General features: G+C 38.9%; 6 protein-coding genes, 1 long non-coding RNA gene and 3 pseudogenes across 10 annotated transcripts in view; 4 read left to right on the top strand and 6 right to left on the bottom strand.

Moving 5' to 3' along the window:
- Positions 1-291: 291 nt before the first annotated feature.
- LOC111337507 (neuromedin-U receptor 2-like) lies at positions 292-16913 on the bottom strand. 3 transcript variants are annotated; one of them, XM_022943831.2, is made up of 2 exons: positions 16655-16913; positions 292-3442 (listed from the first exon to the last, which is right to left on the bottom strand). In XM_022943831.2, the coding sequence occupies exon 2, from the start codon at positions 3359-3361 to the stop codon at positions 2363-2365; it is 999 nt and encodes a 332-aa protein (XP_022799566.2). In that variant the 5' UTR covers positions 3362-3442; positions 16655-16913; the 3' UTR covers positions 292-2362. The 3 variants fall into 3 exon arrangements, with proteins under 3 accessions (XP_022799566.2, XP_088611281.1, XP_088611282.1); XM_088755155.1 differs by having other exon boundaries at positions 292-3439; positions 16655-16912; XM_088755156.1 differs by lacking the exon at positions 16655-16913 and adding an exon at positions 14652-15131 and having other exon boundaries at positions 292-3439.
- Positions 10727-11755, bottom strand: LOC148736529 (uncharacterized). The gene has a single exon (XM_088755394.1). The coding sequence runs from the start codon at positions 11733-11735 to the stop codon at positions 11328-11330; it is 408 nt and encodes a 135-aa protein (XP_088611520.1). The 5' UTR covers positions 11736-11755; the 3' UTR covers positions 10727-11327.
- A 6183-nt stretch (positions 16914-23096) lies between the features above and the next one.
- On the bottom strand, positions 23097-38418 carry LOC111337743 (ovochymase-1-like; annotated as a pseudogene).
- LOC148736528 (uncharacterized) lies at positions 26054-31570 on the top strand (annotated as a pseudogene).
- On the bottom strand, positions 37081-39829 carry LOC111336884 (uncharacterized). Its single transcript, XM_022943060.2, has one exon. The coding sequence runs from the start codon at positions 39726-39728 to the stop codon at positions 38799-38801; it is 930 nt and encodes a 309-aa protein (XP_022798795.1). The 5' UTR covers positions 39729-39829; the 3' UTR covers positions 37081-38798.
- A 7278-nt stretch (positions 39830-47107) lies between these two features.
- LOC111336870 (uncharacterized) lies at positions 47108-49347 on the top strand. Its single transcript, XM_022943044.2, has 2 exons — positions 47108-47343; positions 47472-49347. Exon 2 carries the CDS (start codon positions 47520-47522, stop codon positions 49149-49151), a length of 1632 nt encoding a protein of 543 aa, XP_022798779.1. The 5' UTR covers positions 47108-47343; positions 47472-47519; the 3' UTR covers positions 49152-49347.
- A 1606-nt stretch (positions 49348-50953) lies between these two features.
- LOC111337515 (uncharacterized) lies at positions 50954-57425 on the bottom strand. The gene is made up of 4 exons (XM_022943843.2): positions 56865-57425; positions 54063-54122; positions 52732-53048; positions 50954-51825 (listed from the first exon to the last, which is right to left on the bottom strand). Exons 1-4 carry the CDS (start codon positions 57397-57399, stop codon positions 51637-51639), a joined length of 1101 nt encoding a protein of 366 aa, XP_022799578.1. The 5' UTR covers positions 57400-57425; the 3' UTR covers positions 50954-51636.
- On the top strand, positions 54999-56006 carry LOC148736527 (uncharacterized; annotated as a pseudogene).
- A 5356-nt stretch (positions 57426-62781) lies between the features above and the next one.
- LOC111336825 (uncharacterized) lies at positions 62782-67477 on the top strand. The gene is made up of 2 exons (XR_002695452.2): positions 62782-65289; positions 66257-67477. It is a non-coding gene; the product is annotated as an uncharacterized LOC111336825 (long non-coding RNA).
- A 210-nt stretch (positions 67478-67687) lies between these two features.
- Positions 67688-71365, bottom strand: part of LOC148736526 (secreted frizzled-related protein 3-like) — a 10034-nt gene continuing 6356 nt past the window's right edge. Inside the window, exons 3-4 of one of the 2 annotated variants that reach the window (XM_088752390.1) lie at positions 69697-70050; positions 67688-68705 (exon numbers count right to left, since the gene is read on the bottom strand). In XM_088752390.1, the coding sequence (XP_088608516.1) occupies positions 68701-68705; positions 69697-70050 (359 nt within the window). In that variant the 3' untranslated portion in view covers positions 67688-68700. Of the gene's footprint in view, positions 68815-69696; positions 70051-71365 lie in introns of both variants that reach the window. The other variant, XM_088752389.1, reaches the window with a different exon arrangement.

Here is a 71365-nt window from a genome sequence, read left to right as displayed (position 1 = left end):
ATTTCTGAGTAGTTGGATCCCTTGATTCGACATCTCGATGCTTTATCTTGATGCTCACGTTTATGACCATTGATAACCAGCTTCAAATGTTGTTACATCATAAATTGTTCCTTTTAAAATATGTCACATGACCTACTTTTCCCGCCCCGCGTAGTCGAGGCGAATTCGCTATTACGATAATGAATTCTAAATCTTTGCTACGCGCGCCACTGACTATGCAAATCAATATTCGGAGGGAGATGATGTAAAATAAAAGGGAATTTCTTCGACAAAATTAAATGGAGGACCAAATGATACGATTTACAGGGAATGAGTTCCTCTTTAATAAAAAAAAGATTCCCTGAGAGGAGAAACCTGTTCCAGAAGCAGAGTAACTTAAGTATTTGCTTCCGTAAAATTTCAGTGAATTACTTAAGAATGACAAAGCCAATTTTCTAAAATGTAGAGCCTTCATCATCAAATGGTATTTGTCAAGAACTCTATCGCCAGTAAGTCCAATACTTCTGTGAATACAGCAAAGGAAACGGATCCAAATGAGAACATATTCAATATCCGATTGAAACCTCTAAATACGAAAAAGAAAGGTGTTTAAATTAAAGGTTCATGCATCAGCTTCCATTCATCGAGAGATGAAGCAGGCAAATAGTTTGAGAAGCTGGAATGATGCTAAGGAGATGCTCTAGAAAAAGCTGAAAGCAGCTATAGCATATAAAATATTTTTCAAACCTCTCAAGTCCTTAACTTTGTCCGTCATCTTCATTAACCAATTGATTCATAGCATTTTCACCGTGGTACTTTCAATGTGTTGTAAATAAAATAATCCTCCTAAATGCTTCAGTACGTGTGCTTGAGAAGTTACTTGTGATTTCTCGAAGTCATTGTTTAAATCAATCAAGAATCTCTTTACTTGGGAAAAAAGGGGAAATATGAACAGTGGTGGATCAATTTTTGCAAAACTCATCTTTCGTATTCAGAGAAGGACTTGATACCACGTGGTGACTCTATATCGCTTAAATTAATATTTTTGTTTTTGTTTTTCACCTTTGGAGGTTTACATGATCTCAAGCAAACCAGCTAGATTACGTATGCACTGTAACTCCTTGAATTTTAGCTTAATGGAAAAGTAGCAAAAGTAAATAGATAAATTTAAGATAGAGTTAAATAAAACAACAAAAACAACAAAAAAGATCCAAAAACATTTCCAGACGGAATCGATTGAAATGAATAATTAAAAAATTTATAAAAAGATTAGAAATCTTTAACCAGCACAACATAAACGATATATGTTATTGAAACAAAAACACCAACTCTTGCATTTGCAAGAAACCTTTTAGCTATCCATTAGCAGGCTCATTGATGCCGACCAAACAATAATACAATAGAACCTGTATTGGGAATGGCAGCATTTTATCTCATAATCGAGCACACTGAAAGTTTTAAAAACTCGATAACAAAGGCTATTAACTTTTTTATTTCAGGAGACAAACATGGATTGAATTTTACTCTAAAAACTATTTTAAGTCTTGTTTGAGAGGTTCCTCTTTTATGACAGGACAAAACAGAAAGGCCGTTAGGACTCAGTCTAAGGCGACCACGACCGTTTATGAGAGGTGACCGCTAGAGATAACAAACAGAACACAAACTCGGGAGTTTATAACTGACCGCTTGTTACGGGCTGCTTTATACAGGTTTGATTGTAGGAACAACTAAAACAACAGCAGAATTGATTTGGATCAAACTAGACTAGATGAGCTGGATTTACCTTCATCGATTTCTTTTTCAGACAGCCTACTCATACAGTTCTCCTAAACGCAACATTGTCCTCTATTTAAGCAATAGACCAGAATATTTCGAGCTCTATAACGTGACAAAGACATGCAGGATGTTTGGAGAACACGAATGAGCTCATAAATCTTACAATCTTAGAGCTTATAAACTAGGAGCAGCAGGCGAGTGATCTATAAGCTTTCCGAGCGTTCTTCCAACATCCTAAGTGGCTTTATCACAATATAGAACCCGAAAAAAATGCTTTTAATTGATTTTATGGCATAACTAGTCAAATACGGGCTCTATAACTTGATAAGCATCCGCTTGAAAATTGAATTGGCCAATCAGACGATGCGTCCTATGTTTCAGTATGTTATTATACCTATTAAACGCAGATATACGACTCTGAATAAACTTAAGAAACACGAAGACTAAAGTTACTGTTAATCTTAGGATAGTAGAAAATCGATTATGCAATCTGTTAGTGTCTGTAGGTTGAGTTACGATATTTTCAGGTGGTACAGCCTTATCTACAAATATTTTCCTCTTCCTCCTAATCCTAAAGTTGACTTACCGCTAAATATGAGTAATAGATTTAAGAAAAGATTTCCTTAAATGATCGACGAAATCTTCCGCTGACAAGGGAGTAGATAAAAGGATTGCACGCAGTATTGAAAAGATAAAAAAATATGGAAACCCTAAAAAATATGAAAGAATATTTTTGATTATTGTAGTGGTAATCGTTTGGAATCACTCGGAAAATGCTCAGTGGAAGGACAGTGATCGCGAAAACTGCAACCACTGGTGTCATGATCTTACTGACTCTCCTAGTGCGTGTTTTCACTAGGCTTACTTGGCTGGTTCTGATGCCTCTTGTGAAACTAGTTTCTGCAATTTCCATGTGGAACGATTCGCTCTTGCGCAGCTGACGCTTGATGGCACAGTAACTCATAAGGATCAAGGATAGAGGTATAACGTAGCTTAACAAGGACAGTGCGATGCCATAGATGTAGGGAAGCCCCTCATGCGGCCACATTGGTACACACATGGTCTTCCCGTTTGGTAGGTGATAGTACTCATATACAAGTAACAGAGGCAACGAAATCCCGAGGAATGAAAAGATCCAGATGACAGCACAAACAATTCTTGGTTTTGCCATTGACCTGAAAGCTAGTTGAGGGAAACGTGCGCTCAGTATCCGATGTCTTTCAACGGCAATGGCGGTAATTGACCAAATGGACACTCCGAAAAAGATATCGCCCATCGGAAAAATATAGCGACATGTAAATTCGCTAAGTGGCCAGTAGGTGAATTGTTCCCTAACTGTTCCGAAAGGAAAAGACACAAGGAGAGTCGCCAAGTCGCCAATGGCTGCATTTCTGATGTACGTATTGGTAGGAACTGTACTCAGTATCCGATGCCTTGATATTGCGAAGCACACAGCGAAGTTTCCAATGACACCCGCTAAGGCGATAACTGCTTCAACAGCAAGTCGAATTACAACCAACCAGCTCGGCTCGACAGAAGGTTGACCAAAATTGTTTGTTTGATTGAAGTTGCCCTTTGGGACATCGATAGAATTGTTGAAAGACATGGATTGTCCAGTTCCAAAATCGGCAAATGGCAATGGCGGATGTTGAGCAGAATTCAGCGCTGTCTTCGTGCTCCCTTCCTACTAGCAAGCAGAGAACAGATGTTAAACATGGAAACAAATTTGCTTTCAATATTCCTCAGTTGATAATTAATAACTTTTAAGCCGGTTTGTACGGTATTATCATTAAGAACGACCTCCTGCCCTCGAGTTTGATTAAAACTAATTAAATTCTCATTGAGTAGACTTTAGAGAAGGTATATAGGGGTTTCGCAATAGTTTTTGACGACTCACGATCTCTGCTTGTCACTGAGGAAGTGTTTCGAATTGTTCAAAAAATGACAGATATCATTGTCCGAAGAAGTATGCAAGTAATAAAATACGATGCTAATACCACTGGTGATAGAAAAAGCTTTTATTATTTAACGCTAGGGAGAAGATTTGCAATCCTGAATCATTCATAGGATAAGAAAGGATAATGGAATAAGCTTAAAGCACTTAAAATAAAGAGACTAATGAAATGGGTGACAGTCGGTTCCTCCTCTTATTTATTTTTTGGCGGTCAAATTTGCAATACGAAATGAAACAAAATACTGATTAAAGGCGGTGTCAAACTTTGAAATATTTGTCGGTCTGACTGGTAATGTCTCAGATAAAGCAGATGGTAATAAAGGAGAGTAATTTAAGGCCAGCAAAATTCCCTTTTTTGTTCACGATATTGTTTTCCGTTCGTTAAATTTTGCAGTTTCTTTCTTAATCATTGCTTCTTGTGCATATGTACTGTTCCATCGCAATACTTCCAACAAGGTAGCACGTAAAGGTGCACTGTTGCTGAGCAAAGTTAAAACCAGCGATCGTGATCACGAACTATATTAGACAAAGAAACTCACGGAAAGGGGCATTAAAAGATGCAATATATTCAGAAAATTGCTGGCTAAGACAGCTCTTAACACCTGATGGGTGTTCGAGGAAGGAGCACCGGATTTTTTAAGTGGAAGTTCAATTTAAGTATTTCTACTGTATGAGACATTTATTTAAAAAGCCACAAAATGCTTCTTTCGGCCATCAAAAAGGACATATGACAATTTAACTCTTAGAGCGTTCGAACATTTCGAATATTTGATCTGGTTAGTTTAAAGGGAAGCCGTTGATTTTAACGAACGAGGATTAATTCAAACCTCAGTTTCGTTCTGTAAGCTATTTTTTTTCCTTTAAAATTATCAGATAGTTTATTTCTTTTGAACTTTTTAGATAGATTGGTTTCCATGTCTCAGCAGAAACACTGTTCTTTAAACAATGAAAAGAAGATGTTAAATGGGCTTCACGTGTCCACTTCAATTCTAGGCGATTTATTTCAAAAGTATTCCCGCATATCTCCCACTAAGCTGAAAATTTTCCAGCTGAAGTTATGAATCATTAAACCCAAAGAGAGCTTCTATCTCGTTTTTATAACTCGTAGTTTTCTTGAGTGAAGACAAGCGGAAGTCGTGTGTAGGAACCAAAAAAATACATATACGTTCAGCACTCTGGTGTGAAACACTCAAAAAAATCAGTGACTGTTTTTTGAATAGTGGCATATATCATCCCTTCATTTCCAATTAGAAATACCATTTAGCATCCTAAAATGACAAACACCCTCGAGGCATTCCATGGACTTAAAATGAACAAAACGTCTATAACAACATAGCTGGTAAATTCGTGTGATCAAATTCCAGTATGTACGCTGATGATGCGTGCAAATGCTTTGAAACACAGAAAAGCGAACACGAAAGCCGAGACATTTCTGATCCAGATACGTCCAAGATTTCTGAGATGCACGATTTTCAATGAAAACCCGCTGTCACATGAAACAATTGTTAGAAATCAGAAAGGCCTTAAATATGATTTATAAAAGGGGTAGGAACACGGGACCGAGTATGACTTAAGCAGTTTTAATTTTTGTTTTTCGATACGAAATCATAGCAATCACAAGAAAAAATTAGGGTTATAAGATTTTAACAACCGAAACTAAGTAAATTTCTTCTTTCATTTAATGTGAAAATTGAAGGCGGATTGCATAATAGAGAAAAACCGTTTAAGAATGAATATACGAACGGATCTATCTGTCAACAAATGTGATTAGGCACTAATTCATGAATGACTTCTTCCAACAATATGACGAATTTTGTGTTTAATTTCTATTGTAAAAGTGGCTCTCCCTAATCTTTGAAAGCTGCTTTCAAGTAAACTAACTTTTTTTTTCTTGTTCAATTATGACTCCTGCCTTGTCTCCGACTGTTTTGCTTTATTTCCAACTCGTTTGCATACCGAAGAATGAGCTAGAAAGCTCTATTATATACAAAAAAATAACAGTCTCACTATAAAAAAGAAGGGTTGCTGCATGCCGATTTCAAGTAATAATATAGCATAGTTTGACTTTGGCTGTCTGTTTATTTCTTTGTTGTCATCTGTCTTGGTGGCCTCTAAATATAATAAATTGTTAAAAGGTCTGCTGAATTTCTGAAAGAAAGAGAAATATGTACTACCCAACTATGTACTATCTACTACGAGAATTTTGAGAGTTACTCATATTAATGTGATAATTTTTGGAAGGAAGTTTCCATCACATTCTCAGCTTTAAAAAGCCAATAGTTTATTTCATTCTTTCTTTGTGGAACAAGAAGCAAATGCTCGACAGACTTTATTGAAGCACGGTCCACTTGTGTCCAAAAAGATTGAGAGTACTCTCACAAGTAAGGACGTTTTGTTTGGTTCTTGTTTTTTTTTTATTAAGAATTGGGACCTATTTGGTCCAGCTATGTATTTGTTTTGCTTCACTTAAGTCAAAAATTCCGTTAAATTATCGAGTCAAAAGGACGACGATACTCGGAAATTTTCCCACCTGATCCTTCACGTGAAGATAAAAACATATCAGACTCTAGTTTACATGTTAAACTTTTGACATTTCAGAAGGACAGCGAACAGAGAGGTCCCCAACCGCTTTCTCTCTTTGTCGATTTGATCCTTAAATACGGCATATTGTTCTATGAATCGTGATTTTTTTCCACTGTTTCTCCACTTATTCGCTTTGCTCGCTGGACACCCGTTCTCGAGAAAACAACACAACTTGCTTTTTTTTACTATATCTTTGACGCCGAGGGTGCTTGTTCAACTCCTTACTGTATATCGAAGGGGAAACTTTAGGTAATAAATAACAGATTGTCGAAGTTTATGCTTTTTGATAGCCCTCAGGCTTTCATAACATCGAAATGAGAAGTTCAAAAGTGGAAAGACTTTTTTAGACATCACAGTCCAAGGGAAATCTACCCTTCATAACTTTGTTCCATATAATTTCCCGATTGTTTTTTCTCGTCTCCTTTAAAACACAATTGCTCAGAGGCTGTGCTCTGACGAAGGGCTAACATTCGAAACTTCAGCTTTTCGGCGGCCAATTCGCGTAAAAACTGAGCTGATAATCCCCCCCCTCCCCACCCCCTCTTCACCGACGCAAAACCAGTTTCTTTGGAAATGTTCGTACACCTTTTATCTATTTGGTAAAGGGTTCCTTCGATGAAAAAAAATCATAAAAATAGGAATAAAAAACACAAAAAACAATTATGGAAAACATTATGAGCGCCCGGATGCGGGGAGAAACATTTCATGAATAATTAACACGGGATCTCCGAGCGCGGAATCGTCGAATTCTACTCTACCGCTCCATCCTTTTCTAGCGAGAAAAAGCCTTGAAATAGGCTAATAAAAATTAAAAACTTTAAGAACAAGCATTACTTGTGGAGCTGTAAGGGCCCGACTCGCATAAACTATGGATTCCCTTTAGATCTAAACTTGTCATTTATCAATTCACTTTGTTACATCGCTCGCAACGCCCGTGGGCAAGAGGAAGCGAATACTGTATTCTGATTGGCTACCCGAGCAGGCAAGATGGGCCCATCTCGCCCGCTCGGGAATGCCCACATTGATCCCTCGCATGAAAAAATTGAATTAGAGCTACGCTCGCAATTCTTGGACAATTTCGGCGATAGAAACGCAAAAAGTGGCAGAAGATAGTCAAAACAACAAAACGAAACGACTCTCGTGAGTTTGTTGTGCTACAAACACAGTTTGCTTTCTTTTCAGGCTCTCGAAGTAAACAACTCTTATTAAAGCAAAATATTTTTGCGATATAATAAATCCTTTATTAACCGAGGTTGTTCAGTCACGATTGCTGAATATTAGCCTCGTTCTTTTTTCGCATTTTTGTGAACCTCGAATTCGTCTCGGTCCATAAAAATGCAGAAAAAGAACTTGGCCAACATCCAGCCATCTTGACCTCACGCTTGGTTAATAACACATATTCATTATATGGCTGGCAGCGCCCGTAGGCAATATGAAACGTTTCCTGTGCTCTGATTGGCTACTCGCGTGGACAAGATAGGCCCATCTTGCCCGCTTGGGATTGCCCACTTTGAACGCGCAAGAAAAAAGTGCGCGGAGTGAACTTACAAAGTTCGTTACTTTTATTCAATGTCGGCGATGAAGTGGCAAAAAACAGTCGAAGACAGTCAAACAAAGAAAACTGAGGTAAACGACCCTGGTGGGTGGTGGGTTTATTGTGCTTCAAAAACAGTTGGCTTTCTTTCCTGGGTCTCGTAGTAGACAAATCATTCTTGATTCTTATGAAAGCGACATCTTTTTGCTTTATAATAAATCCTTTATTGACCAAGCTTGTTCGGTCAAAATGATCAAATGCGCGCGAGAGTATTTTGTATGATTATGTTACTTTTTTAGTTTACTGATCGACTTTCAGTTGGAAATGAAAAGTCGGGGTGTACTCATGAATGCGGTAAAACAATAGCATTTGCACATTGATTATGAGTGCAACGCATCTCCAGAACAGCAGTTTTTATGACAGTGATTGAAACATCTTTTACAACAGGAAAATATCTTCCTTGCAGAAATTATAGCTTTTTATCTCAGTACATCATATGGCTCTCTTAAATATAACTTACCAGATATACAAATACCACTCACACGATAAAGCCAGTACAAGGATCAACTGACATCAAATAAAAGTTATAAAGTTAAACAGTTTAAGTTAACTAATTCTACAGAAAAGAAAGAAACAGTATAAATGATCTTTCTCCGAATTTAAGAAATTTTTCACCTGAGTACATAAGACTTACAGCTTTAAGAAAATAAAAGATACCTTCAATTTTTTGCGGACATATGAGGTGAGCGGCTGCGCTGGGCTGTTAAATGCTAATTTCCTGGTAAATTCGACGCGGTTGAAGAATAAGATCAGTGAGCCGTTTACACTGAAATAAAATATTTTGTGGCAAAATAATACCAATCTGGCCTCTTTTTTCCTCTTGAGGGTGCTGGAAGATCATGTAAAGTGTTTTAAGTCAGCTCTGAATCCTAGTAATCAGATTAGTTCTCCCTTCATGACGTGGAAGGATCAATAGAATGGCCATACATTGTTTGAATTAAATGTGGGAGAGTGTGGCTTTTTCTCATATCTTATTCTCCCACTGTTTACGCGTCGCTGATTTTATCCCTTTTCGCTGGTCTCCTTCACTCATCGATGGGCTACCAAATGCAAAACGGAGAAAGAGAGATTTCGGAAAGTGTACACCTTCAAATTTTGTGTCGCTGAAAACCTTGTATCGTTTTTTACAGAGGATAATACCATTGTATAACAATCCCTATCAATTAACTCTTTCAGGTTTTAGAGGAATATATTACTAGAAATATTGTAGGCTAAAAACGTAGAAATATCTCGGATTGCTTATCTTTAACCTCATGCGAACTTCTAGAACAAATCTCCCCCTGATTCTACCGCAATTTGGGGTATTCTTGACCAAAATAATAAAAGTGCCACCAATGTACCTTCCACAATGAAAATAGGACGCCAGTTGATCTTTCAATAACCAATAAGGATCGAAGTTCGCTCTGACGAAGGGCTAAATCTTCAAACGTCACCCTCATTACTAGTAAATCCTTAAGGTGACCAATTTACTTGATCAACTCACTTGATATCACTACCTCATCTTGTAAATACCCACCACCGAAAGAAAACCATAGTTTCTTTAAAAAAGTACCTCCTTTACTCATTTGTAGGAAAAAGAGACTACAGGAGTAGAAAATGATGGTTTTTGCGCTTGACGCCGAAACATACCTGATAGAAAGAGGGTATACAACATAAGAATAAAAAGGGTTTCTTTGTCAATTTCGGACCATATGGTCTAATTAAAACATATTTAAAGTAACAAAACTTTTCGTGGTCGGATTCAGCCCGCGGTCGAAGAAAAAAATGCACCTTCAAGATTTTGAAAAACCGACGCATCATCCTTTTTTTAACCGCTAAATTCAATTACTACAAAATTTTAATCAGTGTCTAACAAGGCTTCTACTTTTAAAAATATTTTCGAAACGTCTGGCTTATTGTCTGATAGGGTTTAAATGTCACTTTAATGCCTTGGTTTTTTAGAACTCACTTTATTGGCTCAGAGGTCCCGCTAACGTGTGGAATTGTGCTGTGCCTCCGTGCAGATTCTGAAACGGTGGTTATGTCTTTCAAGGGTGGTTTAGACTTGCTGGCACTCAAGATGAAACGCTTGGCGTATCCATTGGACTGCAATGTCCAAATCATTCGTTTTTCCTTCATTTGGTCGGATTTTGTTGTGGGGATTTTTTCGACCCGATCCATCAATGATTTAGCCACAGCTTGCTTATGTATACTGGGATGGTGCGATGAAAAAGACAGATAGCGATCAGTGTGGGTAGGTTTCCGCTAGACGGTGGTGGTTAATCTTCCGTCTTCCTGGTGGTGAACCATGGAGTCAAGCAAAGCAATTTTCCCCTCGCTTTCGCGTTCAATCGGGAACTTAATGCAGGGTTCAATTGAGTTCAAATGTTCGAGAAAAGTCTTAGTACTAACAGGTTTCGTGGTCGTACTCACGTCGTCCACAAATCTTTTCAAAAACAGAGGCTGATTGATAAGAGTAGTCAATGCTCTTTCTTCAACTTAATTTGTATTTTGAAGAAGGTCCGTGATTGTGACCGAAACGTCGGGAACATTTTTATTGTTTACAATTTCAGAAACGCTTTCAACCAACAGTGTAACTTAATTTGTATTTTCAAATAAATTTAAAAGTATCCAACTGGTGACATACTCAGTTTTAACAAGGCTTCTGCTGTTGCAGATTTACAAATTAAAGAAATAGTAATCCTAGATGTCTACAATCGCTTGGATTGTCGAGAAAAAAAAGATAAGGAAAATCGAAATCGTTTCCAAATTTCAGATGCGTCCCATATTTCTAAGCTATTGTTGTTATTTCGTTTAATGGCCCAAGAACCTGTAACGTTTGACTCAGTACGCACACAGCGCCATGCTCAATTCTTTATTATGCAACAACGTGCAACGTAATTTATGCTAATTATGCTAGCTTAAACATGACATCTTCCTTTCCAAAAAAAAAAAAAAAATAATAATAATAAATAGAATCAAATAATAAGAACAGGAATAATAATAATAGTAAATAATACAAAAGTAAGCAAACAAACAACGTAGGTGAACAATTTGCGTGACAACAATCCCTGAACCTGAATAGTACTAGAACTCAATGTCTTTTCCACACTGTTATGACTGCCAAATGTACTTTAAAACCTGTCCATAACTAACTATAACATAGCCTCGTAGTAAGCAACTGTAAAGGCCAACACAGTCAATAAAGTCAAAACAACCTAGCTCAATGCCTGGTCACTGAATGTGAACAGTTCGGTTCATAACATAGCTGAATGCCTGGTCACCGAATGTGAACAGTTCGGTTCATGACATAGATCAATGCCTGGTCACCAAACATGAACAGTTCAGTTCATGACATAGTCCTCCCGGAATCTTGCTGGTAGTCTGACAGTCCAGCCACTCGAGGTACACTTGGGGGGGGGGGGGGGGGTGTTTGTTGAGGACTGCATTGGTTGGATGAGTTCAGGCAAGGGATGGCATCATCAGGTGGTGCAACACCAACCAGCGGTCGGCTACTGCTAAGGGTGTGGCTGGCAGATCAATAGGTGGTCCCGCAATCACTGGGGGAGACTCATCTGTTGGGAGCAGGTGACGACGGTTTCGTCGGTAGGCAGTACCATCAGGTGTTGTAACCATGAAGGACCTTGGGGCAGTATGCTGTGTAGTAACAATGGCAGGCTCCCAAGTCTTTCCTTTTCTTATTCTAGCTGTTTCACCTTCCTTAACAATTGGCAGCGGTTTGGCATTCCGATGATAGTACACCTTCTGCTTATCAATCCGTTGTTGCAGCTTCTGCTGGGAGTTATCAAGCACTTGAGGTTTCAAAAGAGACTCTACGGCAGGCAGTTTGGACTTCAACATGCGACTCATTAGCAACTGAGCAGGCGACTCCTTCAGTCCAGATATAGGTGTGTTTCTATATTCAAAGAGAGCTATGTAGGAATCATTGCCATCTTCAAAAGCCTTTCTAAGTAAGTTTTTGATGGTCTGAATTGCTCTCGGCGAATTGCCTTGTTAAGATCTCTAGGATCTAAGCAGAGTCGCAGGAACCCATCGCGTTTCTCCACAATGACGAGACTGTTAACCCAAGGAGTGGGTCTGTCCACTTTCTGAATAACATCTTTCTCCTCGAGCTCCTGGAGTTTTTGTTTCAGTTTCTCCAGCAGGCTATACGGCACTCTCTCCGTGGTGTGTGAACGACAGGCTCGACTGTGTCGTCCAATTCAATGAGATAACTACCTCCCATGCAGCCCAAACCAGTGAAGACATCAGGAAACTCGGCAAGAATTTCGTCCTTTGTCAGTGGGGCCTGGATAACACTTGCTACTCTTCTGACCAGATTTAATTTTTGGCAAGCTGGAAGTCCCAAAATCGGCGGTGACTCAACAGCGGCGACAAAAAATGACATGTTTTCTTTCATACCTGGAGCTTCACAGTTTAAGTGCAGTGTTCCTTTAGGTTTCACCTTGAAGTCTCCATACGACGAGAGAATAACACTGGTCTCCAGCAGCGGTGACTTATTCCTGAGTTTCGAATAAACACTGAGTGGTAATACATTCGCTTCGGCTCCTGTACCCAGTTTGAACTTGATCGGTGTTCCGCCGACACGTAGACTCGTAAACCAAGCCGACTCTTCGACTTGCGGTGCACGAGTCACTGTTCCGATAAATAATTCTTGGTCCCCATGATCTGACTGACCTTCGGGCTCGACTCCACCAATGGCGCCTTGATCGCTCGGAGTGACTGCGTGTACGCGAGATTTCATTTGTGGACATGCTTTAGCGAAGTGGTCCTTTCCTTTGCAAACGAGACAAAATCTTCCAAACGCAGGACAGGACTTTGGTTGATATTTAGTGCCACACTTCGAACAGTTGAACGGTAATTTTGAACGCGGCGGTTTTGGACGCCTTGAATTGAATTTGTCTCCGACCCAGTGAACTGGAACGGTCTTGTCAGTATCTTCCAATTCCTTTATTTGAGTTATACTTGCTTCACCCGCTCTGCGAATACTTACCGCTTTTTCCAGTGTTAGCTCTGACGATTCACGGAGCAGCCGTTCTTTCAGTCGGGTATCTCTCACACCAAAAACAATTCGGTCCCGGATCATGCTGTCATGCTGTTCGCCAAATTCGCAGGATTTCGCACGCGTTTTCAGCTCGGTGAGGAACTGGTCAATCGTCTCGCCTTCTTGCTGTTTGCACTCCCAAAATCGGTTTCTTTCGAACACAGTGTTCTTTCTCGGGTTGACATAGTCCTCAAACTTCTTCTTAAGAACAGAAATCTTCTTTGGATCCTCGCCAGTAGCGAATTTGAAGGTATTATAAATTCCAGCGCTTCTTCACCGATCACGTGAAGAAGGATCGCGCACTGAACTTTTTCATCCTCTTCAATCTTTCCAGACGCCCTCAAATAAAGGTCGAACTGTTGAATCCATCTTCTCCAGTTTTCACTAGGGTTTCCTTGAAGCGACAAAGCTTCCGGGGGCTTGAATGAATCCACTTTACTCCGGTGCCATGTAATGTTTGATTCAGTACGCACACAGCGTCATGCTCAATTCTTTATTATGCAACAACAATGTACAACGTAATGTATGCTAATTATGCTAGCTTAAACATGACAGAGCCCTTTTCACGAATGACGTAATAACTTTACGAGTCCAAGGCCAAGCTACGAAACCTGGATCTGCGAGAGAGTCACACTGCTCATTTTTGCTTTAAAACCGGTTAGTTTCCTGACATTTTAATTTTTTGAATCTTGACTGTAAAGTTAAGAGTCCAAAAAAAGCCTTCTTGGATCAGTTATCTTCCGGGTTTTCCAAAACGCGCCCCATTTTAGTTGTTCGGGCGCGAGTGGTTCTAGCACTAAATTTTTCCGAAAATTTCACGGGAATCAAAAGGCTATTCTGTTTTGGACGTGCTTAAATTAAAGAAGACCCAAAGAAAACAAGTCGAACCAAAAACGAAAACGTTGTTGCTTTTGTATTTGATTTACGCGTAAAGTTTACCTATCAGCCTCTATCTGATTTACTTGACCGAGTCTTAATGGCTACTTCCAAACATGTGAGCCATCCGAGGAAGTCTCCTGTAGTTTTAGCCCCTTACAAGCTTGAAAATCTGGTCCATTTTAGCTTTTACAAGTTCAGCTAAGGCAAGTTTAGATTTAGCCATTCAAAGTTGAAAAAAAAAATCAGTATAACGAAAATAAAGAAACAAGCAAAAAGCAATCTCATGAAAGTGAAGTAAGCACAAGTATCTCTTTACACGGAAATGTTTAAAAGGTACATTTACTTTGTGAAAGTAATATTACAAATGCCAAATGTTCAATTAGAATAAAGACTTAACGGCGTTATTTTTTGCGTTTCTTCGCTTGCCTTTTTGGAGGAGGGGGAGTTTCTTAATATTTATTCTACGAGTCCTCTCCAACTAAGCGATTTAAAGAATCAAAGCAGGGGAACTGCTAGTAAATGACTGGGCAACCGCGAAGACAAATTGATTATCCCTCAAATTTGTTATATCGCAGAAATTAAAGTTTATATTTATTTCACTGGGGAAGGGGATTGAAATAGCAACTGAGCCGTTAAATCACTCTGCAGCGCATTGAAAAATCGCTTTGGCTGAAATGGCATTTGACTATAACTTACGCCGACTTTTTTCCTATCTCACAGGGCTTATTATATCAAGGCAAAACTCAACATTAGGCACCTTGAGTAGTCAGGAAGGAAAAGGTTGATTAAAAAATGAATTTATAATTTTAGTTAGAGTTTCACAAATGGTTAGATGTGATTACCTTCTCATGCGGTGCTGCTGCGAATAGACGTCAACCCAGTATCAAACGTGAGCTGCGTTGAGTTGCAATTGGAATCTTAAAAAACTTGCCGTCGAGTTTTTCGTCTTCAGACGATGCAAATTTAAATCATTTTAAGCTGTTGTTTTGTAGAGGACAGCTGAGAGATATGCAAACTTTTAAAACCCACATCCTGATATATTGTTCTTTCGATTAGATCTTTTGTTGTGCCAAGTCCTCTTTGCCGTCGCTGTCGTAGTTTATTCAAGATCTCTAATATCGCGTGGGAGGACAATGTGGTTCCTCTATGCAATCTTAATGTTTTTGCTATGTTGTTGAAACAATACCCCCCGAAAAATGTTGGTTAGTGTAGTCTAGCTGCATAGCTATTACTGAAACTTAGCTAACTTTGTGAAAGTTGTTTCGGTCTAAAATGGGTGCGCAGTCGTTTTACTTATTCCAGTCATATAAAGAGGAATTCTTGCATTCAAATACCCATTAAAAGATAGGGGAAACATTGATTTCAGTTCTATTTTTCCATCTCAGCTCATTCAAATCGCGTATCACGTTAAACTGAGGCATCAAAAAAAGAAAAACAGAATACAAACAAAAACAAATACAAATGCTTCCTAACATACACCAGGCTTAACCAAATCGTGGCACTCGATTAAAAGTAAGTCTGAGGAGCTACGTCTCGTAAATAACCACCGCTACAACGAGTGATGAACCAATTTTTTAACTTTCCACTACTCAAAGTCTAGTTCTAAAAGTATTAAGTAATCAGATACGTTGAATATATAAGGTTCATATATTTTGAACTGCGGTTATAGATACGTATGATGCACGATCTTCGCAGTAGAGAGCGCTATTTATATTTTTTTTTTAGGTCTGATTTTCGCTATTGCATAAATAGCGCTCTCTACTGCGAAGATCGTGCATCATACGTATCTATAACCGCAGTGCAAAATATATGAACCTCATATATTCAACGTATCTGATTTATCATCACGGGTTTATTACGAATCAACTTAACGGCCTGCTCGCAGTTGGCTTGTTAGCTCAATTGGTAGAGCGCTGCACTAGTATCGCAGAGGTCAGTGGTTCGAATCCCGTACAGGCCTGATTTTTTTCAGGTCTGATTTTCGCTATTGCATAAATAGCGCTCTCTACTGCGAAGATCGTGCACCATACGTATAGTATTAAGTAATGTTTCTATTCTCTATGTTCAGAAAATATGATTCTAAGTCGAAATAGATTAAAAAAAAACTAATTCAAACATCTTTTAAAATCAAAGGTGAGAGCTACAATATTAATTTCTTCTTTTTGATAAAGAACGTTCATTAGTCTCCGAGAAAAGCCACAACCCAAGACGCTGTCATCAGCATCAAATGAAAACGACGTTAACATGCATGGACGAAAGGAATTTGAAAGAAGAAGAATATAGGCATAAAATAATATGCGAGAACTTGTGGATTTCCCATTCTCCTTGTCACAAGGAGAACTTATAGTCTAACAAGAAGTGAAATGCTGGAATTAATTATTGATAAAAACATTGGAGCCATGTTGGTGAGGTCTCTTGGTAAGGTCTGAAAAATAGTTGCAAGGAAGGTGTGTATCTGGGTCCAAGGAACTTTGAAGTTTGAAGTACAAATCAGCTATCAAAATAAAAGTTAACGCGAAGGCACAAAGATTCTTACGTGAATCCGAAAGATGCAGAAAAAAAGATAAAAATACTTACATTAACACTTCCTATACTGAAAGTGATGCTTGAGTAGAGCCTTTAGGATTCAGGTGAGTGCAATTTGACTCAGACAATTTTACACCTTTTGCGACAGAACTACTTCAATGTGGCGACACAAATCTAATTACAAAAACAATTTCTGCTTGAATGTCTTTGCGAGTAGCAAATTGACAGGTGCACATCGTTTTAGACGTCTACAGCAATGAATCGAACGAGGCACAGATTGCTACTCCTGGTGTTATAATTATGGCTAGGAATAATGTACCTCAGTTTCACTCTTATCCTTTGACAGTCGCCCCGTCGCCAATCGATCTGTTCTTCCTTGCCAGCACTTGCTCAATTCATTATGGCCAAACTTGCAAAGATTTTCGAAAGATTACTTTGAAACACGTTCTTGTGGTTCTTCAGGTGCGCCGTATGATAAAAATCAGTTATTTTTTCGAGAATGTCTCATAAGTGGTTTTGCTGTCTGGCAACTTCGATAGTGAGATTTCGGGCAAGAATCGATCAAATGCTACTCACGTATCTTGCAAGTGCAGCAATGACGTGATGCAAAGTCATATGAAGAAATCTTAGAAAAAAAACATCCTAAATGTCATGGAAGAAAGCTACGCATTTAAATTTTATCCGCTGAATATCAATGAGATTTCGAACAATGTTTAGTCTAAGTTCCAATGCTCCTTACATGGGTGTCAACGAAGACAAGAAGGAAGACACATAAAATCGCAGCACTTATTTAAGCTATATGCGTCTTCATTACAGAACATGACAGTTCATTCTTTTGCTTTCAAAAAATAACTGTGTTTTATAAGGATTAGCGAGGGTAAAATAATTTAGGGTTGCGAACAATGCTACAGTGTTAAACAGTGCTAAACTGGGAAACCTTAAGTTTGTTGCCTTACCAGTGCTCGATGACGACATGCTTATTACAGTATGAAATGCGAACCCCAATCTGAGGTAAATTGACTTCCTCAAAGGAAATCTATCGAGCGTGAGTTATGAATTGAATCAACTAAAAAATTTGATTTGTCGAAAATTTTGTCATTTTGTTTCCTTTATCAGCGTACTTTAGCTCGAAGTACATGGTTTAAAGAGAAGACAGTCTCTCTATTCATGTGGTTTTCATTTCATCAAACTCTTTGCCGCAACCCATACCATCACTTTAGGGCTTCTTACTGATTTTTGCTTCAGTTGAAAAATGGAAAATAGATGTTCATTTCGGTGTTTTTTAGGGTAGCACACTAGAAACTGAACCTTACGGTGGCAGAGGTGATTCTTTCAATAGTTGACATTAGGAATCAAAACTGCGGAAAAAATGTTTAAGACACTTATCACTTATAAATGTTTATAAAAGGAAAAGAAATAAACATTTCTAACACTTGCCGAACGGGTAGAAAACAAAGCCTCCGTCGTGCCCTGAAACATCCGGGAAACTTTCTGTTTCTTTCATTTATAAGTTTGTTTGTTTGTTTTTTTCCACAAGCCATTTGTAGTTACTTAACCGCCTTTTTTCTTTTTTTATACAGCGGACACCGACGAAAATAGAGTTCTTGTTTAGAGTGTCCAGCAATTACTCCCCTTCTTTTTCGCAAGCTGGCGAGGAAAGTGTTTTTCCTGTAAGCAATTTCGATTTACAGAGGTATCTTTTTTTTCATTTTAATCCTTTCCACTTTGTCGCCTCAGATACATTCTAAATACCAAGTGCAGGATAAGCTTCAGTTACCATAGTGATCTTCCTACACTACGTTAATCTTTCCTTGTTTATCATGCGCATAAAAGTGGCCGGAAAAGCAAAAAGGGTAGCAACTGCTCCACAAGATGGCCCACTGAGGCAGAAATAACACTGCAGAATAGAAAACGGGGATTTTCCAAAAGACTATTGCGTCTCCCTTAGAGTCTCTTCCTCTTATAATGAAAACCTTTTTAGTCTCCAAACATCTTTGTCAACTTTAATTTGTTTGGATAGTGAAAGGGTGACTAATGTATACAGGATTCATTTCAGACCTTTGATATTAAAATTTGCATTAGAGCAAAACTTTTACTTATTAAGTGAAAAAAAAAACCACATTAATGATTCAGCTATTTTTCCAAGAAGATTTGAAAGAGCAAACGAAACAAAGTCCATCAAAGATCAGTCGGTGACTACTGTGTTTATTTTTAATTTTTGCGGAATTTGATCTTTTTTTTTCCTTCAACTTCATCTTGATCATATTGCAATTGGGAGCCATTTTCTAAAGCACTTTCCATGGAGTAGTTATTGGAACAGACGAGGAAAAACACCATCTGTGTTCCCGCCATAGTAGAAATAAGACCACTCATCCAAAATGAGCTTTCTGTTCCTTTTTTTGTCTTGTTTTTTTTTTTCCAATTTCCGAAAGTATTTTTCTTATAAAGAGAAGGAGAAATGTGAAGTCTTATTAACTTAGCTTACTGCTGTAGACAAAACTAATTTAAGGTGTACAGCCAGTTACCATCAAACGTTATGTTGTCATGCACGGTGATCATTTTGCAACGCTTGTTTGGAAAAATAGACGAATTTTGATGTCAAAGTGAAGAAAAAAGTTGTTTTCTTTATCAAGAACATGAGATAAAATACAGCTAAGCATAAATACAAATACTTGCCTTAAGGGGACATTTGAAGCTTTCGTCGCAAATTACAGAGTTGGCGATCTTTTATGATATATTCATTTCTTCTATTTCGATGAAGGTAAATTACATCTCAGCGATAAGATTTATTTACACAATAGGAACCAGTAAAAAAAGGCTTTTACTGATGGGAATCCATTTCTAAAGAGAGTGTGCGAAAGAATTACTTCAAGTTGCCATAGTGAGAGAGCGGTCTGAATCATAACAATCGTTTTGTGTTATTTTTCCCATTTTTGCTTTCGAAAAAAAAGGAAAATAATAATAAAAAAAGCTTTCTACCCTAACATCGTTGCTGTAGTGACATTCATAATTTCCGCTGAATTATGTAGTCCTGCTAGAAAATGAATCGTAGTGTTTCCTAAAATTGATGGTAGCGATGGTATTGCGTGACAAGAATAAAAGGGAGGAGTCTAATCCTTGATACAGTAAAGTAATCCTATCCGATTTAATGAACCTTTCATCCTGCGTGTAAATTCAAGCTGTTATTATGATTCAACTGAGGATAAATAGAGCTCTAAATTTTCAACTTCCAACTTGAATTTTAACTGAAAGAGGTAGGGTCGAATCTACAAGAACAAATTTTATCTCAAACTTCTCACTCAGAAAAAAGAATTTCAGATGTTGACGCTAGTGTCAACATCCGAAGTTTTCTTTTTATTCTTAGTTAATAGGCGCCAACATCTGAAAGCGCCTATAAAGAACAGAATAAATGCCTTGTTTCTTCTCAGTAATAGGGCTAAAGGTGGATCCAGGATCCTCACTTCTTGGACTTAAATATCAGTTTTACGATCCTCAATCTATCTCTTCAGTGCTGTACATAGATTCCACGTCATTCTTGAAGCGAATACGTCCTCATGTGCCCTTGGTAGAGAAGAAAATACTTTCTTGAAGGGCAAGAGTTGCCTATGTGATAGAAGATTTTATTTCTAAACTCCCGAAAAATGAAAAAATTAACATCTCGTACAGATGTTGGCGAGGATGTCCAAGTTGTAACTACGTCTCGAATTTTCTGTAGTATGTTTCATAATGTAAAGAGTAAGTACGGGGAGATTTCCTCTTGCAATTTTATCATGCAAAGAAGAACACTCTACACCATTTTGATCAACTGGATCTAAACGGGAAGATCCTTACTTTCTAGATAAAAATGTCGGTCTCCAAGTTTCACTCACTCCATAGATTTCGTTGTATTCGTAACTAACGAGAGCTTACATCCGAATGGACCTATTTTAGAATCTTATGATATTTCTGACCATCACTTCGCTACAGCGAATAAAGTAAATTAAATTTTGCTGAGGTGTGAAGAATTTAGGATTCGTAAACTTATTACGACTGAGAAGAAAAGCCCCAAAACGTTTTGTATACGTCGCCCGGAGACTCAAACCGCCGCCCTATTTTTTGTATTTCAACCAAATATATAAAAGATGGAGGAGGGATGGACATTTTACTGCAAGAATCAAGCGTATTTCACCACCAAACCTTTACAGATAACTTGATTTCGGCCAGGAATTTGAACGCGTTATAAGAATATGCATGGAAAATAAAATAAGCTCAATTTAGAACGCTGAACCATGCGAAATATAAACATTTTAAACTTAAGATGAATAAAAAAATTATTCCACTTTTTTGTGTCCTCCCTTAAAAGAACCACTAGCATTCTCTTTAGGCTTACGATTTTCACCCAAGGCAGAAGCGATTTGCTTGTAATTCAGTTGTAATCCAATTGTAATCCAGCTGATCACATGCCTCAGCCTATGTTCTGGCAAATTTTTCGGATTTTCGATGATTGAGATATTACTAACCAACTGCATTAAGTAGGATATAATTAGTGTGCGAATTGAGTACTAATATCACGCGATATTGGACAATTGGCTATATTGAGAAACGAGTTCTCTGACATGACATACAAGTAAAAACCAAAAGTAACTAAAAGAGGGCCTTAGTGGAATACAGTTGGGCACTTTCATGTCAAAATCAAGTATTCGTTTAGGATGTCGAGAATAAGTATGAAAACGGTTAGTATTGAGCAGCTCGTCAAAATTAAACTGTTTTCTAACAAAATCAAAGCTTCTTCGTTCGACAAGAGCTCCAGAACGATATCTCTCGATTAACCTTACCCTTACCTCAACGTAACCTTTCTTTACAGCCGCAGGAATCCTTTAGCATAGCTGGTGTAGAGGTCTCTTAACTCGCCAAACAAATAACAAAAGAGAAAACGTGACCAGTTTGAATGGCAACCGCTGACAGGTTATGTTGCAATTAAGCACCAATAAGCATAGGTACTTATAGTGCATTTTTGTTTAAGTCAAGGGAATTTATACGGATGCTTTCGTTTCCCCTTCCTTAATGCGAATCTAGAGAAGTTTCAAATTTTACCTATGTAGACATTTTGCTCAAATTTGTGTCAACACTCAAGCTTTCGTCTGCGAAGTTACGATTGAGTTACGATAAATTTGAGCCGTGCGAGATGACAGATCAGTATCTTTAAGAACTTACATCAAATATGATTCATCATTAACGGTTTTTCATCAGTTAATAGCGAAGCGCACGAGTGACGTCATTAAAATCTAGACCCCCGCAAGACTCAGACAAACAAACCGTTCTTTATTGTGGTTTCAGAAATTTGCTTACTCAAAAGAAATGCTAATGTTTGAATGGTGAATCCACGTTTCAGTGTCAGAAGACAAATGAACAGTTTTTCTCTGTTGCTCCAAACATTTTCATGGTTAGCTGGTGGGTTAGCTTTGACAGGATTTCCGTTTCCAGCGACACTCCAATATGTTATGCTGTCCAAAGGGCAGACGTCATTCAAAAGGTCATACAGTGCCTCGAACTGAGAGGTTGTTAGACCTACAAAATGTTTCATTTGGATCACGGAGTCTTTTGAAACCACTTTGTAAGACAGTTTAATCACGATCTTTACGCAATCTTCGGTCTTTGCTTTCAACTCATTCTTCAGAATAATAGTTTCGATCTTACTTGACAGTTCGTGTCTGGTGAAGTCAGTTTGCGTTGCTTTGTTGTTTTCGTCCGAAACAGATGCTTGATTATCGGTACACACATCTTCGGTCTCTAAATGACTACTTTCTGCTTTTGACAGGTCCTCGTTTGAAGTCGAAGGAAGGCACGAGTCGGCATCATATCTTTCCTTGCCCGTTCGTTTACCAGCATTCTTGGCCGAGGTGCTTTACGTTTCGGGCGAGACGCTTTTAGCAATTCACGAGCTGTAAAATTCACTTTCAAGGGGTCGGGAAATTCTTCAGTTGGGCTTCTCTCTCCTGGCCAGTGTAATACACAGATGTACGTGTTTCCGGTTATCTTATCAAAGGTAAAATTTTCACGACAACAAGCATTAATCCAGCGTTGACAGCGTTCGATTCCTTGCGATGGTTTCGCGGGAAAGGGTATAAATATTTTCATACCTAATTCCAGCATTTCTTTCAGCGATTTAGGCAGTTTTTCTGGATATCTGGCATCAGTAGTACATTTTCCCCGAACAGCAGTGCTTGGTAGTAACCATATTGAGCGAAAGGAGGCGGCTAATACACTTTTTTTAACGAAAAACCTCGCCCACATTGCCTCTGTCTCTCTTAGAACACGCTAATGTTTGTCTAAGTCTCGTGGGGGGCCAAAAATATGTAATCCACTTAGAGACCTCGCGCGCTTCGCTATTTAGCTCTATCAAAGTTGAAAGCTGTGTTTTGGAAGAGTTTTGTTTTGATATATGACTTTGTGTCAGGAATCATCGTCAAGCCTTCTTGCATTTTCGAAGTTGAGGTACGGCAACATATTTGCGGTATGGTAAATGTTCTGATTACGCCTGATGAGTCCCAATATTTTGTGAAAAGTCGAGCAAAACAGCAATGATAAAAAAAAAATGTTTTCAGAAAGTGGTGAATAATTTCTATCAAATATCAGCAAAGTTCCTCCTCGCGCCCTCGCAGCATTTAGAAATGTACACTGTAGATCTTCAAAAATCAGAACGTAAGACGAAACGTAATATCCAAGGCTTTATTTCGTGATCAGATATATTTTTATTCCAAAGATAGCCAAATTTATTTTGGATGTGGTAAGGCGACAGAAGTGATGCGGATCTGAGCCATACGTTTTCTACTCTGGTGGCAGCGGAGGTAAAAGGGGTGGATCAAAATTACCTGAAGGTTGTGGGGGCAGCCAAGGAACCGTATTGCCTCCTGGGCTTTGTTGAGTACTTTTTGGGAAAGGTGGAAGACTTGGTGGGAGAGGTGGAGACGTTTTTGGTAGAGGAGAAAGACTTGGAGGGAGAGATAGAAGACTTGAAAGTGCGGGTGAAACAGTAGGTAGAGGGGATGGAAGACTTGGTGGGAGAAGTGAAGGACTTGCATTGGTGGAGAAGGAGGAAGACTTGGAAGTGGAGAAGAAAGACTTGAAGGGAGTGGTGGAAGACTTGTTGGGACGGCTGAAACACTGGGCGGGAGAGGCGGAAGTCCTGGAGGGAGAGGTGAAAGGCTCGGTGGTAGGGATGGGAGACTTGATGTGTTGGATGGAACACTGGGTGGAAGGGGTGGAGGACTTGGTGGAAGACTAGGCCGTAAAGAGGGAATGGGTGTTGACACACTATTTCCCACCTTCTCCTCCTTCAATATTCTCGGTTAGGAAGTTTATCCACGGGAGATACTTGTTGACGTTAGCAAGAACCCACACTTCAAAGCTCTGGCACATCCTTTTCCCCAGGAAGTTACTCCAATCTGTATCCACTGCCGACGATTCATTGGGTTCTTGCATACAAGAGGTCCTCCAGAGTCACCTTGACAGCTGTACACACCTCCCTGACGCAACCTTGCTCAGATCATGTTCTCAGTGATTTTATCCCCATATGATTGGTTGTGACGACAAGCCCAGTGGTCCACTATTGGTATCTTGGCCTGCATGAGTACGGGTGAGGTAGCGCCATCTTCCTGAGTAGTACCCCAACCACTAATACATTTTGTACCTGGTAGAAACTTATGCTCTGGTTCAGATAAACATATATATAGTGTTCACACGGCCGGTGAGATTATATTGGTGGGTTGCTCGAGTTGTATCAAAGCCAGATCATTGTCCGTCGTAAGATGATCTCAACCTGGATGGATGTAGATGCGATCGATTACAAAATCCTGCTCGAATCCCTCTTTTTTATTCAAGTCATCTTCTTCTGTTAATTAAAGACGTAGAAACCTCATTAACACGACGGTAAAACGAGTAGGAGGTTTTGGTGCGAAAATCGTTTAACAGGCAGAACGATGCCGTATCTCAGCGGGTGATAAACAGGGAGTAAAGGGAGAACTATCGTTCAATTTACAAAACAACGATAGGTCAGACTGACGTACATGACCATCCACCGCCATGCGTAGGGCTGGGTACTAATTAGCCGTTGCCAAAAAGAGAGAGTGGTTTCACCCACCAAGTCTAATAAACATCATTTTCTTGTTTGCAGTGATATCAAAGCAGTGTGCCGCCGTAAGAACTCATTCAGGATCCACCAGAGATCCACCACAAAACTGTTTCCCCTTGTCGGACTCCAACGCCCAGATCATGGCAGCTTGCCAAGGCGACGCATTAGGCTTGGCGACAATACCACCGACAATCCGTGTGTAAGTTACAAAACGTTATACAACTCTTTATTTCGTTTCCCATGTTCAGTCCACGCGGGACTGGTAAAATGAGGTCATTTACATTGTTAATATTATGGGATGACCCATGCGCTCGTACTTGCAGAGGTCAAAATTCGGTGTAGATGTTCGTTTGTTTTTCTCACGAGTGTTTATTCACATTTTCCTTCGAGTCCACAAATCTTTTAAGTATGTTGTCACTGTAGTATTTCCGTTTTGCTTCAGTTTTTTACGTTTGTTTCCTTTTTGTACAGTCAAACCAGATCTTCGTGAGATTAAAAACTTATTCGAGTATTCAAGTCTACACCGTGTTCCCGTCTTACTGGTTCCACACAATTGCAGACCTGTTTTGAAGGAGTTTTCGATTAAAATTCTGAACAGGAGTCTCTGTCCATCCAGGAGAGAGGGTGAACCCAGGAGAGAGGGTGAGTTCTTGCAAACTCTCAGGGAAGCCTTATGAAATGCCAGAGGCAGGTGGGGGGAGGGGGGGGGAGGGGGAGGGAAAGGAAGAATTGTGGACGCATACAATGGGCTAGATAGCTTCCCTCCAGGAAATGGCAATACTCCTTTTCGCGTCATATTACAGCATGTGGGATAAGCTCCAAATAAATTGAGCACTGACTCGTGTTTTTTTAAATTCATTTAGATCAGCCCAAAATTTTACTGCTACCCAAAGAAAACTCGAGAGCGATGAGTTATATTAACAAGAAAATTATGAATGGTTCATTAAAAGTTCCGGTACAACATACCTGTACATCCACCCAGGTGCTTGCTGGTCCTAGATGCCTGGAAACCTTTTCCCGTGTCTGATTCATCCGAAACAAGTTTTACATACAAAGAGGTTCCCTGCGCATGCACTTTAGCTGGAGGGCTAGAACCACAATAACGACCTGGAAATATCGAACACTTCGATACGGGAAATTGTTGTATATTGCAGATTTCGACAATGAATCAAACAAAATTAATACAAAGGATGAATTCGTACATCATATAGGTCAACGAACACGTAAATGGAGAAATTTTACCATATATATTTACAGAAACATATTTCAGCTGAAGTTAGATGGAAGTTGGTCGATGAATGACTATGCGGATATAATGGGAGACTTGATGTTGTCTATTGCTTGATGATGTATACTTTTAAATGAACACAGCAATGTTTATTACTCATATACAAACCGATCAAATTGGAGGATTCCTTATCACCATCTCTGATTTCTAGATGGTCGTATTGCATTTTGAACTTTCCTCCACATCAAACTTGTCAAACGTCAAAGTTAGAGAGTGAGTAACGGGCACAGTTATCAACCATTCATATTCAATATTGGTGAGGTATGGTTTGCAACATCCTGGAGTCTGAAAACTACCATTCTCGTCAGCGAATGTAGCCCCGCACTCTTTGGATGAACAAAAACTACAAAATTAAATTTTCACTATTCCATTTTTTTCCATCCAGTCTTCAATTATAACCAACAGTGTCGCTAGGAGAGGAAGATGGCGGCTGCTCGGTCTTTCAGGTCTCTAGTTTTGGTGGCTCTTATTGTGTTATTTTTTCATCTTATATGTTGTGACCTGCACCAACAGCTCGCTAAGATTACTGCGCGCCATTTATGGAAAACCAGGTTCCTCCATCATCGTGCTTCGAGCGAAAAGTTGTTTTTCAACTCGGTCATCTTATTAGAGTCTCTTCGGCAAAGCACGGATTCCGAAGATCTCGCGTGGGTTTTTCAAAATGGTCGAAACATGGCCAGACTACGTTACTAGTGGCCGGATACGACCCACCCATGGATATAACTATCTACTCAGATATGTCTACGAATCCTGGCCCACAATATGGGAAAAAGATTGAGTCTTTACCTACAAATAGTGAGAGGATAAAACTAAAACATCGGTTGCGCTATTATTCAAATTTGGTTCAAGTTCCATTGACTACACCGGGAATTGCTTACAACAATAGACCACGGCTAACGAGGTGTTGTGTCTTAAATGCTCAGCCAATTAGAAACAAAGGGCCTGACTTTGTTAACTGTGTGTGTGATTCTGAAGTCGACATTGCTATTATTACCGAAACCTGGTTGAAATCTGATGATTCCACTGCTAGGATTGCTGCTACTCCGCCAGGATATCTGTTATCTGATCATCCTCGCCCTGATAGAAATGGTGGTGGCACTGGTATTTTGGCTCGGGACTCGCTTGTTGTTAAACAAGCTAGAGCGGGTATTTGTGATACTTTTGAGTACTCTGAGTGGATTATTGTCTCTGGCACCGCTCGCCTACGCCTAGTTGTCATCTATAGGCCGCCCTACTCATCAAGTCATCCGCGTACTGTGGGTATGTTTGTTACAGAATTTGCTGAGTTCCTAGAATCGGTTGTCATGACAACTGAGCCTCTTGTGCTGGCTGGTGATTTAACATCCATGTTAATATCAAGACTGACAATGATGCGGCTCACTTTTAAGACCTACTGTCATCGATGGGCTTACATCAGCATATTGACTTTCCTACTCATATCTCTGGGAACAGTTTGGATTTGCTGATATCCAGGACTTTGAATTCTGATCTTATACAAGATATCTCTCCTCTGGAGAGCTACTACAGCGACGCTCTATGCATCTAATGCCCTGTGCATCTAATGTTCTACGCATGTAAAAATCATGCTCTAGCGTGAGGAACCAACGCTTTTAGTAGGAAAACCGTAGATGTTTGGGTTAGCTGACCGTGAGAGTTTCCACTGTGTATCCGTTTATTTTGCTAAAAGGGGGAAACTGGGTGGCCTTCACTGAAGCACATTGACGGGCGCCAAGGAACCAATTGAACGTTAACAGCTGCGCACAGGTACCACACGCAGACAGGACTTCAGTGTAGGTAGAACTCAAGGTAAGCTTTACCAACACAAAAATGACCACCTATGAAACTAATTATTCTCAATCATAACAAGCGATTAAAATGTCTAGCACAGTAAGAAGGAAATCCGCGAACTGAGCCAAGTTCAAGCACACACTAGAAATAAAAGATCAAAACTACAGATCTACCAAAATAACACGTAGGCGCCAAAGGCAAGGCTAAACAAAACAAAAGCTTAACTGAAAAAGTCTCAAAATAACAATTTCCAATTTTAACTCACAACATTCCTCCCCGCCTAAATCAGGCATCGTCTTCGATGCGGACGGTAGGAAAAACTATGTTTGGAACGGATACTAAGTCGATAATTACGTATTGTTCGGTTGAGTAGTGTGCACACAAAATCACTTCAAGAATCTTCAAAACTATCTGTCAATTGTTGCCCAAGTCGTTCAATCGACCATTAATTGACTGTTTAAAATCATCTACACTAGAGGCTGACATCAGATCTTTCAAAATAAAAACATTTTCAACTCTTTTGACGCGCGCATAGTAAGTTTGCTAGCCAGAAAAAGGTAACGAGAAGCTTTCAGAGCGAACAACACTTCGCAGAGTTGGTTTTCTGCGAACGAATTGCAGTAGTCACGCGGAAAAGTGACGCGAAAGACGTCACTCAAGAACCGTTCGTGGACCATGAAATTATTACAAATTTGGATAAACTCGGAGACGTTATCTAACTCCCAGTCCAACGATCGACTGAAACACAAAAACCCTAACAAGAAATTAGTGGTTTACCATGAAAAAGGGCGGTTAATTTGAAAAACTGGTGTTGCTTGTCCCGAACAATAGGCGTCGTATTCGCATTTAAATAAAGCAAACAGACCGCTAACTGACGCTAAATACGCAGCCGAGGCGTCGTTCAGGATTGTAGAGAAATTAAGTAAGGTTATTGTTATTACGTAATGCATCATCGAAAGTTCAGTTCAGTTCAGTTTAGTTCCTTGAATAGTTCGTCTTGGATAACTTGTATTCCTCGTCTACGTTGGGGTCGTTTGCTGAACGAGCTTCCTTGGAGGCTATTTTCGGACGATAGGTCCTCTTGTGCTTTCAACATTGACTGCCGGTTTTATATTTGGTGACTCTCTGCAACGGCTGTTGGCAAGGTAGGTGGACTGGCAGGTGTGGAATGTCGCACAGATATTCTGGAGATGCACCGGGAAAGAATACAGAACACAATGAAATTGACCCCTGATAGACCAAGTGCAACGAAAGCAATATACTCGATGTAAGTGGTTTGAGTAGTCTCCTCTATCTGATCAATCAAACTGTCTGCCTTCTCCAAAGCACCACTAAGCTGGCTATCATAAAGTTGAAACAACTCGTCAAAGTTGTCATCACTGTACGATTAATCTTGATAGGTGGTGGAATGGTCAGTGACTTATGATGCAACTCCAGTGTGGGAAAATCATCTGAGCTTGGATCCCACTGTACATATGAAAGTGTGTCCGTCGAGAATAAAGGTAACGATACCATTAGTCTCTGGGGACAGGTGCCCAAGCTAGTCTCCATTCTAACAAAACTTACGTTGCAAGGAAAGTTATAGATGCCCAACGGAGAAATGTTAAGCTTGCCATTGCTCAAAGCCAAAGTTCCAGAAGTGGTGGAAAGAAAATATTTGCGTCCAAGATGAACTAATGGATGGATATGGTCGCCCTTCGAAGTGGGTTGGTGATTTCGTGGGAAGGTCTGAATTCCAAGCAAAACCTAACCATTGCAAGCTAGAAACTGACTTTAAGACATTCATAGGGCATAAGAAACCTACTTCACTTCTGAAATACCTATCTAATCAGTCTAAAGAGACTACCTGCCTTGAATTTGGACCATTAATTAAAGCAAGGTTTGTGTGTTGGACAGGCCCTGAAAAGCATTTACCCGAAATATTAAACTTAAGTGGAGTCAAATGTTGTACGACGGAGAAACTATCTTTATCTGCAATCTCTGGTGCTAACAATAAAGTATTGACAGTCAAATCCTGACCGCTGTTTTGGACATCGACCAATGGGCTAGCCAGAACAGACAAACCTTGTTCCAATGCTGTTATAGTCAACCTCAATGAATGATCAGTAGAAAGTTTGGCAGATAAGTGGGAGGACATAAATTTAGGTCAATCGGAATAGCCTACTAATGATTTTTCATGTAGATGGGATCTCTGACCAAAAGTATCTTGGATTTCAAAAAGTCTAAGGAAAGCAGCGAAAGCACGATTAATCTCGGCGGTATACTTAGAAAGAAATTCCATTGTCATTCCCTCGAGACACTTGGCTGAATTTGCAAATTTTTCTAGTTGTTTCTTCCAGTCAGTAAAGGTATTTTGGACCATTTTTAAATCCTGGGACAAAAATAATAATTTGCTGTTCATTTGATCAGTAAGTTTGAACAAATACACAATTTTTCCGTCGAGAACTCACACTGATCACACTTTGTGAAATAGACATAGCGTAAGTCATAGCTCTCATTTGTGTCCATTTACCGATAACCCTTTAATTTGATACCAAAACGAAAATCTTTGTATAAGACCTTGAAGTTCCTGGTGAGAAAAAAAAAAGGTGGAGATGAATTTACTTTACGAGAGTTCATTACTTGCTTGAGTTTTCCAAATCATCAATAAGTCGTCTATCTAAAATGTTTTGTTCTGGTTCCCAAGTCGACTGACTTCTGGGAAAGTTATGCTACTTGACGAGATATTCCATTTTTCCTTTCTTTTTACGAGATTTAAGAATTCGTTCAGCTTGAAAAATTCTATCGTCGTCTGTCACGGGAGGGTCTGCACTAGGTCTGGTCTGAGACTCTGAACGCAAGCCCGAATTGGTAGAATCCGAAACTGGCGGTTTAGAACTAACATTCTCATCGAAAGGAACCTCCGACTCAAAGCAGTCATCTGGGATATCAGACTCATCAAGATAAGGCTCACTAGGATCATCAACTAACGGAGGTTCGATTGGTCGTAAGGACGGACCAACAAATGGCTTCATTCGATTTGCATGTACGGTGAACTGAGGTAACTTTCTTATTACAATAATCTCACTAAGGTCAAGATCACGCCTTTGCAATTCTCGTATTTTTGCTATTTATGGCTCCCCTTTCTGGAGTGAATTACATTCCCTTGTGTCATGAGGACGTCTGGACAAACTATCCGCATTGCCATGCACCTTACCAGGTCGATGGAAGATCTCAAAATCGTACTGTTGTAAAAGTAAGGCCCATCTTGCAAGACGGCCAGAAGCATCCTTAACGTTCATTAGCCAACGTAACGAACTGTTATCAGTAACAACCGTAAATTGGCGACTCTGAAGGTGGGGATGAAATTTCTTACTCCCTTCTATTAACGCGAGCGCCTCCCTCTCAGTTGTGCTATGATTGCGCTCTGCACTATTCAAACCACGACCGTTATAAGCAATCGCTACTTCTTTACCATTCTGGACTTGAGCTAAGGTAAATCCTATTCCTGTAGAACTAGCATCGACGAACAGTAAAAAGGGCTCTCTAAAGTTAGGATAAGGTAAGATAGGAGTGGACACTAAAGCACGTTTCAACTTGTCGAAAGCAACGACACACCCTTCCGTCCAATTGAAAGAAACACCCTACATAGTCAATGTATTCAGGGGAGTGGCTATGTGGGAAAAACCGTTGACAAAGCGCCTGTAATACTGATTAGCGAGACCTAGGAAATTGCTGAGTTCCTTGAGATTAGTTGGAGTAGGGAATTCCTGCACAAGACGAATATTTTCTGGGTTGGGGCTAATACCCTCAGGAGTTACGATATGGCCATTCATATTCTACCCCTTGTTTAACAAAATTACACTTCTTTGGATTCAGCTTGATATTAGCTTCACGAAGTCTCCTGAAAACCTCTTCTAAATGGGGTTAAGTGTTCTCCAACCGATTTGGAAAATACAATAATATCATCGATATATATAAGTGCAAACCGATATTCCAATCCTCTCAAGATATGGCCCATTAGCCTCTGGAAACTCTGTCCAGAGTTTGTAAGACAGAAAGGCATTACGAAAGGCATCAGAAAAAGCAAACACATCACGGTATTTACTAAACAAATTACGAAACTTAATTTTGTCATCAGCTGACAGAATACTATCAGATAAGTCAGGCAATTGGGAATAATAAATCTTTTCCGACTGATGGTCGCCACTAGGAGAACGATGACTTTCAGACAGCTCTTCACTTGCACTTAGCTCGAAAGTAGCTATGTTGCGATCTACCTCCTCAAAATTAGCTTGACGGGTCCTACGGTAAATTTTTACTGGTTCGAAAGAAGGATTAACCAACCTCACAGGGATCGTACCATCTTTTGCAACACTAACAAGCTCTGAAGCTCCAAAGATAGAATAACGATGACATAAATCAGATTTTAGAGTAATAATGCCGCTAATATAACTTCATATATTCATCATATCTGATTTATCATCACGGGTTATTACGAATCAACTTAACGGCCTGCTCCCAGTTGGCTTGTTAGCTCAATTGATAGAGCGCTGCACTAGTATCGCAGAGGTCAGTGGTTCGAATCCCGTACATGCCTGATTTTTTTCAGGTCTGATTTTCGCTATTGCATAAATAGCGCTTTCTACTGCGAGGATCGTGCATCATACGTATCTATAACCGCAGTTCAAAATATATGAACTTCATATATTCATCATAAATGCCGCTAATACTATTCCCATCTGCTAATCCCGACTCTGGGGGAGGATCAAGGTTTCCCGGAACCAAAATCTCTGATTGAGGTGGAATAATAAAGGTATGAGAGGCGTGCACTGATGAAACGAAGGCTTCGCCTTTTAAATCATCATCACTATCTATAGCGACGCCCTCAAAAGGAAAGGGATTAGAGGGAAAACTGACTAACTCACTCTGAAAAACAACTTTGAAACAATATCGCAGAAGAAAATCTCCACCAAGAATAACATCATAAGACAGTTCTTCTATCACACATACTTTGAAATTAAACACACAAGAATCAATAACAAATTCCATCGAAGTCTTTGCTGTAGTAGTTAAACGAGAACCATTGACTGTAGTCACACTTTCTGAATCAGGCACACTAAAATTAGGGTAGGCGTGACGCAAATACTGGCGCCACACTTTGGCGCTTACTGCTGCGACAGCAGCTCCAGAATCTATTAAACAACGAAAATCATGCGCCTCAATACTAACAGGTAGGAGGGAACTCTCAAGCACAATAGAAATACAAATATTGTCGACTTGGTCATTCACGAAATATTGAACGCGACTTGAGTTCGGCTTCACAAAAGAATCCGCAGAACTGGAGCAGAGATGGGTTGCAATGCTAGAATTATCTAAACTCTTCGGGACGGATGAACTTGTCGATTTCTGTTCGCTATTCTCTATATTACTATTACTCAAAGGCATGTAGTCACCACATAAAGTTTTGTTGCTATCAGGTACCTTATTTTGCTTAGCGTTGTGTGACATGACCTCCGAAATAACAATATCGTCACTACGTATGATGCACGATCCTTCGCAGTAGATAGCGCTATTTATGCAATAGCGAAAATCAGACCTGAAAAAAAATTAGGCCTGTACGGGATTCGAGCCACTGACCTCTGCGATACTAGTGCAGCGCTCTACCAATTGAGCTAACAAGCCAACTGGGAGCAGGCCGTTAAGTGGATTCGTAATAAACCCGTGATGATAAATCGCTATTGCATAAATAAAGAAACTTATTTATCATCACGGGTTTATCACGAATCAACTTAACGGCCTGCTCCCAGTTAGCTTGTTAGCTCAATTGGTAGAGCGCTGCACTAGTATCGCAGAGGTCAGTGGTTCGAATCCCGTACAGGCCTGATTTTTTTTCAGGTCTGATTTTCGCTATTGCATAAATAGCGCTATCTACTGCGAAGGATCGTGCATCATACGTATTTAATACCGCAGTTCAAAATATATGAACTTCATATATCCAAATATCGTCACTACTCAACATATTATCAACAACAACATCTGCTTGTTCAAAAGCTAGGCTGTTTCCTTCGACAACAGCTCTTTTAAAGCTTTGAGGCTCTTCCTTTGAGACCTCACACAAACACTAAGAGTTTTATCTTGAATAGACAAAGCAGAAAACTTCGGCGTACTGGCGCCTGAAAATAAAGTCGCGTACCCTTTGCTAGACACCGGAGGTCGTTTAAGTACTTCCACAGTACTTGTTACGACTACTTCAAACAACTCAAGTAGCTTAATAACGATAGCGAGAACAACGGATAAAATAACGATGATGCTACTCTCCGAACAAGTGCCTTGTTTTCCTAGTCTACTACTCTGAGGAGGGCGACTAGATGAATGTTTTGGCGAAGTTTGATAACTACCTTCGACAATAACTGATGTTGCGCTAAATTAATTCTCTCATCTACTGAAATATCGGCAGGCCTGGCTTTGCTGAAAGCAAGTTTATCAGCATCGCACGATCTACCCGATAAATTCCGATCTACAACTCTCATCAAAGGCTTTTATACAGTCTTTGACGCCCCCATCACGGGTTCCTTTTCTAACGAGACAGGGGCACTTTTCACTTTCCCTGCTGCTTAGACTGCCGCTCAGAAGTATTTCGACCTTTATTCTGATAAAAATCTTGTCTATCACCTCCACGACGAAAATTTCTAGGGTCAGGTTTTGAGCGACAAAAATAATAAGTATGTCCTTTTCGACCACAATTATAGCGAACTGCGTTGCCAAAGCGAGACCGAAAACTCCTTGGCTGAAAAGTCTGGTTTGAGCGTTGATTATAACCACTGGGTCTGGTACCGGTATTGCTTCCCATCAACTCTCGAAACTCGTCTCTAATAATTTGCTTCATCTCGGACTTATTCACGTAAGGGTTTTGACCTAGAGCTGGATATACAGCACTAATTGAGTTATCCTTAGGATTAATTGCTTTTGAGAGTTCTTCTAGAATTTGCGCCGATACCTCCTTAGGGTTAAAATCTGCGCGTTTGTTTGACCCTGCGAATACCGATTCCTTTAACTTAGCGAAATTCTCTGCCGCTTCCAAATTTTCGGGTTGTTGCATCTAAAGGCTGATAGTTTCGAAAGAAACTGTTTGGGGCTGCGTCGGTGGGAGTAACGAAATAATTTGGATATATCAACAAAGTTGAAGTGGTAATTTGGCCACCGTAACGATTACAAAAGCTGACGTTTCGAGCGTTAGCTCTTCGTCGGAGCGACGACGAAGGGCTAACACTCGAAACGTCAGCTTTTGTAATCGCTACGGTGGCCAATTTACCACTTCAATTTTGATTCTTTCTCTAATTGCCGTCGTTGCCCAAGCGCCTGTCTCACACGCCATTCGCTAGGTCCGAGGCAAACAACAATATCGCCGTTATAAAAATTGATGTTTTCAGTGAGTGACCATTGTCTGACACGTTGACGCAAGCAGCGATATTTGTACTCTATATAATACTGACATATTGATATATTACGATAATACTGCCAATTGTTGTTAAAAAAACATTATGGGTAAATTAAGTGATTCATAGTCTCGCAGACCGTATATATTTACTCATGTGGAACGATGGAGCAGGTCACATGTTCCATGCAACAAAAGAATTAAATTAAACATGTTAAAAGCACGTTTAAATAAATCATTTATTTATCTATTTATTTATTTACCGTAGATCCATACTTAATCTCCAATCTGTCATATTTGCATTTTTTGCTGTGCTCGATATCAAGAGACTTAAACTCTAGTTCAATCACTTGTGACGGCTTCACTGAAATAACCCAAGCGCATGTTACGTCAGTAGGGTAATGTCCGGGATAATTGGGGTGATGTCACTGAGCCATTTGCGCCCGTCAACGTCTTGCCACAGTCTGGAAGTAAATAAAATTGTGTTTCCTTAAGTATTCAGATAAAAGGGAGCAAACCTTGTGCAACCTGTTTACAACTGCAACACCATTTCAGTGTTATGTGTTCAGATAAATTGCGCTTTTCCGGTGGCCATATGCATCATTTGACTGTGTCTATTTTCATAATGGCTCTCAGTTTGTCCACCCCTGGGATTCCACGTGCCATAGCTAAGAGTGATTATAATTGCAGTTTTCCTCCAGGTTTTGCTCAGCTATCCACCTAAGACTTACGGAAAATTCAGTGCTTTAACAAGACTTTACACCAATAGTTCTCTCTTCTATGAATAGCTAGAGCACTTCACGAGCTGTTACAGCCCGGTTAATAAGTAGGTATGCCCCTATTTTAACATGACGGTGGGATAAGACCGCGACAGCAAATAGACCATTGTTTGCGTGCCACGGTCATATTCTAACAGAATACTTCATAGAGCCTTTATACAACCTGCAAAGCATTCATGATCATGCTGAAACCATTTAATAATTATTACAAGTCTGAGGGAGCCTTTTTCAGCTTAGAAAAGCTTTCAATTTTTATCTTTTTTTTTTTTCATAGCTGAGCTCATATCTGCCTGCAAACTTAAAAGCTAGCGGGGGGCTTCAAGCTAAGCCCCTATAGTGCTGGAGTTGCTAATTTAACATGAATAAAGGCTGAACGTTTCTAAAGAAACTATAGTGCTGCGTCGGTGGGGGTAACAAGGTAATTTGGTTATATAAACTAAGTTTAAATTGTAAATTGGCCACCGTAACGAGTTAAAAAGCTGACGTTTCGAGCGTTAGCCCCGTTAGCCCCATTCGCTCTGAGGAAGGGCTAACGCTCGAAACGTCAGATTTTTAACTCGTTACGGTGGCCAATTTACAATTTCTACTTAGTTGATATAACCAAATTATATTTAACATATATGTGTATGAACTGAGAATGTTGATTCTTACCTCACGCGTACATTCACCGGTAACATTGACACTCACAGCCACTTGCTCAATTTGTCATTCAATTACATCTCCATTGCATTCTCAGGAGATAGCCACTTAGTGAGTTATTAACTACAAGTTGAATAAGGGCTGCAAACCACGTTATGGTCTTAAGAGTCAGCCGTTGACAGGAGCAAATAGCTCCGCGATAAAGGGTTGACCGGCTTAAGACAAAAGCTTTTCGAATCTCCTTGCAAAGATTTATTTACCATGATCAGCTTCTAGTCAGTTATAAACAAACTGTCTCGTTTTTCTGCCAACGCTCACGCTCTACAACGGTTCCTTTAAACCAAATGACCTCCTCCAAATGCAGCCTCAATTTTGTTATTTTCAATCGTTGTTTGTCTTCCCAACTTTGAACAACCCGTTTTGCTCACTTGGTATTGGCCCACCTTTATGATATTTCTCTATTCTACTATACTAAAATTCTACATTCCCTTAACCGATCACTTTATTAGGTTCATGAAGAAACCCGAAAATACTTCAAACCCACTTTCAATTTGGTGTCGAAACGCCAGAGAGCCAATCAGATAGAGGTTAACATTATTATTATTAGCCAACAATAACTTAAAGTAAAAATGAGCAAAGTGCTTGAAGCGCGCGGAAAAATGCAAATGAACAAGTCGCAATTTGCTTTATTTTAATTTCTTATTGGTTTAAAGGGTGGTTGAGTTTTGCCTGATAACAAGGAAACTCAAATTACCATTAGAAAATTGTAAGCTCTTTCACCATCCTCCTGATCGTATTCTTTTTCATCTTTCTTTCCCAAAATTTAATTTCGATGCGAAAGGAATCCAAATGATTCGCCCTTGTTATAGTGCACGGGGGAAGTGAGATCGGACGAATGTGTCATTTACATATGTCGTTTATTGTAGCCGTCCACCGTTTGCTTTCTTTTCGAATCAGATGTTTTTTTACAGATCGAGACAAAGAAATAACTACATGCCTAGATTTTCACAGCCTGCCGGGTAGTTCATCACGCTATAAATTATGAGCAGCGACGACAAAAACTTTGATGGGCCATTTTAGGCTTGCCATAACCAAATGCAACTCTGTGCGAGTATTTATAGAGGTCATTTGAAAAGTTATTTCCATCGAAATTGCCTTGGCGAGAACGAGTAACTACACACGCCCGGCTTCACTCCTTTCTTCACATCTATTATTAGCTGAAATCCTTATTGAAGTAATATGGCTGTTTCACTGCAAATCATTTTAACCATTTCGATCCTTTTTACACTATCGTGTGACCTCTTAGGGATTTTCAAAGTTGTAGTACCATTGATATAACCGCTTGCCCAATTGCTAACGTGAAGAACCTCAATAGGCGGTCATTTTGTTTAACTGAAGGATGGCACGCCGCAAAGTTCAAGAGTTTTATAGCTGTTCCGACACAATTCACGGCATTAAAACGGAGGCAACGTCTTCGACCAAGCAATATCATCATGACATGGCGTTTGTCATATTAAATACTTCCGCTCAGCCATCTCAAGCCGTTGGTCGGTTGACCCTTTTTGACCAAGCAACTCCTTGAAGTTGGATTTCTAAGTTTTCTGCAGAGTTTCACTACATAATTTTGCATATAGGTGACAAGAATAAAGAATCACATCAACTGAAAGGTACATGATTTTGGTTGATACTACAATCTCCTGTTTTATTTTACACTGTATTATATTATAGGGCAGCTATGAAAGCATTACTCTCCGATTAACAAATCTTAAGTAATATGGATATATCAACAAAGTTGAAATGGTAAATTAGCCACCGTAATGATTACAAAAGCTGACGTTTCGAGCGTTAGCCCTTCGTCGAAGTAAACCGAGACCTCAAATCTTTTATTTGTTGTTGCGAATCTTAAATATGTTTTTAATATACTATCGACGTTATTTAACTGATGCTTCGATGAAAAACATATCGGTTCTTTAGGATGTTTTTATCTTTTTAAATATAGAAACAAAACGTGTTTAACATAAAAGCCAGGTGGTAGGCTGGCAATACTTCCCTCATCATCCATGGCATCCAAACATAACAAAAACAAACTATTCATGTTTTGTCTTAAAACTATGGAAATGGAACAGAAAAAATAACACCTCAATTAAGTTACAAATTAACACTCAGCTATTCTTAAAAGAAATGCTTTGATTGAAGCTTCAGTTCATGTGTTCATGAACTTATTTACAAAGGTCTGACAAAAGGGAATAATGTTTGGTGAAGTGATCTTTCAGCGGCCTGCTTTGAGATCTGAAATCTTGTTAACCTAAGAAGTTCTTTATGTTGTAAAGCAGTTGTATCCGCTTTTCATGCTGCGATATACTTTTCTGTGTGTTCATTATCCATGATATTAGAAACAGATCGCCGCCATTGGTCTTCCCGCCCGCTGTTTCTTTCTTGTCGTCACAGCGAATAAATCCAAGTATCTGAGTCCACGTTATTAAGGTCAAAATAATTCGGAGCTCGACTAATTTCCGCTCCCATTTCTTTCTGACTTGGATCACCTTGCTCCCCCAACAAATTTGTCTCACTCACAGCATAACGCTTTAAAACATCGCTAGAGAAGGCCGAATTAAAACTTTTTAAGCGGGGTTTTTTCCGTGGTGTCTCTTCTGGTTGTGGGTCGTTCTTGACACGAGGGCATGAATTTTTCTTGGTGAGCTTTGGTTTCTCGATAGCAGCAAGAGGGCTTTCAGTGTTCTTATCGCTGCTTTTATCAAAACTTGAATTTAAGTTGAATTTCTCATCCACATAAGCGCCGAAGCTCTGGGCTAGAAACTGCTGACTTGCGCGTAAAACTTCCTCAGAAAGAGCTCTCTTAGCCTTTGGAGTCCAATATTCGTAGTTCTCGATATCACCACTGGAACGTAAACTCTCAGTTTCTGAGCTTAATGTTGATCCGTCCATGTAGGGCTGTAGCAGATGCTCTTTCCCAGCTCTAAGAATTGCTGAAGCTAAAAGGAAAACTATTCCCTCTCCCTTTGCGACATCTATTGCAAGTTGACCTTCGTGCGACGTTGCAGTTACATCTACGCAAGAGTTAATGAGGAAATTTACTACATCGACATGTCCGCCAAAAGCAGCGTAATGCAAACAAGTCCATCCGCGCTCATCCCGCAGTTCCAACTCGGCTCCATTCTCCACCAATAGCCTAGCCATTTCTAGCTGACCAGAGAGACAGCTGCGATGCAAGACTGTGCTCCCTTTCTCGTCCTGCTCATTTATTCTCGCTTTGTGAAACTTCAAAGCAAACTTGAGTTGTGCAAGGTCATTTGCCTCGATCGCTATATTAAATACTCCCGCTACACTTGTTCTCCTTTGACGATGTGCCATAGCAGGAGTCTTTGAGATTGTTGTATCTCATGAAACATAAATGCTATATCACTTTCGTCTTGCACTGCTTAAAAAATGACACAAATGATTAACGGTTGCGTAATTCTCGCTTCAACAAGCGCATTATTATGGAAATTACTAACCGGTTCAAAGTATAATAAGCTTCGGTTTATTCGGATACTGTCATGAAAACTTCTTTGAATACAAAGCATGATTTATTTGTTAAGCAGTTTGAGTAACAATTATTTATGCTTTTAGATGAGTAAAGAAGTTGGAAAGCTTAAGACAAAACTAGCAGGAAGTCAAGGAGTTTTAGAAACTCAATGCGATTGACTTTGGTCTTAAATAATCGGCTTGGCTTGTTTAGCTTTCCAACTCTTGAGCAGAAATGATAATCCAGATCGGAATTTTAAACGTAACTGCTTTTGATAAGAATTTACGATACTATGATATATAGCTCTCAACGTGGAGAATCGGTTAAATATATGATGATTTTTTTAATATTATTGTTTCTTAAGGTGGAGGTCGCCAATTAAGGTCGTTTTGAAAAGGGGCCAAATAGTGAAAAGAATGAAGAGATGGACAGAAAATTACAAAGCCAAACTTCTTATAACCTTTTCGCAAGGTTCACAAACTATGACGTGGCTCCTAGGGAATTATGTAAATCTCTGTAGCATTCAGAAAATAATGGGTGTTTTCATACTAGCGCGTGACAAACCATAACAAAAAAAGAAGTTAACATCTAATGAGAAATAAATTATTGCACTACCTTTTTTTCAATAGTCCATGCTTACCAATGCAAATTAAATACAGTTCACTACTCCTAAAGCTGTACATATGGATTAAATTAGCCTTTGGTGCTGTGTTTTTTAATTCTTCTCAATTAAATGTTGTTCAAGGTGATACTGGTTTAATTTTCATTAAGTCTATCACTTCAGTTTCATTAAGTTAAGCTTACAATGAAAGACAATAATGCCACCAAAACCACAACATTGTGCATCGGAAACCACATTATTTTGTTGAAAGGGTAAGTTTCACGATCATTTGATACCGACGTCAGATTGTGAAGTAAAAGGCCATGAAACTGAAAGGCTCAGTATTAGGCTCAATTGGATCTCGCGGAAACTACCATCAAACTGTAACTTCCTTGTGCTCTCTCTTGATAATTTATCTAAAACTGATATACCCTAAAGCGACAACACGTGTCGGTCAATCTGAAAAAATCCGAAAAGAAGTTATGAGCTTAATTCCGATATCTGCTTGATTTTATCATTGGCGACAGCCGAAAGGACGCCACAGCAAGATTAAGCTTATGATAAATCAGTTATCCATTGTGTTATTTCTGTGCATTGATCATTTATCCAGGATTTCGGTACAGGGAAGATCATAAAACTCTGTGGACAATATTGCTCCCTGTTATTTTTTAATTCGAGGGACAAATTGAATATCCGTTAAGCTGCCCCGGTTCTTTTTTTAATTTTTCCTTGCATAGTTTCAGGGATCCGACTTTTTCCCGGTCATGCAGTCCTATGTGAGTCAAGAAGATTGATATTCTGGAAAAACCAAAGTTCTACATTTAAGGAAACGACTCCAGTTTTTCAGTAGCAATTGGAAAAAGAGACAACTTTTTTTTTCTTTAAATAACCTAGGAGGAAGTTCTCTTTCAAGAGTTGCATCGGTGGGTGGAGCCTCGATTGCAGAATGAATTACACTTTCATTTTGCGCCCGGCTCAATTACCAGGCGATATGATATAATGACGTGATGTTTTGTGACTAATACTCTGACAGCTAATATAGCAATCCGCTTGCTTCACAAGAGCTTTATGCTAATGTTGTAGAAAACATCAACGCGCTAACTGTTCACTGATTGGACCGGGAAAAGCCTGGGATCGATAGCATGGCTTTTCACCCTTCTTGCAGAGCGCTTTTCTCGTAGACATGTCTACGAGAAAAGTGCTCCATCCAACTGATTCTCTTCAACATTTATTTAGACAAATGTTGAAGAGAATCAGTTACATTGGATGGAAATGAGTGGTCAGTTATAGAAATAGCTAATACTATTTCTATACTACTTTGCTTAATATTTGATTGATGAGAGGTCTCGAACAGCTAAGCCACGAAGAAAAAGTTAACAAAATTGCGAAAGAAAAACCGAAATAAAAACAATTCCCATTGGATGATTAAATATCTACTTCAATATTGAAATTACTTATGTGCAGAATACCAGAGTTTTTTGGGATATAGGGTTTTTCTCAGTTTTAAGGTATTGAATACCACGGTTTTAAATTGTCTCAAAGCTTTTAACTTTTAAACGGTGGGGCTTGGATCTTAGAGGGCAATTATGACCCTACAGCAGGCTTGAGGCACGCCCGCAGTCACTGTTGTCACGCAAATTTTTTGCATCTCCTACGTAATTCATTGATAACCTTCTTAAAGCTCGAGACACTGAAATTCTTTTCAAGAAAAAACACTTTGGGGGGATTTTCTTCTTGTTCTTGTTCCTCGTCTTGGGTTTTATTTTGTCGGTCTTTCTGTTAAGTTCTATGACGCATTTTAACTGAAATGACGTCAAATTCTCTTCCCTCGAGCCACGGCAAACATAAATTAATTCTACCTTCAAGTTTAGAGATGAATTACATTTACGACCCAAACTGATCCCAAAGAAAAACCATTGATTGTACGATTCCTTGTGATAAAAAAAAAATTAAACTCTCTTTGATAAATATGATCGAGATCGTTATGCGCGCAGCGTTTCGTGTCTTTCGATACAGTTGAAAAAAAAAAAAAAAAAAAACACCCGAGGCATTTTTGTTTCATTGAAATGGAAATGATCTATGAATTGAAATTAAAGGGACCACCTTATGCTGCGCCCACGCTGGTTTGTAACGTCTGTTTGCATTTGAAATAAAGACAAACACTCGGTCGCATAATACATCTTCCTATAAGCATTCTAATCGCTTAAACAAACCAGGAGATCAGTTCTCTTTCAAGGGTTGCATCGCTAGGTAAGGGTCGGTTGCAGAACGAATTAGACCACGGTAAGTTAGACTTCTATAAATCTTCACTTTTACAGTGGGACGATTGTTAAAAGTACTATGCAATTCACGGCAAGCAGCGCTGCAGTAGCTGTTTTCCTCGTACTTCGCCGAGAGGACAAGGTTTTTTTTTTCTAATTTTTCTCAAAAGAAAACATTTAGCCTCTGTCATTTTCAAACGTTGTTACCACTTATATCTTTTTTTGCTGATGGCGGATAGAACCAGCAACTGAAACTGACGTTCCCCGTCCATAGAGACATCATGACAGACCAGACAAAATTCATAAAAAAAACATCCTCCATGCCATAACTTGGATGTTTTAAATCTAATCTATATAAAAAAGAACTAAAAGTAACTATTTGCATACCCTCATACAGAGTCCTTAAGTTTTTCTCAAAGCAATAACATCTGAAAGACTCTCAAACGTTTGATGGTTGCTATTCTTTTTGACAGTGGACGATTACATGTTAGCTAGGGTGTTTGACAACTTACGGTTAAAACCTGATTGGGACCCTCTTTTAGCCCTCATTAAAAATTGCCAGTTTAACTGAAAGATCACTGAAAATTGCGCCTTTTCAAAGCCACCTTAAAATGTCGTCAACGTTCCCTGAGATCAACAACTAAAATGTCCTGTAGAAGTTTCTTAAAATTGTCTTTTCAAAAGTTTCTTAAAGCTGTGTTTACTAAGCAACATTGGAAAAGTTAGTTACGTGCTTATACAGGCGGTGTGCGCACTCTGATTGCGTTGCATCATGGTCGTAAGACAAAAATTGAGCCATTTCCATCTTGACGCGTTGAAGTGAACTTCTTTGGTGGCAGCGAATATGCGTGGATTGTAATGGGGATTCACTGTTGCCATTCCTTCGAAATTTAAATAGTTTGGCGGGCCTGCGCGACTAAGGTGACGAATTCGTTCTTAAAAGAAAGATTCGAAACTGCAATCTGCCTAAGAATCTCGACACAAATGGCAGTTACACCCACAACCAATGGTGGGATGAAATATTTCAAATTCAGAAATTATATTCCTAGACACGAGTTGATTAACAGGGAATTGACCCTTCACATGCAAAAGCATATTAAGGAGACAGAGACCTTTTAATACACGAACTTTTTCCCCCAAACGTAATACCCCTAAGAACGAATTTGTCTCGCTCCACGTTTAGTAAAAACATACAGAGTTTCAAAATACTCTTCGAGAATAGAGGAAACGTATCTCTAGAAGTATTTCTGCAGGAGAGAGGTATACTTTAAGACAAAGAAGATAGCGTGCGCACAGAAGTATTGCCTTTTGTAACACAAATAAATGGGTCTCAAACGCTATCACTTAAAATGTATAAAAAGTTTGTATTGTTGGAGCGCGTTTGAGCGCATTTGGTCAGAACTGTTGAAGAAGGATCAAAGTGACCATACAAATCTTTGAAAGCCTTCAAACTACGACGTACAACGAATTTGTCTTTCGCGAACACCGGTTACATATTATATGCTAAAAAACAGTGCCTGCGTTTCCCCTTGAGAACGATAGAATACGCGACAAATACGTACGAAAAATGCTTCTCCGCATTCAGAATATATCAAATTATATTTACCTAAAGTGAAATGAAAAAGAAATGGCCTAATTTTTACGGAATATTCAGTCAAAATCTGCCGATTTTTGCCGTTTTTACCTCATGGTATGACGTAATTCATGCTATGAGGTTTAGGGTTTGGAGGCGAAATTCAATTAAAAATCATTCACTCACTTTGTTAGACATTAATTTATGCATTAAACGTGGATTACACACTTTTTCTCCCCCTCCCCGACAAGTTTCTTTCTTCAAAGTCACGGTGTACGAATATTTGGGGACTGGTACAAAGGCGAGAATATGCCGAACTACTTGGACAGAGTCAAAAGGGCGTCCTGTCTCTTGAAGCGTGATGGTTGTTTTTATTCCAAACTTGATTAAAACATACCTTTGTGGAGCCAAATATTTGAAGGAAATATGCTACAGAATACTCGACTGCAGAGAAATGGGCGTCTAAGTCCTTAAAGTGACGATAACATGAACGATTCGTGCGTGAAGACCCAAACACCGCGAATATGAAGTGAGCTTAAGCTTACTGAAAATTGGTAAGCGTGAAACTTCGTTGATTTTATCTTGTAGCCACCGGTATCTTAACTAATTCTTTACACATTCGCAATTTAAGACAATTTTTCTTCATCAAAACGCTTACAAACACAATAATTGTGCCAGCACGTGTTGCCCACGAACAAAAACTCTTTCCAAAGAAAGCCAGATCGCAGGTAAATTCATACCATGAGGTTGCTCTAAGGAGCCTTTGATTATCACCATATTGAAAATAACGCTACTGCAATGCAATGCAATCGGAGTGCGCACACCCCCCGGTGCTTATAGGTTCGCAAATGGTATGGGTTAATGAGTTACACAAAGTGATTCAGTATACTTGAGTCATTTTTGATAACTTCATTCAGTGAAAAACATGGTGAATCTAGCACAAGGATTTTTTTCTCTGCTATGTCGGGACTTAATCAATGATTGGTTGATTCGAAGCGGGAGCCCATGAGCTCATTACTTACAGCGTGGTTAATTTGTAACTTGACTCGTTATAAATGACTGTGAATTTATGAAGATCATTTTTGTGAACTGCGGTTGGGAAATGAAGATCAAAGCGATCTTCCCGATAATGAACACTACTTGAGCAGTTATGAAAAATAAGGTAAAAAAAAAAATTCAGGCCTGTACGGTATTTGAACTCATGACCTCTGCGATACCGTTGCAACCCTGAGTTTTTTCCAGGCCTTATTTCAATGAGCAATCGCACTTTGCAGTAAATTCAAACTAAAAATGACTTGTCTGCGAAGACGCCGTGGGTCAGTTGGACGGTCCAGGAGTTTAATGAACTGAGCTTGTACTAATAATCATTCTGCTCCCAGATTTCATCAATAATTTACATGGTCTTCTTGCTCTGTTCTCTTCTCCAAACAACACGGTGAATAAAAATGGAGTTCGAAGTGCATTAGTAGGACCATCAAATTATTTCTGAGAAGGTATAAATTCATTTTTTGAATATATATATCTACTTATATCTACTTATATTTTTCGTTATCAGAAATTTCTGTTTTCTGTAGACATGGTTGTTTGTTGCTGTTTTTTACAACGGTTTTCTTTTTAGAATACACATTTATTTGCGTTATTTCATGTTAAATGATATACAGGATATTAGTGCGCACTAATTAATTCTCTTTTTGCTATTTGTTGCTATCTCTAGCAGTTTGCTGTAATAGTATTTACGAATCCCCTTTGAGAATTAAAAAGGAAGTCTCTGAAATATTTTTATTTGGTATTATTGGTTTTTCTTTAGTGAAGTGGTTTTTGCAACATGCTATCGCATAATTGTCTCATTTTGGAATGCATCCGTTGACTCCAAAACCCTCTTTGATCTATTATGAAGTTATTTCTAGCCAATGAAACTCTGGGTTACTTACACAATATTGATAAATCAGCCTCCTCCTGAATAGCCAGTCTGTCAAATGCGTATCTTCTATTCAAAACATGGCTTTGGTGATTGACGTGGTTGTTTGTCCTGACTATTCCTAATAGAATTTTTAAACAGAAATACAAAGTAGTGCCAGGATAAAATTGAAGTCAAGCAGTGCTTTTTTTTGCACACGCGGGAGGTACATATCTCGGTTATAATTAGAGCTCACAAGCCAAGGTTACCTTCCACTTACTTTGTCTTCATTGACAGAATTGAATTGAATTGAAGAAATGAATTTGCTCATTAACCATGTCTTTTACAATTGCTATTTATCAAAATATTCATTTAAGGATCGTCAACTTTGGTCCAAATTGACTCAAGCTAAACTGCTGAACTATCTTACATCAGGTTTTATTTTCAAAATTTCATCCAGTCGAAGACTGAAAGACACAATGAACATATAGAGAAAGAACGGAGAAACGAAGAGACATTTTTATTCATGACATCGATCAGAAAATTGAATGTTTGTCCATAAATAACTCAAAGTTTGTAAAGTTGAGATGAGTTGAATCTGGAGAAACTAAATTGAAGTCGATGGAGTTATGCTGATAACTGATCGGCGTCTTCGTTTGATCTTACTAATTAGTAGTTATATTTTCTTTCAGTTTTTCATTGTCCTCTCGAAAACCTCCAAATGTAAGCGATATCGACGGGGGAATTTAACACAAACTTGTGCGCTAGAACATTCTCACTGATTTGCATAACCTTTGAAGTCAATACGTTATTGGTAATATTCAGCGGGTATGCGCGAACTCCTTCTGCCACATGATAAAAACATAACACGACCAACAATACCCAGAAATATAAACTCCTCAACGAATAATTAGAAGGTGTCGTTATATCTAAGAGAGTCTTCATTATTGGATGAAACGAGATCGTAGCATGTAAGGTGGAAGGCAATGACACTATGGGGAAAAATTAGTCACCTGCTTCACCTGTCATAGTGTTCACTCAAAATAATGACAGCTTGCAAAATATTTAATGGGTTTCCTCTGTTTGCGTCGACTAAAATTTCGTTCAAAGTACGGATCCTTAGATAATTGTAAGTAAAGGCTCAATATTTCATACTTTGTATTGTTAAAATTAGGTAGAATAATATTTTCTGAAGGTCATAAGAAGTAATAGAAGGAGTTGCATCGCTCATGTGTGCATAAATATATATTTCAACAGATTTGAAGAAGGCTTCATTAAAAGGGAACAAGGGTACAATCGTTGATCATGTTGAAGCAAACAGAAGCGGGGAGAACAACTCGGAAAAAATACAAATTGGCAAAAGAGAAGAAAAGAAATAGTGCTGACAGCAGAAACAAGACAAGATTTAGCAGGACAAAAGTAGCGACAAACGAAAGGGAGACATTCAGATACGAGACAGAAAACACGACGATTGAAGGAGATGACTTGGGAATTTGCATTTACCCCGAAGAAAAGTGTATAAATGAAATTCAAGGACAAGGAGAACTAGAAGTTGCGAAAAGCGACTTTCAAAAGCTAAAAGTTTTTGACAAGGAAAGCAGCGATGACTCTCTCAGCATGATATCTTTGAATTCCCGGCCAACGTCAGCCGTAACTGATTTTGCAGAGGAAGTGAATCTTGAAGGCTATGAAGAATTTTCAAGTTTGGAGAATTTAAACGTAACCGATCAAATTCAGATGCGGAAGATTTCAACCGGGAGCAATTCGAGTGATTTGGAAATTTTAGTTGACGAAGGGTCGCCAAGGATACAAGGTATTGAAATTCTAGAAGAAAATAACTTGGTTGATGAGCAAACTGAGAAAGACAATTCTGGGAACGCAAAGGCCACTCTTCTCGTAGGAGAAGTAGAGATAATAGACGAGAACGAAAATAAAAAGGCAAATGTTAAACCTGCTTGGGAATTGAGTAAAAAATTCCTTTTAACTGCAGACTTTCCAGCCAGAATTTGGAAAGAGGACATGAATGGAAAAGCAATGAATGCAAGAAGGAAGTCATCTGAACTATTAAACGCAAGTTTTCCTCCATTATCTACGGTCCCTGAATTACGAAGAGGCTCATTTCCTAATTCATCTTTGATGTCCTCAGACTCGTCACGTGAGCTTCCAATGTTATCGGGAAGACACTGCAAAGTCAAACTTCCCACGCATTTTCCGGGGGTGCCCTCTCCTCACGTCGAAAGTGATTCTGAGAGCAAGTCTTCGGATGATGAGGTGTCAAATGTTTTACTCCTGGAAAAAGGACAGAAGGCAAGAGGAAATAGTGCAAAATTGCACAAGAATCAGTTAGATATTCCTGGAAAACAGGGCAATAATTTGACAATTTCCTCCACTAAGTCATCTCCCATTCTAAGTAGATCGCACTCACCAATGGCGTCTACAGAAAATCTTGCAATGAGAGTTGCATCCACTGAATACCTCGCCACCCGAGTTGTCACGCAACTGGACTGCGCTTTACAAGAGACTGTCAATGTTAGCAAAGACAGAGAAACGATTCGCGTAGGTTGTGTGACGCCAAATTTGATGCCCCGAAGGTACAGCTCTCTTTCGTTTCGTCCAACAACGAGTAACTATTTCGGAGAGAAAACAAATTCTCTTATGCTACCCACAGTTCACAACAATTGCAGTAAAAGTTTACCAAATTTGACGGATAATAAAACTAAAAGAATATTCGTAACGTTCGATAAAGATCTTCCTCGCGCGAAAGTAGTCAATTTGGAAGGGAAAAGTGACTTATCAGAAAAATGTCGCCTAATTAACCGCAGATTATCCAGCGAAGACGCCTTAGTAAGGGCAATGCTCGACAAAAAAATAAAAAAGAAGGCGATGGTAAAAAAGTGGGTCGTTTCATCTTCACAAAACACATTAACTGCAGAGTGAAATCGGACATGGATTAAAACTTTTAGAAAGCCGAGTTTGCTCAGGTCACTACGAGAAAGATACCATTGACTGGTTAACTCGACCGCCAATCAAATAAAAGTCTATTCAATCTTTGCATGTGTTAACTTTATCTATACAAGGTTAAAATTCACGATAAAAACAAATTAATAAAAATGATTTACAACTAATTCACACATTTTGCGTGTGGTAGTACTTTCAGAAAATCGTTTTAAACACTTCCCCTAAAAGCAAACTGAGGTATTAAGAGACCTGTTATTATTCATGAGGGGGGGGGGGGGGTGAGGGTTGGAAGATTTGGGGAGGATCACTTGGCTTGTCAGGGGGGAACGGAGGGAAATCAGTCACTAACAGAGTATTAGGGGAGTACTATAGAAAATTGAGACGTTAATTTCCCACGCACGAGATTACTGTGTGGTGGATGTCCTCCCCTGGGGTGGGATGGGTGGGTGTTATGCAACGAGCTTCTCTGCGACCTTCTCACCTTTGCTGTGTTGTCGATCAACAGAGTACCTCGCCAAGGGACGCTACCTATGCGCCAAGCAGTATCGTCATCATAGGTGCAGCCCCACAGTTAAACTATGGACATACTCGTCTTCGAGCTACAGGCGAATATATAATGAGAGCCTTAGGGGGGACTAAGTAGATTTTACCTCCGCCCCACCTCCCCTTCGTGATAAAAAACTACCTGCCTTAGGCAGAGAATGTTTCGCTGAAAAACGCCACTAGAAGTGAATTATGCTTCAAGCTTTCTTCTTTCGCTGTGACGAGGGACCTAACGTTCGAAACGTCAGCTTTAAAACTCTCTACGGTGGCCAAATCACAATATCAACTCAGTTGATAAAACCAAAATTACGCTTCAAGTGGTAAGATATTGATTTTGGTTTTGGAGGGGATTGTTTAATTTTAATTTGCATCGAGAAGAACACAATATTGAAATAAGATGGGATGATATTGTTAGTACCCTTATATATGAAAACTTATCTTTTCAAAAATTAAGCCACCAGATTTTTTGAAATCGTACGTTGTCAAACATATGTATAACACGTAATAATTCATTAGTTTAGATAGAGTAGCGAATTGCATGTATAGGATTTTTATTGAAATTTTGTTAATTTTGTAATTGTAAAGCGCATAGAGTTCAATTTTAATGCGCTATATAAGAACTTATTATTAAATTAAATTAAATATATTCTGTTTGCCGAAGTTTTTTAGCCCCTAGAGTGAATAATTTGTCCCAAACAAGCAACTTAGATGATAGCTAGAACTCATATCACAGCTTGACAACAAAGTGACATCTTTTATACTCTGGTTTCGCGATTTTGTACTTTTTTCGAAATTTATATCACTCAGTTGATGCGAAAACCATCCCAAACAAGCGAACCGAAATGTAATCGCCGTGCACATGTATGTGGAGCTTTTCTGCGAGATTTTTCTCAATGTCAGGTCTAAATTATCTGCTTAGGTTGCTTTGGTTTGTTTGGACGCCGAGTGGCTAAGACTTCCTCCGGAAGTTTCTTGTCGGCTAGCACTAATTACTGCACTTTTACCTGAAGTTGGAGATGCTGCTATAAAACTTACGTTACCTTCTAAATAAAAATATCAAGTCCTTCAGTTCTCTTTTAAATATCCATTGTTTTACACACAAGAGACCCTGGCTGTACAATTGGTCACGCCAAGTAAAACATTCGTAGTTTTACACTCAAAGAGAACCCGACCCTACAGTTGGCCACGCACATTGAAAAAGTTGTACCCATACAGGACAACCAGAGAGCCTAACTGTATACAGTTAGTGACGCACTTTTTATTCGCATATATGTGTTTACAAATGGCACTCAAAAAGCTCAACTTATGGTAAAATCTTAATTCTAAGGTAGGGTCATAAAACCTTACAGTTTTTAAATATAGACACACTCTATAAATTATCCTAACTTTCCTTGCTTGGCGTTAAAAAGCCTCTGATTTCTAAAGTTCACGTCAAGTCATAATATTCTTATACAATTAATTACACAATGATTAATCTATATATATATAATTGATGAAACTTTTACGCCCTTTTATGTTATTATACAAGGTTCAAAAGTATTCCAATGGAAGATCAGTCATTATTTATTCTTATGGAAGAGGGGGGAGGGGAGGGGGAGGAAAGGAAGGAGGATCAGTAATCGTTAATTGAGTATAGAGGGGGAATATAAAAAATTGAGTGTCCAAGTTCTCAATTACCTGCAGAGATATTTAACATTGGTGTTTGGAAATAACCCCACCATTGTAGGGGGAGTGGTTATGAATATCAAAACTGCCGAGGAGAGGATATCAAGTAAATAAGATTAAGACCGAACACCCCACCCCCACCCCCCTCGGGCGTTACATGATGACGACCGGTTCCTGGGGTATAAAGTTAAAAAAAATGTTTCTTTCAACGATTAGAAGTATACGGCGTCTTCTGAAATTGCGCAAGTATCAATCTTTATCGGTCATCATCATCTCGACGCCTTCCAGAAGCTGTCAAAATGTACATTTCCAGCTTTCTCTGCTCCTTGGTCTTCTTGGGCTTCTTCCTCCCGTTTTTTCGCCTGTTTTCCAGCTTCTTTTGCTCCTTCTTCCTCTTTATCTCTTCCTCTATACGTCTTTGTCGTAGTATTTCCGCTAATTCAGCCTACAAAGCACCAAGATGCATTTAGTTTGATACTAGTTCTTTACATTATCCTCTCTTTGCGTCCGCTTACTGACTCTCCTTCTCCTTCCACTAGCACCCAGGACCGACATAGGTTATTTTTATCAAATCGACAGCATTCGCTACTCTTACCGACTACGATAATCTTCATTACAGCACAGGTCAAAATTTGTTGCCGACTTACGAGGGGCAGCAGAGTTTAATTCCCCATTCACGCCATTGCTTAAACATGTTTTAAAGCCGTTTTGATTACCACGGTTTAATTCTGTTTTCTTCGTAGAAGCCGCTCAAACTGACTTTTGTTGAGTTCAAATTTAGCACGTTGAAAGTACAAGTCAGCGACTACCTTAATCTTATGGAAAATTCAGTTTTTCAGTTCTCTAGCTGTTTCTAATTTTCATGCAGTTAAGGATGATTAAGCCGCTAAACATGTTTGCCTGGTGTGGATGGGGTATAAGGCATTCCAGATTGTTTGCGGTAATTTATTGATGAAAAAAGGTAACATATGTTTGTTATCTTGACCTATTTAAGTTAACATGCAGTTGCCAAATGAAATTGCCTCGCGATTTAGTGTCTTTCAACCAAAGCCATAGTAACCACAATGGCCGTTGAAATCAAGGTAACATATCGTAAGGAGCCAATAAGGAGTGCCGGGAGAGTGAGTGAAAACAGATAAATTGCACAAAGCACGGGAAAAACGTGCGCGAACGGCCAAGTTACGATTGGTTTAAGTTTTGAATTCATTGGTTGACGGAGTAGCGCGAGTATTTAAGCTCAGCTAGAACAAAAATAAAAGGGAAAGGGAAGCAACTTCAATGAGATTCCGGATTATTTCCCGTACTCAATCTAAAATGATTCTTTCAAACTAAACTGAAATTAAGGCGTCACCTTGTATTTCGTCCTCCACAATCTCTCCACCATGTCCAAGAGGAATTGTTCATCTGGCAGCGTCAGGCTAAAGCTTATTGTCAACCCTTGTACCTTGTTATCGTGACCAAAGAAGCCAAATTCACCCCCTTCCTTATAGCAGGCATAAACGCCTCTAGTGGGGCATCTCCGATTTCCGCCATAGAATTCCATAACCTTTGGTGAAATAGAACGCTTTTCATCTTCCTTAACAATTCCGGTCACATTCACTCGCACAGTATAGTACGGGTTATAAATAGAACCGGTTCTATTAATGGAAGTAACTCTGCCTGTGAAAGCTGAAATGCAACGTAAAAGAAGGCTAAAGGAAAGGTATAGTCAACAGCATTCATTCAGGTTTAGTAGCATGAAGGAACTAAAAATATCACCACCAACTCTTACACGGTCAGTCCATTACAGCGATTTTAGACCCCCCCCCCCCCTCCCCACGACTCGACAACGTTAAACCAGGCTGTCTCCTGGGATCACTAATAGGGATGTTGTCGTGGTCACCTAATAAAATGATTTTAATCAGGTTATGGTTGCTCTGAATGGCTGGAGAATCACGTTGATAAAAACTAGACTAGAACTACACAAGTTGGACTACATATGTCGTTTAATACGTTAAAACGTCTTGTGATCTACCATATTCATTCTCTTGACCGTGTTTATTCGATAAAGAGCCCAAACTAGTATAAGCGTCCACCCATCAGGTAGGAAAAGGAGACGCTGCTCTGTTTACAATATCTGAATTCAATGTCCGACAATCTACGAGACTAATGGAATTTGCGATAAATGGGTTTCAACTGCAATGTCCAAGGGGGTGAATAATTTTTTCAGCCGCAAAATCTCTCCTATCAGGTGTTCGCGCTTGCTAAAAATGGTAGTACCCACATTCAAGGTTCAAAAATTTGATGAGCACCCATAATTTCTCATTAATTTTGCATCGATAGTTAACAATCATCTACCGAAGTGGAGTTAAACAATGGTAGATATTCACCTCATCGCACAGTAAAGACCCAAATATTAACCACTTTCACCGACACTTAGGTGAATATAATTGTTTGGGATCTATACCGGACAGAAACCCAAAAAATTATTTTATTTCTTCAATATAACAAACAGTGGTTGGAAATTAAATTGTTGACGCGCGATTTTGTCTCCTCGGCTGCTCGGAGGTGTAGTACTCAATTTCTAATCACTTCCGAACCAACCAACCAATCAGTGCGCGCGGAAAGCACTATTTACCAGTGTTGTATATAATAATGCTAAGTATTAGTTTCGAAATATGTATAAAAACAAGGATGACTCACCAAAAGTGTATTGACTCTTAAAAAAAGCTTCATAAAAATCTTTCGTAAAATTTCGTATGACTGCAAAATAAAACAAAGTAAGAAAAAAAATTAGTATAAATGACCACCAAACCTCACTATTATTGCAGAAAATTGGAACAGTGCAAAACATTTTACGCCTTCCAGGAAATCTATATTCCAATATTAAAACAAGTGTTTTTGCAAAGTTTTCCTCAATTTTAAATCGGCTAGTTTCTCCTCCTTGCTTATTTCCAAGATTTTCATTCGTTCAAAACCAGCTATAGTCTTTTTTATCCTCCTCCATCTGTAGTTTTTCAACAACAATTTTGAGCCTTTTAGCTCATCCTTTTTTGTTTGAGTTTTCGATCTTATAAAAGATATCATGATTATCTTAGCAGGAATAGTCTTTTCTCTCGTGTCTGTGGATCAGTCAAGGAAAGACTCAAGAAAAGGTGAAAGCCCTGGGCAGGTTTCACCAACACAAAAAGATACCCTTTATATATGTCTGATTGCTGAACTTGTTTCGATAAACTTTAGGAAATAAACGTACTTTTAACTTTTAATTCCATGGTGATGTGATTATTTGTAACATGAGAAGACACACGGGGCTTGCACTGCAAGTATCCCTGAGAGCTCCACACAATTCCTAATAATTTTATTATAAGGAATTGTATGGAGCTTTTTCAGCGTTAGTCGAGGGTGTTGTCACGCATGATCATTACGAGGTGTTTTTCCCGACGCTCTTCCAACAGAAGAATGTCGCATAATGAAAGCAAACCAGAAACGATTGAGGAGTAACTCCGGCTTGCACATGTCATCAAGTTAATTAAAACTAGCACTGAATTTCCTACACATCAGCAAGCCTTTGTTTTATACTATTATACCGATCTCGAGCTCATTTGTGTTTCCAAAATAGATCAGTTTAGCTACATAATTATGACGAAATTTGTGAAGAATTTTGAAGACGAAGAAAAACGATTAAAGCGAGTTATCAAAACAAGAAAAACACTCCAGAAGAAAGAAACAGACAGAGAAAAGAATGGAGAAAGAGGAGACAAGGGAAGCAAATGCCGAATTCAACGAATAAAAATGTTGAACTAAATTCATTCAACCGCGAAGTAAATGACTAGGTGCCATGTACTTCTGAGGCTAAGAAAAAGAAGCTGCGTCTTTCGAACCAATATCTTGAGCCAGAAAATATCAAGAAATCTCGTCTCTTCGCGCTTAAACCAGGCAGTAGAGAGAAGAAAGTGAACTTGGGTGGTTTCTCAAGAGCTGGTAAGATGATTCAAATGGCTGTTGGTACCGACGCAATTGTCTCGCAGAAACCTTGCTAGAAACGTCATCAAACCTTTTTAATTGCCAAAAAAAAAAAAAAAAAAAAACCGCAGCGAGTAATGGATCCAAATTTGAACCCAAAGAACTTAGGCCAGAAACATTGAATACTTGTCTAAAAATCCAGTTGACAGTGGAAGCTTTGGAAAGTGTTTTCTTGGGCGCTATCGAGGCATCGAGGTTATGGTCAAGTCTCACAAAGAAACGTCAGAGGATAAAGAGCGAGCAAGGAGAGATTTACTCCACGAAACAAAGGTTGCTTCTGCTTTGGGGAACCATCCGAATCTCGGCCCGTGATTCTTAGTTTTGTTACAAAAGGTCTCACCATTATGCCTTGTGACTCAATTTCATAGTGTTCAGCAAGAAAGTGTAACTCTCCATCAAGTGGCCGATAACAACGTAGTTACTAAAGCAAACTGTATTTCTATATTTCAAAAGATATGTAGTGCTTTAGACTACGTGCATTCTAAAGGATACCTCCTTAGCGATATAAGGGGAAACAATGTTGTACTAGAACGGCCCTCAATCTCGACCAAATCTACAAACCCTATAAATTCGCTCAAAGTGGATGCATTCCTCTTAAAATCAAATGCGAGATTTAGCTCCTAAGAGTTTGTAAACAACTAGCGCCTCACCAAGAGATTATCTCGCCTCCTAAAATCGCCAACTAATGGGAAGACGGGACCTCCTAACGTCAATGACAATGAATCAAGATTTTCCCGGGAAAAGTATCGCAGAGCAGTCACGTTTTTTTATCTCGCTCTGTTGAACGTTAAGTAATGGGCAAGGTTAGCAGAGGAAAAACCCACGGCAAAAAAGGTAAAGCTGAAAAAAATTTCTGAAAAGCAAAACAGTGAATCGACAGACAGCTTAAGGAATACCTTTATCGCTGAAATGAGTTTCCTCGGGAAGGTTTATTCAGGATTTCATGCGATTCGAAGCGATTGCCTATGTTTTTGTATCAAGGCCGGCCAGTACTCGCTTATTGAAAGGAAACTTCTTTTTTAACCCAATGTACGACAAATATTGATCTGATGGCGCCCTCTTTGTTCGCAATTTGGATACCAGCGTGGAGAGAAATGCCAGGACTGTTTTTTCCTGAAAAATGGTGCCGTTTCTCTCTTCTTTAGGCCTGTTTTTTTCTTTTTCTATTTCTTTTCCCAAAGACTCCTCTTTAACTTTGATTTATGTTTTTTATCCATGAGAAAAGACTTCCGTTAGCAGAGACAGTAACAAACGGTATGATACCAAAATGTGAATGACATTTGAACAGATAAGATACACTGAGCTTGTGTAACAGAAAAATGGTAAGAGAATTTCATTATGCAAAAAAGAATTTATATTTTGTTCAGAAATTCAGTCAACAGTCCGGGGAAAATAAACAAAAAAATTGTTCCTAAGGCTAACACTGACAAGTGCGGAAGAAAGCAGATATTTAACACAAAGTAATACGAATGTAATACTCACTGTACCAATTCCATGAGCCATCAAAGGGCCATCCAGTACGCATGTCTGGCTGCATGCATAGTTTATCGTCATAAAACGGAAGGTATCGGCAGCTATGCCCCAGATATCCAACCGTCATATGGAGTGAAGGAGAGATGTACTTAGACTTGCACGCGTTTGCGAAATTCACACAGGTCTCATAGCAAGGCCTTAGGGGCATGCCAATATGAAACGTGTAAGTACAAGTGGCAATACCCAGTGAGCAGGTGTAGGCAAATATATCAGGTGGGCAAATTCTCTGATCGACCTTATAAAACATGTCGTGTAAGTCTGGAAACTTAGGATTGAAGCGGTATCTTCTCAAGTAACTTCGCCAACTTATTCGTATCATGATTCTAACAAATCTGCGTGGGCCTCCGTACCCCGTTACCAATATGTGCCTTCTACACTTGACGATCTTCTTGCTCCAGTCTTTACAATAGTCGATTTTCTGCTGAAATTGAAAGCCATGAGTTGTCACGGGAAGAAGCAGCATTAAAATTGCGAGTACATTCATTGTGAACAGTGTTGATTCTAATGTTTACAGACTGTGGCTCCTTTTATAATAGACGAGGTGGCCTTGGGGGGAAGGTCAGATTTCTGAAATTAAAAGATCAAAGAAATCTTAAAAATAGAATTGGTCTTGCCTTAACATAATCAGCTTTTTGTAAGTCAGTTTTTAGCTGAACCACACAAACGCTATTATAATTAATGTAATTTTCTCACTACCCACTGATGGATGGACGCATAATCCCTCCATTAGTTCATTTGTCAACGGATATTAGACACTTCCCTTTCGCTTTTCCTGAATTTTGAGGATCGTTGCTCATTCATAATATCTTAATATTTGTCATTTTTGGCTTATTCTTAATATTTTGGAAAGTTTTCTTTCGGCCACAGTCTTTATGCTAAACATCAACATGCATTATTTCGCCCGTCCTCTGAGCTGTGAACAGCACATAGCTCTTTTCAATTGCACTTTCCTTAGTCAAAGTGAATGAGACAAAATACGATGTTTCATAGTTCATGGAATCTGATTTAAACTTGACGCTTGATTAAAACTGGTTTTGTAGTAAAATTGTCATTCATCAAGAAGGGTTTCTGCAGAGGTAGAGAGGACTTGATACGCCTGTATACAGTGTAAAAGTGAGTTTTAAAAAGAAAATATTCCGTTTGACCAAAGAACCTGCTTGTTTCTGTTTTAACTTTTATAACAATCGTTGCTATGCTTTAAAAAATCGGGCAGATGAAGATTTATGGACGTTCTTCATGTACATGTAAGTACATGCTTATCCTGTGATGACTGTCAAACCCCCAGGTCACGCCCTTGAAGCGTGGTTGAGTATTTTTTAGGTGTCTTTTACCCAAAGCAGGTGCGACAAGATAACGGAAAAGGAGATGTTTGATGACAGGAAGGCGTTTGTTCACAGGAATACAAAAATAACATTCATTAGTTGGTCGTTCGCCAGCTTGGCCTATTCGTTTTCGAGGGCAAGTTTGAAATCATCCTCTTAGAATTTTTTCAATTCTTTGCGCTTGCCAGTTCTGTGAAAGAAACATGCTTCCACCACTAAGTCTCTGAAACCTAGTGTGTTATTAGAAGCTTTAAAGGTAACAGGTTTTACTTGGGGAACGGAAATAGTTATAAAGGAGGCACTCTCAGAATCTACCCCACCATACGGGGAGGCATCGTCTCCTATGTTCATTTTTACAAAATGGAGATTCTTCGTTTCAGTTCATGGCAGAAAATGATGAGGTCAATTGCGTTGCAGGGTCATTTCAATCGAAAATGGAGAGCAACTGTTTTAGCGATGGTACCGAAATAGCACGGAGGAAATTGTTTCAAAGGAATGACTCTCTGAAACGTCATCATTTAAATAATAGAGAACTCAGCATTGCAAACACGTCTTCCTAAATTAAGTGACTTTAGGGTCTGAGGCGGCGTTGAAAAGAAGGGCCACTCGTGTTTTCCTCAAAAAGATTGCTTGGTTTAACTAAAGTCGATACGCCAAATTGTGGGTGGTTAGTACGGTATTTCGGTATCAAATTAGTAAGCTAGGGCTTTGCTTGCAAATTGGCTTCATGGATTACAGGTGAAGATTATCCTGATAGCGGAAAAACATATGAATTAGTCGCTGTGATTTGAAAGTCAATAATCATTTAAAGAGCAAAAGTGCCCGTCATATAATGCTTAACCTCTGTCTCGAATTCAGCCCTGTTAGATAACAAGATCGGGCAGAAACGACGTCACTGGGTAAAATTCCTAATGGTGTGTATAATTGATAAGATACGAAAATAAAAAAGGTACACATTTGCCAAATTGTTTTAGTTTTACGCCAAATGGAAACGCTAGGCCCAAATTTTTAGAATATATACCACTAATTGTATTTGCGGCACGTTTAGCCTGGGCCCCCATCCGAAAATGGCAAGCGACCTAACCCCGTTTCCCCGGACACATTTCCACTGATCCTTGATAAAAATAGGGAAAATAATGTTATAGTAATGGTATAAAAATGAGAGCAAAACAGTTTTCTTTCACCTTCGTCAGTGCACGGAGTTGTCTCTCGAAAGTATTTTACGTTCATTACCGATAATCTTAATTTCTATCGTTCATCATTTTTAGTCCTGTCTAGAAGTCATTCCAGTAATCTGTAGTGAGCAGAATAGTAGCTCAGGGTCACAGATTCTAACAGGGAAAATATCCACTGTAATGTAATTAACATAGAATCTAGTCCCCCATGAGTTTACAAGTCTTGGCACTACATTGTACAGCCCAAGAGAGCTAAAAAATGTGTTTGTCTTGGCAGACAAAGGGCTTACGGCGACAGCGACAGGTTTGATTCTTGCCCTAAGCTGTTTACCGAAAACTCGTTGATTAATCTCTCTCTCAGCTCAATACCGTATTACGCAATATCAAACATGGAATCAAACTTCAGCAAGGTTTTTCGGAGAACACCCCTAATCATATCATAAAAAATCACACTAACACGAACTCAGGACCATTGCAATTTCATAAAAGCAAACAGGATGTGCATACGCAGTTCGAGGCTCACACATATGTTATAAATGACTGTGTACTCAAAAATTGAAAGAGACTGCGGTGCCCCTTGGCATGATATTGCTATCGTAAGATTTTTGGTTTGTTTGCATCCCTGTCATATTTTTGTTTTCAATGTTCTAAGCTTGTTATTTTCCCTGATCCAGTTATGGTACTCAGCTCGATTTGTGTTGCATTATCACGCGGTTTTTTTCTAGTTGGTAATCACTGAATTAGATTAAGACGAAGGTCATTAGTGATAACTCCCAAGAGTGCATACAGGGATCCCATACCAACATTTTTTCAGTAATGTCCCCGGAGTGTGTTACTTAGAAATGTTTTGTTATTCTTTCTGTTGTGGTAGTTTTGGAAATACTTTCGAAATCGTTAAATAAATTAGCATCCTTCGAACTGTGTAGAAATTTCGTGTTGTCTAATATGCTCGCTGCAATCAAAATAGATTTTTAAAAGCATGCTTTGATTTTCCTGCCGGCCACTCGCCAAAAGCAAACTATACACATCCGACATGGAGCTTTTTAATGCCAGGTCGGTCCCTGGTCTTGAGGAACAAGAGGTAAATATGCAAATTGGTGTCTTTTCGGAGACAAAAATAACTCTGAGTCATTATTTTGAGCACGATTGGTGAGAATAAAACAATAAACTGGGAATATTTTGGAAGTTTGTTTTTATCAACGCTCCTATGATGCAAACATTTGAGCTAGTTTCTTGCTATTTTGAGTTTGCATGGCCAGTTAATCGAATTTTGACGTAATATATCTCGGTGTCTAGCGGCAAATTACCTCAATATCCCCTCCACTTGAACGACAGTATCAAACTTTGCGCCTCTCACAAGACCTACGGACACGATATAGCACGTAGGTAATCAGAAATAGCCCCAAGAAAGAGATTGCCACAGGATAACCCACGAGAAAAAAAGTAACATAGATTTACATTGTGCCTTTTAAAGGCGAACGTTGCTATTAATTCTTATGTTTGTGTGGTTGCTACATTCATATCGTCATAGAAAACAGTTAAAGCAGAAATGCCATGCACACCATATCACATAAACCGCAAACACCGACAGTCACTACTCAAGTAAGTTGAAAGTAACAGAGTTAATTACTTCCGTTTCCGGTCGTATGAAAGTAATGAACGTGTTCCAAAAACTTCTCCAATTCTTTGAGAGTGCATTGGAAATTTTTTCATCCGTGAACGGGGGGTTTTAATTAGCAGGGTATGAGATAAGGTGCTCTAACTGCTAGCAGAATAAAACAGGGTAAACATATCATGAAAAAGCCATGCGTTCAACGCCCACGATGCTTATGCAGTTCTTCACTGGTGTTCTTTCTTTCTATAGAGCGCGAGCAGATGTGATGACTGACCATAACCTTAATAATTGAAAACCGGCATTGTTGATATTACACGCCTATGCTCTTAGGAAAAGACTCCGATCAGGATTGCCTATGAACGTAACCAATGTTTTTTGCTGTGTTTGATAAAATTGAAGCAAAAGACCATTGATGCCTTTTTACTATTTTCACAGATATGGGTATTAGGGTACTTCGAGCAATTAGGGAGACATTGAGGCTAATTTTGTCTGCAATTGCCGACGAGGGCGTAAACCAGATGTTTTTTTTTTGTACTTGAAGGGTCATCTCCAGTGACGATGTTCATATTTATTTCCATTTCCTGAATTCTGCACGCAGACAGTCATGTTTCAGTCAATCATGATAGGTGGTCTTGTTCGGGGAAATTTTTTGAAGAGGCGCCAAAGCCTGCGCCTAATAAAGCCAATGTATATTGTCATTAGAAAGAAACAAAGGTTATCAAATGCACTGTCGTAAATGTTTTACATAATGGACACTGGACTTTCTTTGAAGTGTTCCCCTCTTTTAGCCTGCCTAGGTGCTTGGTGGTTTTGTGTTTGAAACCTCGGGCCTTCATACAGTGGAACCATGCGTGCGAATGAAGAGGCACGCAGAACTACAAGTAATCAAGACAACTATTCCTTTTGACAGACATATTTTTTAACTCGTTCAACACAGATATGCCTTGAAATATACATTCAGTGACTGTTAAATTCAGGGGATTGAGATGAATATTTACACTCCTCGCTTATCACATGTATAAACAGCACCTATCCTGTGTATTTCCTTTCATGAAATCCATCTTTCCGCACTCGAAAAGGCACTTGGAATCTTTAAAAACCCCCCGATGACGAAATAAGACCCCGAGGGCTTTTAAGTTGCATGAAATGCTCCAGATGTACTTAACTTTGGGAGTGTCTGTGGCTACTGATTCCCTAATTCTTTGATTTGACCAAGCACCATGAAAATTGCACTCTCGGTAATGATCACGTATAATGATTGATCTATCTAATGTTAGCAGGTGCTTCAAGAGCCGCTTGATTTCCTTTATTCATTAATCACTTTTAACGTCATTCATCACACAAGCTCCGCAAAAAGATCACCAACAAAGCCTGAATTAGCCACAAGGCCTTGATTAGACCATCCTGCAATTTTTTCTCTCCCTTTTTACAGAATACACTCGAGGCATTTCATTCAACCCTTTGGTTCTTTATCTTCTTTGTTTACGAATGGAAAAATCTTGAACATAGTCTCTCGAGAAACGTTAAGGGAACATGGCAACATGTTCACGCGAACGGAAACGGAAAGAATTACACTTCTCTGCTTGCTGTCAGCCTCCTTGAGTAGTCACAGGCGGTTTTTGCGGTTTCCGTGGTATACATTTCTAATGTAAACTATGCTTGTTACTATATGCATAGTGAATAATATGCATGTAGACATGTAAACAAACTTATACTGTAATCCCAACTTCCGCCTTGAAAGGCCACAAAATCAATCCTTGTTGTTTTCTCGATGTTTGCCTCGTGGCAATCTTTTTCTTGGGACTATTTTTTATGAATCATTTGATACATCGTGACCTACATCCTTAGCTTGGTTAAGATCTTATAAGAAGCGCAAAGTCTATTACCTTTCGTTCAAGTGCAGAAGGTAACAATGGATATTGGACTAATTTTAGAGCAGCTACCATCGGAATTGACAACGGATTACTTCAAAATTCAATTAACTGAGCATTCTAACTCAGTCAGCAGGAAACTCCTAAAGATGTTCACCCCATGATATGAATGATCGTCACATCGTAAGAGCATTGATCTAAACAATCTCGCAAAGTATGCACAGTTTGTATTTACCTCTCAATGGTTAGTAACAACTCGTGCTCAGGGTCAAACTCGCTTCTTACGAAATCTCATGACTTGCAGTTATTTTAGTCTACAAAGCAAGAGATTATTTGGTTTGTTTAGATATTATCCTCAAGTACCCAACTGGTGTTGAAAAGCTCCATACTGGATGTGGCTTCCTTAGTCCTGACAATTAGCCAACCGGAAAAAAACCATTCTGGAAAATGTGCGTTTTATCCTTTAATTTTTACCGCCAATTACCAGATAGCCGCTGAGGGAATGTTTCACATTTATCACGGAAATCATTTAATCGTTGCTGATAAAACTGAAATGGATTAAGGAAGTATGCGTAAATGCAATTAAGATCACAGGCAGATGATGTCGCGAAAATTTTGTCTATGTTCGAACGATGCAAATTCTATTAACAAATATATATATGCCAGACAACTGCGATAGCATCAAAAGCGAAAGCTTTCAAGGTACGACTATCAGATTACAGTATGAACCTACTCTTAAGTTTTGCATGTTACCTCATCCGAATTCACGATTTTTAACCGCGAATTGCGCAATGGTAAACAGACGAACCATCGTCAAATTTTATAGTATCTTTCAGATCGGCCGCTTATCCCTTGGTCTGAAGCAAACTGATTAGAATTCCATTTTAAAAATTGTAATTAAAAGCTAATTTCCTGAAGCAATGATGGAGAAAGAAAGTGATAATGCATAAAATCAGTCGTAAAACCTGATATTAATACATTTATAACTATCTTGGAAAAGCAGGGCTGTAGCGAGACCGTAGAGGCACCGCCTTTTTCACTACGAGGATCTACGGCATTTTATAGATACATGAAACTTGAAGTTCACATTGCTTCGTAACATTACATAGCACGACTTATGCACTCGTGTAGGACTTTTCATAGTAAATTAATGGCTAGATTCCCAAGCATTCGCTTCTTTTTGACACTGGCATTTTTTATGTTGCGTAATGTGGTATTACATGTTACTAGCGAGGATAAGAATGATGTTTATGATAAACGACGAAGGTTCAAGAGTCAAACTATCACCTCTAAGTAGTTTTTTCATCAAACGCAAACATTTACATTAAATGTGGAGACGGGAATTATTTGATGTTATGATAGAGGATATATCTAAGGGTTATTCGAGAAAGGGATAAATGGCGAGTCAGTGTTCATCTTTCCCGTTTGGCATTGCCCGTCGATGAAATCTATGCTCAAGCTCTCTGCTAATTGATATAGTATTCACCGAGTTAGGAGGCTCAGAAGAATTGAAGTTGTACAGTGCCATATCAAGTCCAAAGGTCAATTTGTTTCATTTTTTTAACTGTTATTATTATTTTTCATCACCTTTTTTTATATACAATGTTCAACAGCCATAAGTAGATATCTTTTTGAAAAAGAAATTTAGTCATCGGAGTAAGTTGAGGTAAGTCACCCCATGTAATCCACGATTTAATTGAGCACTGCTGAATAACTGCGTCTTATCGACTAAAAATAAAAAATGTTCCCGAGGATTGATCCGGCTCAGCAGAAATTTATTCGTTACAGCTTTGTGAATTCTTTCATCAAGAAAACAAATCAAGGGAAATACGATTTGGAAGGTGGATGCCATCTTAGAATTAGAGAAATTATTTAGAGCGAATATTTTGCTTTCTATGGTATAATGTCAAGACTTCTGAAGCATATCGGGGATGGACTATTGGTAGAGGAAGTACAATTACAATTACAATTTATCACTTATAGAGCGCTATTTACAAGGACAGATCAACAGCGCTTTACAATCAATCCTAACCCGCCCATCCCACCCCAGGGGAGGACATCCATCACACAGTAATCTCGTGCGTGGGAAATTAACGTCTCCTACCCCTAACCCTGTAGGAGACGGGACCTCCATTTATTCGTCCCTATCCGAGAAGACTAGAATATCTAACCATTTCTTGATGTTATAGAAAGGAAGCATATTCTTCTCAATTATTTTAAGACCTTGAGTGTTGGTCCGGCAGTAGAAGCTATAGTTACCCCCAAAGAGCGAGAAAGGTGTAAAGAGACAACCACGAACATGTCAGCGAGTTGAAAGAAGTATTCTCTGATTAATTTCGTCTGGAATCAGTGAGGAACAACTTGATCACCTCAGCAATACGCTTTGGGAAGGTAAGATTAGATAGCTTGTCATTTTTCGAATTGAGACCTTGGTTAGAAATACAAATATGCCACGTTCGAAAATGTTAGGTAGATTATTGATATCAGTAAAAGTTTTTAACTTAAAAGCTTTAACCTCACAAAATCTTTCAGAACTGGTTTCTATTATCCTTTTAAAAGAATTGCATTATTTTCAATCCAGAGGCATTGTTTATACATGAGGTTAACAGTCTTGTAATACTTCAGCTAAAAAGCTCAAGAGAAAGGTAAACTGAAAAAATGTGCACGCGAAGTAAGGGTAGAGCATGCAAAACAGCAAGAGTGAAATGGCAGATGATACCCTAAGCCAAATATCCCAAATTCAATGTCTCTGAGTAAAATAATTTTGTCATGTTGTAAGGAATATCTCAGAACTTCAGTCGTAGAAAGGCAAAATCAAAAAATTGAAAGAATCGTGGAATCGGAGAAATTATCATAGATCGATCATCTAGTCGTATCGTTAAGTCGAAATTTAGTTTAAGTCTTATAATAGAGGAATATTAGAACTGGAAGAATCTTAAGAAGGGAAAACTTTTTTTAAAATTGATCGACTTTTGGCAAACTCGTATTTTTCACCAACTACAGTCATAGATTCACACCCTTGATAGTGAATCGGAGTAAAGCACTCGCCAATATGGTGTGTGCTGTTCTCTGATTAAACACCTTCGTAGCCGTGTATATATCAGTATGTATGAATTATCTTGGGTAAAGAGCCAAAGGTCGTTTCTTTTGATAAAAAATTCGAGGTTTATTCATTTTAAACAATGTTCGTTTGTTCCACAGATGTTTAAAGGGCTGGCAAGCCTAAGAGAAAACAATCGTGTCTGTCTATTTTACTTTAGGCTCGTTCTTTACACCAAGTTTAAATGGTTTTCAACAATAAATTGAGATATCTCTTTACAGGAGGGTTCTTCATTTAAGAAAATCATTTTTTTTTCAGTTTCTACGACTCCAAGACTCCGTGATCAACGACAAAGGAATAAAAAGAAAATATACAGTAATCTTGGTAGCCTCAAGAGAAAGTTGTTCACAGTGAAAGAGGAAAATTATGATAGATAATAGATTACATGTTCACACCTTGTTTTAACAGATGGTGTGTATTTTCAAGAGCAGTGGGGGAAAAAAAACAGTCATTTCGCGCCTCATTAATTTGAAATAGGATTTGGTTGGGGTAGTCCGTTTTGATAGTCCATTTGGGTTGTCCGTTTGGGTAATCTATTTGGGTAGCGCATCGTGGTAGTCCACGGACTGAAGATCAATGTTTTGTCCATCATTTATTACCCCCTTAATAAGTACCTTTATATTTAGCATCAACATAACATCTTATATTAAACTGTTTTACCCTATTTTTCGATACATAACATAACAGTCCGGTTAAGGAAATAGGACAGGGTCCTACACAAACTTTGGTTTACAATCATTTCATCCTCACGCCCCAAAAAGGCACTTCGCGAATAGGATCAGAAGAATGAACACCACATGGTTGTAAACCAACCACCATTCTCTAAAAATTTCTTTCTGATACACCATTCATTGTTCACGCAAAGTGGTGGTAAAATGATTTCTTTTCTCCTCAAATACCATTTGTAAGAATATTTTATTAACAGTCTTGTTATACAAAAACATGGCAGAAAAATTCCCTGAAGGTAAACCTCGGTTAAAAGAATCTGTTTCACGTGTTCTAACCACCTTCAAGAGATTCCTAAATACTGCGCTTCGATCCAAGCATAGCATACACATGCAGTTACCTAAGACGAATGTAGAATTTATTTAGTTTCAACAACCGCCTCAGTCTTATGTTGATGCTAATCCTCACGCTAACCCTTGGTCGGAAAGAAAAACTTACAAAGGACTCTACTTCCACCCGTTGCTTATCTGCAGTAAGGCGAATTACAGCAATGGGGATTTTTTTTCCTAATTAAAATCCCAGGCCTGAAAGAACAAAACCAAATACAAAATAACACTACTATTGATAATGATAAAAAAAACACGAAGCAAAACAAACAAAAAAAATACTACGATGGTCAGCGCCCATTATCCGCAAGCAAAATAAACCAAAATCTATACTCAAACAAGATCTAGAATAAGTTGCAAAAGTATAGTTGGCAGCCTCTCATTACTATGTAGTCTTAAGAGAAATAAATATATATCATCTTCTCTCGGTGGTCTACAACCCTTCTCGCAACATAAACAGAAATCGTCCATGCGATTCGTCTTTAACGTAAGCAACTTGAAAGACTCCTCTTTCAACCAAACAATGTTGAAAAAATAATTAAGTGACCACTAACTTAATGAGCACCAACATCGTCCACTACGCATTACGAAAATAGTCGATGTATACAACGGACGACAACAATGACGTGAAGCTCGCTACGAGAACAAGGATACATATTTATTACAATGGTAGTATCATAATTATAAAGAGTCTTATTGTCTCTGCTGCACTAAAGACTCTCCAAATATCTATACTTCAAACAAAATATATGTACACTTTTTTTATTACTGCCTCTGAAGTGCTTCAAGATCCAGTGCATAAGATCTTTAGCAAAAAGGCCAAAGTCATAAAATCGTTGTTCGCTTAATATACATGAATCGCTGAAGACAGCTTAAAGAGACAGTGTCACGGTTGGGCATGGGCAGCCGATGTGCCCACCTCTTCTGTGATTATTTTGAAACTTTCCGCTATCTTGAATATCGTCTGCGGAAATCCACTTGACAAAACAATAAGAACCATTTTTTTAATGAAGGACGGATGAATGGATCTACCGTTAAACTAATAATTTCCTCGATTGTCTTCTTTTCGTTTTGAATCACAAAAGCCAGTTTTACATGCTTGAAAGTATTGAAGTAAAGACAAAAAAAATTCCGGGATACCGATCATAAAAGATTATATTTTTTCCAAGAACACCATTAAACTATTATAAGATTGTTAAGTTAATACACACAACTTGCTCACAGATTAAATACATGAAACTGTTCTAAGCGGCAGATATAAATGACCACTGAGATTATCGACTTTTATGACGGGTGAGAGCTTAACATTTTTGCTTATTGTTAAAAGAAAACAGGATTTAACGCTTAAATCAACTTTCTATCTGTGATCCTCTATAAACCAGTAGGAGATAATTTCGACTGGTGTCGTATTCCGAACTCGATTAGAAAAATAATCTGTGCTATGTGTTATCTAGAAGTTTCTTGTGGCTGATTTTATAATAAAATACTTTTCCTTTCTCTGTGATGATCTTGTTTCGTTTCCTGCATGTCGTCATTATCTCACGTCCCTCATTTTTTGTCTGTAAGACGAAACCATAGATAAGAACCGTCACAAATTTTCGCTGGTAGTCTTCATGCTCTGTGATCAATCCAGTGAACTCGACTGTGACATTATTCTATGGAAAAAGAAGGACTTATGACGGCAATCCTGTCTAATTCTACGAAGATGTTTACTTTGTATCAAACTCATCGTCCATTAGTGACCCTGATTAGGGGATGAAAAAGCTGTTTGAAAAAAAGAATAAGAGAAATTTAAAAAGTTAGTTTCCGATCCGCTATGTTGACAGTGGCAGTGGCCATTTTCACTTATTTTACTGCTGGAGAGCAATTTGGGTGAACATTAGAAATTGCCACTTTTCACACTTGGTATGCAGTTTTTAAAGCTAGATTAGCAATTCGAGAAAAGAGTAAAGGATCATTATGAAAGACTGCTCGGTAATAAAACCGCATAAATTGCACGCAGTTTTTTGAAAGTGCCTTCAAAATTTAGCGACCAAGCCAACAACCTTCTTTGGAGTTTTTGAAATAAACCCCCTCACGATAAATGCCGATGCTAGTATAAGATTGTTCAAATTTGTAATGTCCAGTTGTCTGCCATACTTTATCAAATGTTGTACCGAACTTTCTCAGAACCTATAAAATCTATCATATAATTGGCTCGATCTTTAACATTGCCTATGTCTAGGGGCGGCAAACTGTTTTGAAACGTGTGAATGAGGGGGGAAGAGCAGTCGCCTACTAAGCCAAGCGTTAAAAAAAAAGTCCTACAACATATTACTGTACTTCGCTAAGTGCGGTGACGATGTAATAATTTGTGATATATTCACAAAATTTAACATTTTTGCCATGCATTTGTATGCAACGCTAACAATTTTTTTCACACCAAAATTGTTTAGAGTAGTCCCCCCCCCTTAAATTCCTTGTAGTAGTGGGCCGTGCCCTGTTCTGCCTGGTTTGCCGATGGCATTATGTCGCATCACTCTAAATGAAGGTAAAATCTTGAAATGGTAATCAACCGGGCCATCGGAAAATTAAAAACCTGGGAAAGGAGAGGTTACCAATATTGAACAAGGACATTCCAGGGTGGAATTTACTCAGGCCGCTTACCTTTTCTTTCCAAAGTTTTATTTTTCCTGTTCTGTTTTCGTCCAGAACCTTTGGCTGCTAGACGCTTTTCCCACTTTCTGAATTTTCCCACCCAGGCTCTTTCCCATGGAACAATCACGCCCATATCACGAAACAAATAGAGTTTGTTCTGTTCAGAGTCCACGTGACCGGCAACTAAGAAAGAAGCGTCTACCTTGGGGACCTGTGGACAGTTACATGTTGTATTCCTGTGCAGGTAAACAGAATCTCCCTTCTTCAAGTGAACGTAGCCTTTTTGTAGTATCCTCTGAATTTTTCCCTTTATTATTCCGCCACTTTCTTTCTCGGTAGTTGCTGTGATGAATATTTTAAGGACTGTGGACGGAATGGTGAATTCCACAATATTACAGAAGCAGTTCAATATTACGTCTTAAATTTTATACAGAAAAAGGGACAGACTTGTTTCTAGATTAAAATGCTAGATGTAGGTCAACAGTTTTTGGTGCTTCTTCTATCGACTATTCACTCAAAGAACTCATTCACTTATAGAACTCGGTGCAAGTAAATGGTTAGCTCTTATGGGCTTTGATAGGCATATTGGAAAATCCTGTTATAGGGTGAAAGAAGAAGGTATTTGCATGCCTACATATGTAGCCGCGCTTGTGGGATATGGCCATGTGACTATCATAACAAAATGACGAAAGAGTCATTGAGGAGAACAAAAGAAAGTATGAAAAGCGGCAACGGTACCAGAAACTAATTATAATAATAAAGATAATCCATGATGATCATCGTAATAAAAATCATAATAATGATAACTAGACGCATGATCTTTGTGTACCCCGACGCTCTTAAAATGGTTAATTATAGGCTAAGTCTACATACGGTTTTCACGCTTCTTCTACAAAAATTTATGGTGATGGAAAATCAACGAGATAAAGGTCCTGTGAAAACATTCGAAAAGCATGTAAAAAGTGTTACCCCTTTCACACACCTTTGCCGGTTCTAAGCTTTTTAATTAGTACTTCAGGTTTTTTTTTTATGAAAGATGAAAGCGTTTTAGGGAAGGTACGTTTTTTATTGGGAGAGGGGTGGGCCGGGGCTTCGGAGGGGAGGGTCATTAGTAAATATTTTACAAACTGGGGAGGGTCAAACCTGTTTGATACGCAGCCGGGGGAGGGTCACAGTTTTTTTTTTTTTTTTTTTGGCAAGGGAAAAACTACTCCATGTCGGTTAGTTGACTTTTAATTATTTGTTACCAAACACGCGAAGTGTATAGAAACCTAAAACTTATATATACAAGCAAAGCTACCAGTCAAAATCAATCTACATCATTTTAAACAGATGTCGAATTATTATGTCAAAAAACTATCTTGTCCCAACTAACGTAAACTGTCTCTCTCGACCCGTGCCCGCTTTCGTCCATATTTTGACGTCGGTAATGTTTCGCGGGGCTTTGGTATAAAATTAGTGTCCATCTGATAGGCTTAGCCACAAGTTGCTCGGCAACTTTCCGACAACTTTTGAGATTTTCGGCAACTTTTTAGAATTTTGGCAACTTTTAGAATTTTCGGCAACTTTGGGCATTTTGAGATTCTCTGAAGCCACTTTCTTCACGTTTTGAGCCACATTGGTCAGTTTTCAATAGAAATTTATTCAATTTATTCTAAAATACAATAATTAGGGCCCC

This window comes from Stylophora pistillata, chromosome 3 (genome assembly GCF_964205215.1).
Source record: "Stylophora pistillata chromosome 3, jaStyPist1.2, whole genome shotgun sequence".
Classification (NCBI taxonomy): Eukaryota; Metazoa; Cnidaria; class Anthozoa; order Scleractinia; family Pocilloporidae; genus Stylophora; species Stylophora pistillata.
The sequence above is the reverse complement of the archived record's forward strand: the minus strand, read 5'-3'. Positions and strand labels throughout refer to the sequence as shown.

What these genes read in the sequence shown, in the direction of transcription:
- LOC111337507 (XM_022943831.2), bottom strand. Translation starts at nt 3,361, where the DNA reads ATGTCTTTCAACAATTCTATCGATGTCCCAAAGGGCAACTTCAATCAA.
- LOC111336884 (XM_022943060.2), bottom strand. Translation starts at nt 39,728, where the DNA reads ATGGCACATCGTCAAAGGAGAACAAGTGTAGCGGGAGTATTTAATATA.
- LOC111336870 (XM_022943044.2), top strand. Translation starts at nt 47,520, where the DNA reads ATGTTGAAGCAAACAGAAGCGGGGAGAACAACTCGGAAAAAATACAAA.
- LOC111337515 (XM_022943843.2), bottom strand. Translation starts at nt 57,399, where the DNA reads ATGAATGTACTCGCAATTTTAATGCTGCTTCTTCCCGTGACAACTCAT. An exon ending in TGGCTCATGGAATTGGTACA is followed by an intron (nt 54,123 to 56,864) that starts GTGAGTATTACA and finishes TTTATTTTGCAG; the next exon opens with TCATACGAAATTTTACGAAA. An exon ending in TAAGAGTCAATACACTTTTG is followed by an intron (nt 53,049 to 54,062) that starts GTGAGTCATCCT and finishes GTTGCATTTCAG; the next exon opens with CTTTCACAGGCAGAGTTACT.
- LOC148736529 (XM_088755394.1), bottom strand. Translation starts at nt 11,735, where the DNA reads ATGAGTCGCATGTTGAAGTCCAAACTGCCTGCCGTAGAGTCTCTTTTG.